Below are 71388 nucleotides of genomic sequence, written 5' to 3' on the forward strand. Positions count from 1 at the left end.
TTCTTGTATATTCTTTTAACAACTATTCACTAGTGTATGTCATAGTTGAATAATCACAATTCGATTTCTTTTCTTAAGTTCCACAGGGACAAAGGGGAGTAGTGTTTCATACTTGGAACGTCAGACACCACCCTTAGAATGCGAAGGCGAAGTCAGCGAACGAAAGAGCTGATTCCGTCACGACCCACACGACGTCACATGTCCGTCGGACGAACGTCGTGGAGTGGAACGAAATCGTCGGCAGGCAGGGAGGCTGGGAGGGAGTGGGGAAGCAAACCCCCTACTGCTCCTCCCTCCTGCTGTTGTTGTTGTCCTATTCGATTGTGCTGGTGATGGTGCTACGGCATTGCTTTGCTCTGCTAACTTAGGAGGGGCAGAGTGAGTGAGTGAATGAGCGAGTGTGTTTCCAATGTCACAGTGTAGTGCGGGGTTTGCGAGTGTCATCTGCGGAGGATTAGGACTCATCTGATGATTCTCATCTTCTCTCTTTCTCTCTCCCTCTTTCATCTCCCTTCCTCTCTGTCCCTTACCCCTGCCTGCTACCTCTGCTTCCTCTGTCTTTGGGATTCATCACCTTCTAATTCTCTTCTTTCTTTAAGGTTGCCTGCGCGTGCTGTGCAGCAATCTCGTCCCCGTGTGCATTGGCATTGGTCGTGTTTGTTTGTTTGTTTGTTTGTTTATTTTTACTTTGGTGATAGCTGTGATGGAGCCACCGATGGGCCAGCCAATGAGCAAGTTGGACGAGGAATTGGAGATTCAGGCGTTGCGTCGCGTTATCAGTGCCTATATCAAGTGAGTATATAGGCCTTGGTCGAATTACTGAGCTTTTTATTTATTTATTTATTTATTTTTTCTACTTGAATTCTAGAGTTTGATTGCCGGTTTTGTCGAAAATGTAGTTAGGATGGCAGTTCAGAATGAATTTTCTGAAGTCTGAATTCTGTGTTGATGGTGAGAACTCTATCATGGTTATGTGGAGATGTTTTGTTCGTCCTGGGGTGTAAATATGAGGATTTGCGATAGATTCTAGCTTTTGATAGCTTGGTTCCGTGACAACCTCAATTTTCTTAAGTCTTCATTGGACTTTTCGAGTTAAAACTTCATACTTTTGTGGACTTAAATTGATACTGTGGATGATCTCCTAGCCCGTCTAAGAATTACGTACGTCTCTATTTGTTACGTTTGCACCTAATGAAGTTTTTGGGAACGCGGAAACTGTTTGAATAATCTTTGATCCGCACTATTTTCCTCTAAATGCAGAATTTCGGCACATGTGCAGTTATCCAGCGGCAGCGGAAGAAGACATAAGACGATGGGAGCGGTCGTACATGAAGTTGAGCCCGGATCACATGGTATGGCGAAGTCAGTTATATCTCTTTTTTCTTATTCGTTTAAGACTATTTTGCTCTACTGTATCTGTATCCAAGCATTAGGCAGGCACAGTTGCTTTCGAGCTTTAATTTATCTTCTCCCCATTCTTGGACAGACATTGCTACCTCACATGCCTGAGAAGTACGAGAATTTAAGGAGGTAGTTATCCTCCTTCCGATTGTTTGTACCTTTCAATATCAAATTAGTTGATGTCCGTTCCTCGAAACATCTAAGAACCGTTACTTCAATTTTGATGAATTTTTATGACAATTTTCCTCTTGAATCTGAAGTATCGCATGCGCTAGAACATGAAGCCCGCAGAATTAATTTAAGCATGATCTGCAGGTGTGTCAAGACCAATACATATTTTATTATGAATATGCTTCAGGTACGTTGGAACTGCTTCAGAGACGTTTTCAATGCAAGGCTTAGGGTTTTGATGACCAGTTCAGCTAGGTTCTTGATTGAATATCTATCTTATCTTTTTATACAGAAAGAGACAAAGGTTTGATTAGGATGGCAACTTTTCTGGTAATGGAACCAGATTCGTCTGTTGGCGGTCCCTGGTTCGCAATGCTGACGATTCAACCTAGGCTAGAATCAACCGAATATACGAATTCAATTTAATCAATGATCATCTGGTAGACTATCAATGCAGAAATTATTAGGTATAGATTTCTTATGTTAATCCTTTTTCGCAGGCATTTGATCCTCCATTTGAGATGGATGCTGGACCAGGCCCTGATTTTGATGAGGCATTATCCGGTTTTCAAAAATCTGATAAAATGATGCATTCACATGAGGGCTTTGGATGTCGCGGAAGGTATATTTATCTTACTTGTGAAGCTGGGTCAACCAGTCTTTTTGAGTTATGACGATTTCTTATTCCTCACGAAATATTGGCTTTTGAGCTAAAGAATTAATGCAGCTGGTTCTGTGTGTATTCTAGAGAGGATGAAAGCACAATTGAAGTTCAGTCATTTTCAAGCCCATCCAGAGATTCCGCCGTTACGTCTGCCAACTCCAACAAGCGGCAAGCTATAGAGTTCAGTGCCAAGGATCCCAAAACGGATTTACTAACTCCTGAACTTAATGCATTTGGCACCCGAGGTCCAGTCCGTTCTTGTGATGACTGGACTTGCACTCGATCCGAAGCGCTATCTAAGGAGCATAATGCAGCGGCAGGAGCGAATGGCAACTTATCATATGATGAAACAGACTATGAGAGTACATTTAAAGAGAACTCTGAGAACGGTCACCCAAGTGGGTCTCCCAAACTTTTTCCACAGGTATCCATTTTCATGTCATTCGCGAATGTGTGGGTTTACTAAATCCCGTAATTGTCGCAGTTTCTCTCTTTCTACGTTCAAACTCGTCATTCTAGTCTGTCAATTGTGGATGAGCTGTCACGATAACCAACGTTACTGCTTTGAATCTGATATTTACAGATACTAAGGAATGCCGGGTTTAAGGTCAATTTACGCGATCTAACCTAATTTATTTGCATTTCATGTGTCTACTATAGGCGAGTTGATTGATTACTGTGGAATAATGTTGAAATATCTCACTTTGTTCTGTGCATTCTAGGGGCGTGTTCCTCTTGATCTGAGTCACCCATTCTTCCAGCTTCATGTCCCTTCTGCCGACGTTGACAAGGTCTGAAATGCTCTTTACTCTTACTTATTTTCCTGTTTCTTTGTTGAAATTTAGAAAGTCAACTTGATATTTGTAACATGATGCATTAATCAAAGGTCTGATTTTCGTTCTCAATCGAATGTACATAATACTTTTGGTATACCTCGTAAATTTTGCGAATCAAGCGGTCCTGGGTGGTTTTGTTTCCAGGTGCGCTGTATTATTCGAAATATTGTTCGTGACTGGGGTGAAGAGGTAGCTTCATTTTCCATTGGCCAAATTTTTCTCACTCACGAACATTGAGTCCACTTAAAGTTTGGTGATGTTCATTCAATCTTTCATACCTGGATCCATTTAGCTATGTTTTGCATAGCCTATCCCTTCACCGCTAATTTTTCTCCTGCGTTTTTGTCAGGGTTCACTTGAACGAGAGCAGTGCTATCAGCCAATATTAGAGGAGCTCCACCGCTTATTTCCTAATCGAAAGGATCTGAGGTAGGTGACCAGTGGCATGTTTAAGTGATTTTTATCATTGTTAACAGTTATCTCTTTTTGAAAGATCTCAGCCTTGTGAATTTGGAAGCTGTGATGTTAAGTACAAGCATCATTCCAGCTATATAAAGCAGTTGAAAGTAAATGGTTTAGAATTTCTGCTTGTCAGACATCGCCCTACCTGCTTGGTTCCTGGAGCAGGACTTGGTCGGTTGGCCTGTGAAATTTCTCGTCTTGGTATGTTATTTCACTATTGCTTCATTTTCATTTTGGTTCAGATAAGTAGCTGGGGGGCTCATAGCAAGATTGAATTATTTGCATTAATGCTTTCTTTCCTCAATTTTACTTTCCTCTAAAATTTTCATTATCTATATGTATCTGCTTCTTTAATACAGGTTTTATCGCTCAAGGAAACGAGTTCTCATATTACATGCTTATATGCTCCAGCTTTATTCTAAACCAGTAAGTCTGTTCACTTTTTTTTCTTAATTTCCTTTGCAGTTTGGATATGCACATCTCTGTTCATATAAATATGTTTTTAGAATGCATCTGCTTTTAATAGGTTGCTGATATAGAGGCTTAGTTGTGAAATTTTGCTAATCCCGCACTACCTGTGTTAAGAGAGTTCATATGAACAGCTTTTGACTAGGGTGGTTGGTGGACCAGAACTGACCAGCCATTAGAATGGGCTCTACACCCATGGATGCACAGCAACTGCAACAGTTTGTCAGACAACGACCAATTGCGGGCTGTATACATCCCAGATCTTCATCCGGGAAGGTTAGTGTTACTTGTTTGACTTTGGGGTTCGTTATTTTAATTAGATATTGAATGTAGTAGACATTTGTCTAGTTTCAAGACTGTTGAAGTGACTGTTATGCTTCCAGGTTATGGGTCCAGGACATCATCTTAAATGTTGCTTCTAGTGCCCTTCACGCGAAGATTATTTACTAAGGATACTGTTGTAGGCCTTCCTGCGAGCAATTATCTCATGTTGTTATCGTGGATCAGTGCAGGGATAACGGAGGGATTCTCAATGTGTGCTGGGGATTTTGTTGAGGTCTACAGTCATCCAAGTCAGGCAGGTGTGTAATTATCAAATTGCAGTGAACTGGTGTTATGCCCGGAAATCAGATGGACGCTAATTTGAGCCCACCATTTTAAAAGTTTCTTTTTATGAATTTATGTGTCATATTGTTTGATATATATATGGTTCTTGGAACGATACTGCAGGTGCATGGGATGCTGTTGCAACTTGTTTCTTCATTGACACTGCTCACAATATTGTGGAGTACCTGGAAGTGATAGCTCTTTGTCTCAAGCCTGGCGGGGTATGTTTCAGGAGTCAATCCTCTGTTCACATTGAGTTGATATGACCAGGATGTGATATGGTTGGCGTGTATTTGCTTCTACATTGGCAATCTAACATGAAATGGTGCAGATCTGGATAAATTTGGGCCCCTTGCTTTATCATTTCGCTGAGTCGTACTCTCCAGAAGAGGTCAGTTCTTCGGCCTCGATATATTTGGCTGGTGGCAAGTTCATTAGCGATAAATCTATACTGTAGTAGGAATGCAAGTTCTTTTGAACGTGATCAATTGCATAAGTGTAAAATACGTAGCATGTATTTTTTGATTATTAAGTCGAAGCCTGAATGGCTAAATTTCCAGTTCAAAAATTTCTCTTGTTCCACATCGCTGTGCGGAATCGTAACATGGCCTTCAACTAGGCATTCCCCGTAAAAATTTCAGCGCTTGAATATAGCTTTATAAATTCAGAAGGTTTTACTTCTCATTGTTAGTTAACACAAACTTTATTTAGAGGTGCAGGAAATGTCTATAGAGCTCAGCTTGGAAGATGTGAAAAAGGTAGCTGCAAGGTTCGGCTTAGTTCTTAAGGTATGCAGCTTCGGGCACACTGTCTTTATTGCTGTATACAAGTCTTGCTGGAAATTTCATTAATCTACTTCGTCCGTGCCACCAGGAAGACATGGTCACTGATTGCATTAGGCCGAGAGATATCTTATTCGATGTTTTTTGCTTGCAATATGTTAATCTTTAGTTTATGAGGTTTAAGTTGGAGGATTGAGGATTTTAGGATTGGATGTTTTGAGTATATCCGGGTTTTTGTTTTTGTAAGATTCACATTTCCCGTTCGAATCATGCTTTTAGAGGGTCACCTATGGTCTTAGATATTTCAGAAGTTCGTCGTTAGAGATATTGACTGGTAGATTGTAAACTTTGGCCACTGGATGTGCAGAGTGAGAGATTCATAGAAACAACATACACCGCCAATCGTCGGTCCATGATGCAGGTACATTTAGAGATGGACATTCGTAGAAAGCTGTTCCTCCGTTTTTTCACTTGCTAAGAAAGTGGGGCATGAGTTATTTAGAAGACTTCAGAACATTTCATTGAGCATCTCCGAGTCAATGTATGTTTTCTGTTTGCAGAACCGATATACGGCAGTATTTTGGACAATGGTGAAAGAGGAGCTTCCACCAAATCAAAAGGTCTCACAAGCAAATATGCCTGATGCTCAGCAATAATAGATGGTTTTTACAAGTGTGAGTTTAGGAATAAATTTTCATAGTTTCTTCCGTAGTTGAAGTAGTTACAAGCCTCTCAATGTCTCAACTACATGCAATCAGGCCATTCAAGACAATGGGTGTTCTCCCACGTCGGAATTTAGTGAGCTGGAACCCGATCATGTTAAGATTTCGTCAGCAGAATTAGATCTTAGAATTTACGGGTGCTATTCCTTTTAGTATCTACAATCTCCTTAGTGGTAAAGCATCCTTCTAGTTCCTTGCAGCTGGAGATTTCAAAACATCACCTTCCTAATGTAACACTCTTGACAATCTAGTGAAAGAACCTGTTTACGTACATCACAAGATTTCATTAGCTGAGTTGTGCTGTGCCAGCTGCTAATGCAGTTTTCTCGTAATCCAGGACCTCTTACATTCTTTCATCCTGCCTACTTTTCCTTGATGTCAAACCACGTCTTGTTCATTTTCCATTCAAACATGCCGTATCAGATAAGTTTTCTTGCGGTGGCTTTGGCTGTCCACAATGAGCGGTGACTATTTCGTCCCTCAATACCATAGCGGCGACCAGGAGCACACAGGATGCAGCTAGTTCGGTGGCAGGTCGACAGAAGGGAGGTAATGCCAAATTGGGATGAGCACGGAATGTGGATGAAGATTGGCCTTGGGTGCAAGCCCTTCCACAGTCTCTGAAGAATGTTTCAACCTTGGGCATTGTTAAGAAGTAAAAGAGAGCGCCCAGACATCTAAGAAGCGAGTTGTAGGGACATAGACGGAGAGCGAGGTTGATATCGTGGTGCGGCCGAGAGTTAGTTGGAATTGAGGATTGAGAACCATGAGTCAGGCTGTGAAGCAGGCGTACAGGGAGGTGCTGAAGCTTGTGAAGCGGTTGCCTCCTCCCAGTCGCGGCTACTACGCCCAGTATGCGCGTGAGAATTTCGTAACGTATAGTGAAGTTGAGGATCCTGAGTCCATTCGGTCGCTGCTGGCGCGCGTTCATCACCATACGTGTTGGGTTCTTAAGAAGGTACGCTGACCCTCCTCCAAGCTTTGTACGATGTTTGCGTCGGTGTTCTCGCTTAAGTGGCGTTTGTTTTACTTGCATTCACGACGGACACTGAAATTGCAGAGATGGTCGGTTTTCTTGCCATTTTGCGTTTTGTGGTGTCTAGACGTGAAGGAATTAGATGCGGAAAGTTTATGTGGAGTTTTTTTGTTGCATGCATTTCCCTGGGTTGTGTTGCGAGCTAGAGATCTTTCTTTACGTTTCCTGGACTGGTGCTACTGTGTACTGGTGTTTAGAGTTTTTTTCTTTTTTCTCTTTAATAAGTCAGCAACGTCTGTAAGGAGTGGTGACCACCCATAAAAACCTTGGCAGCCACTCATCCATCGAATGAGGCTGTGAGAAAGCGGTTGGAGTCAGCACAGTTGAGAGTGAGATAATTACCCGACAATCATCGATCTCGCAATTCTGCATTTCTGTGTATACACAACCTGTTCACGTTTTGCAGTACGGAGTGGAGGAAGAGGCTGCCGATAAGTTGAAGAACATCTGCTTGACCAATCATCGTGAAACCCCAGCCTAAAGTAATACACTCAGAGCTTACAACCCTATGTCTACTGAAGAGACTGCGTAGCATTTCCAAAGTATCACTTTAACTCTAAGTTTTGTTCCTGAAGCTGGTCAAGGATCCGAACCTCAAAACAAAAAAAAAAAAGAAAAAAAAAAAACGTTGGCTGCTGCTATCAAAACATAATACATCATTCTGTTCTCACGTTTCTGTCTCAGGCATGCGATTCTGGGCACTGGTTTGGTTGAGTTGTAGACTACAGACGACAGTCCTAGTTTAGGGCTTAGGGACCTCATTGGCAACACCGTGGTATTGTAGTGAAATCTCGAACCGAAATGGGCTGTCCATTCGGTAATCCCAAGAACAGGCTTGCTTAGGTAATCTGGTCAGTCTATTGATTGGAGAAAATCATTCAAATTTTCTTGCCGTTATGTGGTAGATGCATCTGTCAATTTGGCCGAGTGGTTAAGGCGACAGACTTGAAATCTGTTGGGGTCACCCCGCGCAGGTTCGAACCCTGCAGTTGACGAATGTATTTTGATTTTACGTCGTTGTTACCATCACATTAATGGGATATTATCACCTCGCATTTAATACATCAAACAATACAGCAAGAACCCGGGCGTCTAAGATTTATCTCAGGATGAGCAACGACCCAACACTCAGTCTATCTACCTCACAACTCCAGGAATTCCTACGCAAACCTGATTTTAAAACGCATGGACTGCATTACCGAAAACACACAATGGATGCGCCACGATTCCCATAGATGGGTGGGAATCTGATTCGCAGCAGATGGAGCAGCAGCAGCAGGGCATTACAAGACCCCGAGGGAGATGATAGAGTGCATTTTATATGTTGCGCCGCTCCGTAGGACTGATCTCTGATAAGAAGTTGCGAGTTTCCAATCACTGGCTGGGCTTGATGCATGAATGGCGTGTTGCTGCTCCTGCAGGTAGTGGGCGTTGTTGTTGGTGCTTATGATCAGGCAGCCATGTGGCGTGTGAAATTGAAGTTGTCGATGCAAATCTGCAAGGCGGATTCATGTCATGTGGGGTTGCCAGTTGAAAGCTGTCATGCAGACGTGGCGCTTGTAATCGAAGCGTGAGTGGAGTTTGAGTGGAGTTTGAGAGGGGTTTGAGTGGAGTGTGAAGTTGCTCTCAAAGGTTGATGTCAGTTCGATTGCTGTATGTTTGCATGTGTAGGAGTTAAGGCCGGTGCCGTGTTGCAAAAGTTTTGTACAGCGTGGGCCTGTGTGTGTGTGTGTGCATGTTTTGTGTTGTTGGTTGTGATTTAGCTTCCGAAGATTGGAGCATGTATGTGTATTATTTTGTTTGGCGGGTTTGGAGGATGTCTGGTTTTTCCATGCTTCTACATCTGATAAGCACGCAACAGCAAAACTGCAGTTAATGGCGTGTGTTGTTTTAGTCCAGCTTTCAGATGCTCGAAACATCTTTAGGTTAAGGTCGTACGCATGAGCAGGTGCCTTCATTGTGTAGATACCTACATCCTTCCATGGACATGGAAATTAATCTATCTTTCAACGTGTGACAGATGTGATGGAAGTGAACAATAACGGCAATCTTCACAGCGTAGGCGTGTCAGCTCTGTCGTTAGGGCTTCATGCGCAATACTACCGAGATTGCTGAGCGTAAACATGGATGGCAACCCATGGTACGCTCCTTTTGTTGCCCCTTTGAGATTCAGGATGGTCTACTTGAAGCGAATTGGAGCTAGGACTTGAGTCGATAAATACTCAATTTGGATCTGGCATTAAGAATTGGGGCCAGGTTACCGTTGTGAATGTGTATTTTTTTCTTAATTTGGAGTAGTAAGACAATTTCGATCACCGAATTCTTTTACTTGTGAAGTGTATTTCCTTGAAGTTAGATTTGTACGGTTTTAGATTATTCCAGTTGGATTACTGCACGACCAATCACTTTTGTATCAAAGCGTGTATTTGTGACTCCAAAAGTGATCGCATAATTGCAAGATCCAATAAAGTGAAGATTGTGATATGGTTGTTGAAACAGTGCTCCTCTTTAGCGTTTACACCAAAGCTGCAGAACTAGAACTCATACTCAAACCATCTTCATGTCCTCATTCTTTTGCAGCTTCTTGATTTGATGTTCAAAGAGAGGCCAGCTAATGGCATATTTTGAAGCTCGCAGCAAAATTGTGATATGCACGGGCTATGAAGTGGTCATTAATCACTAGGACTTGGATCGCTGTATTTGCAATGTGCAGTGCAGAAATGGCTTACAATTACAGACCTGAGCTTAGACGGCTTACCTATCCGTGGAAGACTTTGACTTCTTCAATTTCACTTCACTGAATCGACACCAAACTCTTTACCTTACAAAGACAAGAGATCGTGCGAAAGACCTTTGATTTCATGCAATGTTGACATGGCAGAATCAACAGAATAAGATCTCTTGACGGCACTGTGGATCAACGTGGTGGTAACAGTGGCGTCCTTGATTTTTTATGTAGTACTAAAGAAGTTGCCCTTGAATTTTCGGGTCTATTACCCACGACGATACTTTGAAGGTCAGGTGGAGCATGTGGATGATCTAGTGACTTCAAGCGATCAAAATCAACATGAATCCAGTTGGAGAAGCTATTCGTATATTTTAGATTGGGTATCATCTGCCTGGCGTATTAGAGAAGGAGAGATCATTGAGCGCTCTACTTTTATGAGAATGTTTCATCAAATTCATAGACATCTTCTTTTTGCCATATCCAGGTGTTGGTAAGGCATGTGCCCAAAGACGAAAGTAAACCTACGGGAAAGAAAATTCAGGAGTTTTTCCAAGAAATTTATCCTGACCATTATTGTACTCACTAGGTACTCTTATTTGAATGCAATGCGCCTTCGGCTACTAAATTCATAAATCGTTGACACTCTCATGCCTTGCGGGGTTATGACTGGATCATTGCGTGATATTAAATTTTTGTTCAATTTTGTTGTCAAAATCATCATATGCAGCTTTTTCAGAGATCACGTGCCCTCCAATTCTACTTATTTGCAGTGAGGAAATTATTTGTGGATAAGGGTCGATATCTTAGGTTCTCTCCCTCCATCTCTCTCTGGTTAGTGGAAGGTTGCTTGCGAGATATGTCCTGTTTGTCATGTGCTTCGAATATTCAACTTTTGAAATGTAGCTTTAGTGTCAGCTTGTCAATCATTCCGCTTCTCTCCAATCATCTTGTCTTGGTCTTAAGTTTCAGTACCTTCTCAAGACAATTCGTGAAGAGCATTATATATGCTGCAGGTTTATATGATGCTAGGAAACTGACAAAGCTCGTAAAGAAATTGGAGAAATATCAAGGTGACTTAGATCTAATCAACAAACACTTAGTTGCTTTTCCTCATGCTCCTCGGCCTATAGTTAAGGTAAATTTCAAGTAGGCTATTGTCGTGAATGCAGGCTTCAATTACCAACTGCCCCAATTTCTTTCAACACTTTTTGGATGTGAATGAAGTGACGATTTATATTGGACCATTGACTCTTGATTACTTTGTACACGATCATGTATCTCATGGTTGATATTTCACATTGCAAAAGCACTGGTACCATTTATGCGTGGCGAAATCAGATGCTGTTGCATTTTATACAGGCCAGATTGTTCGGCTACAAAAAGAGGCGAGTATATATAATAATCATTATTGACAAATACTTAAGGACATTCTGTAAACTGATAATTCTTTTACTCTAAAATAGTTGAACGTCATTGTGGACGCTCAGCAATGTCATAAGCTTGCAGTTAGTTCCTAGAAGATGAGGGTGATGCAGATTGATTATTAAGTGAACCCTCACCAGTTTTGAGCTACTCCATTTATTGTCCTCTTTTGTGCCTTGAATTTTACATAGCATCACTTTGAGAACCTGAAAAATATCTTGCCGTTGTCTTCTGTTACAGATTTAGGGTGAGCTTACCAACGTATTATGTCGCGAAGAGCATGTTATGAAAGCTGGTTTTGTCTCCTTTAACACATGCTGGGGAGCCTCAGTCTGTGCGCAAACCCAACAAAGTAGAGATCGTATGGAGTGAGTGACAGAGTGGGCTCCCGAGCCTCGTGATGTTTATTGGAGAAGTCAGACTCTTACTTGCATGCAATTGAACGCGTACCGCCTCGTAGTGAATATAGTCGTGGTCTCCCTCATACTATTTTTCTTTATTCCGGTTGCATTCGTGCAATCATTGGCAAATCTTGACACTCTCATCAAGTATTTCCCATTCCTCAAGCCCATGTTCCACTGATAAATTTACCTCACCTAGTTGTTGTTGTCGATTAATGAATGCCACTTCTCAGCATCAGTGACCCTACTCCGTCAAGTTTTTGTTGGTTCTAACAAAAATTCTTTCCTCCTTTTCGTTCCTGTTCAAAGAATGTTGGCTTCTGATGTATGTTTTGAACCCTACAGGAACATCGTTAGGTCCTTCTTTCAAGGCTATCTTCCGAGGCTCCTTCTGAGAATTGTTACTGTAAAGTGTCTACCTCCGCTACTAAGAATACTTACGAAGTTTGAAGGCCACATTTCATATTCAAAATAGATAAGTATGCGGCTTTGAAGAACTATGTATTTGTGTTGGTACACGTGTTTTTTGGTAATGCTATTATCGGGTCTCTGATTGAGCAGCTGAAGCAGTACATTGCAGCACCAACAACGTGAGCCACGCCACCCTTCTAAGCTTTTTATGTTATGCTAATTCGACTGACACATGCATATTAGCTCATCATAAAACTCAGAATTTACAGCTTTGATAAAAAAATCCATCGTTGTTTGAACTTTTGGGATTTCAATAGCTCTCTGCAGCACAGGGTGCTTCTTGTGATTGTTTTTATCTCTATTTATTCGTTTGTGCTTATGTTGATATGAATACCCAAGGCTTTTGGAATTTCAATTCCGATTAAAGCTACTTTTTTTATGACATATATACTGGTGGATGGATGGGCAAACACTGGTGCTGAGATTCTTCGGCTCTGTCCATTGTTGAGGTATCATGTTGCCCATGTCATCTTCGTACAATCTGAGAAGGATCAAATGAAAATTCTTCCTGCTTCGCCGCCTGATCACACAGTTATTCTGGATCTATTGAGTCTTTTTTTTTTTTTTTTTTTTTTTACTCGGTCTGGTTTATGCAATCATCTCGCCTCTAATACTACCATTCCTGTGCATATTTTTCGCTTTCGGCTACCTTGTGTATCGAAATCAGGTAAGGATTAAACTTTGAATCCCTCTTTGAAGTTGTGCGATGCTAATTTATATGGCTATTTTTATTTGTGTTTCTCGTTTAACTCTAAAGATGTGTTGATCGAGTGGTGTCATCTCTCTGGTATGGACGATGTTACACATCAGAAGGTATCAGAACTGACTCATCATTTGATGTTTCAAATATATATTTGATGTACAGAAGATAAATTTATATCTGAAGGACGTACTTCGAACAGATAATCCTACGCTGTAGGTATGCAGTCGTCGCGCTGAAAATTGGTCTTGATTTTCGACCAGGTCATGAACGTTTATGAACCCAGATATGAGCGTGCAGCGTCATTTTGGCCATTTATCCATCGCAACATCATTATCATTCTAATCATCAAACACAACCCTAATGGGTTTGTTCTCCGTTAAGAAAGCAGCCGCTTCAACTCCTTTTTTGCTTCCGATTCCGATCCTTGTTATCTTCTTCCATCTGTACTGCGGTCAGAAGTTTTTACCAGCCTTCACGAACTACCCTCTACAGGTAACCCATCTACCTGAATGCTACCAATCTGTTCCTTGTGTAATATAAAGAATGGATATGTTCCCGCATTTGTAACCCTATAGGACATTATGTTTAAAGTAGCCATGTCTAAATTAAAATATAATCTTCTATTTGTTTATTTATTAAATATATAACAAATCAAGAACGTCTTGTAAGTCTATCTTAGTGAAAATCTTAAGTTTATTCAAGTAATTCAAAAGCTTTAATAATAAAAATAAGGGATAAGAATACTTAATATTGAATTTATTGAGTCCATAATAATCTACATAGATTTGCAAGGATCCATCTTTTTTCTTCACAAAGAAGATGGGCATATCTATAGAAAATTTTGGATATTAAATAAAGTAAATTTTAAAAGATTTTTATCAATATATTTGTAATTTCTCAAAGCAATAATTTTATTTTGCAACAAGTTGTAAATAGGTGCAAAAGGTGGTTGAGTTCTTTCTTAAAGATATATTGCATAATCATATGATTAGTATTTTGATAACACATTAATAATTATTTTTTTCAATACATCTTAATATTCTCTATAATGTTTCAAGATTCTACTACAACCTCTATTTGAATGAATACTTGGTGTTATATAAATTTTTTAAAAATATATTTTTTGTTTATAACTTATATAAATATCTTATTTCTTACAAGCACAAATTTTATTTTTTTAAATATATGATATATTTTTATTTTTTACTTATATACATATATATAAGATAAGAAGAAATTTGAAACAATAAGATATCTTATCTATCTAAAGATTATATTTTTTTAACAACAATAATTCTAAAATAAGAAAATTAGTTAAAAATTTTATAATATTAAATACTACTAGATTTGTATGATCTTTTACAAATATTTCTACTAACTTGGTTTTTAAAGGTAAAAGTTACCTTTCTATAAATTCTAAATATTCATGTTTGATTTTTTGTATTAATAATATCTTACAACATTTAGAAATTTTTCTGTCATAAAAACAAGCAAGGATATTTGAAGCTTATAAGGCAAAGATAGCTATATTAAGATTATTATATTATAAATAGACTTAAACTAAAAAGTAAGTAAAAGATTTAAAAGATAAAACAAGGTCTCTATAAGGTGATAGAATATAAGAATCTACTTGTATGATATCCGTCATTATTAAGCAAACTTATTTTTTTATATATTATCTTTATTTTAAATGACACTCTTTGTTTTGTGATTTTTTGCTACTTATTATTAAAATATTATTTAATAGTATATTTTGGTTCTTTATATTATAGGCACAATCCTTCTTGTTAGTTTCAAGTTCTCTCTCATATTATAAGGTATTTAAAACATATAACATCAATTTGAATATATTCTATATTTCATTATATATATTTATTAATAGAAGTATTTGTAATAGAAGTATAGAAGCCTTTTAGTGCATACATACAACTTTTTGATTAAAAGTTTAGAATTCTATTTTTATATTTGATAGAAAAATCAATAGCTTAAGTCAAAATTTAAAATTTAAGAAAAACTAAATAACAACTTTTTTGCATCATATTATGACTCATAAAGAAATTGACTAGTAAACATATCATTATTTTACTTGATATCAATTGCTAATTGATAAAATTATAGTGTATATATTAACACAAATAAAGTAAGTTACAATAAAATTTAGATTTTATTGAATGTTGTAGAAGTTACATCTTGTTTTTCATACATAGATCAAAATTTTATCAAAAACTTATCTAAGTTATCTAATATAGAAACTTATTATTCTAATAATAATAATAATCAAAAAAGATATAATTTACTAAATAAAATTTAATAAATTTAATGTAAGATACTTTGATTGCATAATTAAGAGGTTGGAGTTAAATAAAAAGTTATATTTGGTTAATGAATCTTTGAATCTTAGATTCATTGCCATTAAACTTCTCTAAAAGATCAATTCTTAGTTTCTAAGTTAGTGCACTTATATGAATTATTAAAGATAGTGTAATTTTTGAAAAAACTCCTATTATTTTTATATCTTTATAATTAATCATTCCTAATGAAGGTTGAAGTGATAGACAAATTTGATAAATAACAAGCATTAAATTTCTCATTTTTTCCTACATCTATACTATAACATGTTTCATCTCTTTGAAATTTTCTATACTTATAAGGACATTAAAATTTCTACATAACAAAAAAAAGAAAAAGAAAAAAAAATGATATTAAAAATATAATAATAATTTAGAAGAAGATATCTCACAACTTCTAGAATACTTTGATGCCTTTAAGAAAAATTAGTAATCTATTTTTTTATTAAGAAAGATTAAGCTTTAATATTATGAATATTAGTTGTGTCAAATTATTAAGGAAGTAAATTTAGAAAAAATTTAATAGATAATTCATTCATATCTTCTTGAAAAATAAAAAATATATATAAAATAAAAAAGAATTGTAATGGCTATTGCCAAAAAAAAAGAAGTTACAAAGGCTCGAGCTAAGAATAGGTTATAAAAAAGACATTGATGCAATAAAGATGGTCTCACTTTTCACTATATATATACTAACTATAAAGAAAGCTTTGTAGAAGCTTTTTAATAACCTCAAGACTTGTGGCCTAAACATCAAGTAATAGCTTACTTCTAACATGATGTTTTAAAAGTAAAAAAACTTGTGACAGAAGTTTAATGTCTACATGACAAATCTATTAGAAGTTAAAGATCTAATTTGTACTTAGAAATTTTCTTTAAGATTTTATCAAGAGAGCATCAAAGCAAAAGAAAGCATCAAAGCAAAAAAAGATGTGGTAGCAAAGTTTAGAAGTGGTCTTATAAAATGGCAAAAATAACACTTATTAAACACATTAATTCAAGCTTCAATAGAACAACAATTATTTAATAATTATTTGAAACCTCTATTATTTTAAATATTTATTATATTAGTTAATATTGAAATAAATATTATATAGATAAACAAATTTATTTATTGATCTATACACCACATATATATTGAGTAATGTTCTTATGCAATTAAACTAAAAAATGCATGTAATATATATATATATATATATATATATATATATATAAACCTATCCATAAAAAAAGAGATTTTTTATACATTAAAAAATTAACTAAGAAATATTTATAATATAAAGGGTATAAATGTATATCAATTACATTAAATTTATTGATATGTTGAATAGAAAAAATAAAAATATTACTACTAATATAAAATATTTTAAAATCCAATTAAAATTTTAAAAATTATTTATGTATTTTAGAAGAAAAAAATAGGTTATTTTTCTTTTTAAAATAAGTATATACAAGTATATTTTGTTAAACAAGTATATGAAGTTTTTTTTATTTTTAAATTAAATATTTTTAGATGAGCTATGATCATCAAATAATTATATGACTTCTTGATTAAGAATATGAATTTATTAATGACTTAAAAAGCATATCTACTAGCTCTATCCACAATATAAACTAAAATTTGTTATAAATATCATTTGATATCTTTTAAACTTTATCAACTTGTGAAGCAATTTGTTGTTCTTGTTGCATTCAAGCTTCATTATACCAAAGCTATTGAATTAATAGAGGTGGGTTTGAACACGGGGAAAGACTGCTATATGAATTGGGTCTATTAGTGTTACAATTGACTGTACTCTAGCTATCTGAAATCAATTATCAAACTACAAAACACCAATGCTTACTACTTCCATCTTGATTCAACACATAATCCATTCTACGACTATCAATTCAACAATACTTCTCTCAATCACAATTCTTTATAAGCAAATAATAAAAGCAAAGAAAACAAAGAGATAGCACTAAGCTTACCTCGGCTTACGACTCGCAATACTGTTCGTGAAAGGTAATGGGAAGTAATCTTTCTTGGTGGTCGCATTAAGTTTTCAGAAATCCTGACAAATGCGGATTTTTTCATTCTTTTTCGGCACCATCACGATTGGAGAAACCCACTCGCTATTTGGTACTGGGTAAATAAAATCAACCGCAAGAAGCTTGTCTAATTCCTCCTTCACCATGAGGAAATATTTAAGATTAAGGCGATGTTGCCTTTGCCGTACTAGTGTAGCATTCTCCTCCAATATAATTCGATGCTCACAAACTTCAGGTGGAATTCCTTTCAAATCTGCATACAACCATGAGAAAGCAATTTTATGCATTAAAAAGTAATCCATCCAAATTTCTTTCTCCTTGCCTTTTATATCGTCGTAAATTTGAATGATTTGGGGAGCCTCCCCTGTACCTAAATTAATTGGTTGACATTGTAGAATTTCAAGAGTCTCTAGAATAATGTTTTGCCTAATTCCAAAATCTTTCATAAAATTCGACACATTAGAACTTTCCAACCCCTATTCCATAGTATTAACATAATTAACATCCTGTCTATTCATCCAATATGCAATCATATGATCAAAATCGTCAATAACATCTGGAGGAACTAAGTACTCTCTTGGTCCCCTGCAGTGGTATTTCATTCTAGTGTTCTCCACAACTTGCCTTGTATCAGCACAAATTGAGTCAAGTGCACCAATTACTTCTTTTGTAGACTCATCTTTATAATCCAACATGAATTCTAAACTGACAACTTGAGTTTCTTCGTGATATTAGACATGGGATATTTGAAGCACAATTTTATCATTACCTTTTTCAATTATCAATGTACCACGGCCCCAGTCATTTCAAGCTTTAGCTTGATACAACCATAGTTGCTCCAATAAAATTGGATATGATAATATAGAGCTTCGTAATTAAAAAATAATATAATCAATTTTGTAGGTAATCCCAACAATTACTGTATCAATACTCCATAAAATACCCATAGATTTAACTCGACTGGAGTCAGCCATTCTCAAAACTACTATAGTAAGCAATAAGTGATTCAAACCCAGCTCCTCCATTGTAGCAGCATTCATAAGATTTACACTAGATCCTCTGTCTACTTGCACTTTCGATAATATCACTCCATCAATTGAGACATCAATTGTTGGTGCACCCAGATTGGGATTCAAACTTACTAATCGGATTTCTTTATTTCAAAATCTGTAACAAATTAATGAGAAATTCAAGATAGTTCAGCACTCAGGTGCTACCGCCAATAGTTGCTTCATAGAGATCGTGGACTATATGGTACCCAAATCTTTTAGAATATCATATGATTCTATATTAGTGGTAATTCCCAATGTCCGTTTCTTCTTCTCAGTCCTAAACATCTATGCAGGTAAATTGGTTTTCTCTATATTATAAATTGGTAAAGCTACTGGAACTAAGTTTGATGGAGCCTGTAAAATTGGTTCTTTCAACGAATAAGATTGTTCTCTCAATTGGGCTGATATTCGTTCCTTGGAATTCACTCCTTTGAGAAGATTTTTCAACGGAAAGGACGTTTTTTGAAACTATATAGAGAACAAAACAGCTCGACAAGAAACCAAAGCCTTCGTAATCAGGACCTCATTGGGATGCACAATCGATTCAGGTATTATACTGAGTAAGTGATCCATATCAAGACCTGGATTGGATGTCCCCATAATCGGGTCCAATTGGTTCTTCGCTTCAAGACCACCCAAATGTTGAATTAGTCCTTTCCCCTTTTGCTAACTTCTTGTAAGGACAGCTTGGACTACTTCTACCCGATGAACTGGTGAATCTTGAGGACCTTGATTTATCTCCTCCATTTTTCTTTGGCTTTGGATCTACTGATCTTGATTATTGAAATTGAACGGAGCATTACATTGCTGATAAGTATGTCCAAACTGCTTGCAATTTGTACACATTGGCGCATAATCATCATTGGCTCTGGGATTGAGACATTCATTAGCATAATGACTAATCTGTCTACAATGGAAACAACGAAGTGGTCTTCTTGCACTTCCATCCAACATATTGGGTGTCTCCACCGGTATATACCTACTAGGCTTGTTCTATGTAGAGTTAGAAAATGATCTTGGTTGTCTCGTTTGTACGGAGGATACTTGGTTCGATGATGTTGGTGGAGCATATTGTTGATACCTCTGCTGCTCCTTCCTGTAGTTTTGGGGGTTTGATACAGACCTCTGATTAAAATTGGAACTTTGAAAATTATTGAATGTTCAATTTTGTCGATTAGATCGATTTCTATTCCATCCATACGTATTTCTCATTTGAACTTGATTGACTTTCCACTGAGTCGGTGGGATCATGGTTTGATTACTAAATTATTGTTGCCTTTGTAAATGCTAGCAGTTTTGGATAAGGTACTTTCCTCCACAAAATGTACATTGAACACCCGTTTGTCTAGGTGATGGATATTCCATATCAAAATAACCTTGTCCCTTACAATTATTACACCATACATTAGGTCTCGTATTAGAAGGCTTATGTCGTTTCTCCTTATCTTTAGCCAAATTCACGGCCAATTCTTCCATCTTCTTTGTTAGATTTAATAATAAGGCTTCATTTGGATCTTTAACAGTCGCATTTGTGAACAACTCCAATTGTTGATAGGTTGACAATGTAAAATAAGGTGTCATTGTTATTGGTGCTATTGCTTGGAGTGGTGTAGCATTAATTGGTTTTCGCAACATAACATTCTTCACATTGGAGGCAGTCATTTGTGGATAATTATCCATCGACACATTTTCTGGTTGTATTTATTGGCTTCCTGAACTTTGAATCATTGTGGCCTCCACTGTTAACAATTGCTCATAATGACATTCTTTCCACACCTTTGCTCGTGCCAACAATGCCTCTACCGTAGCTGGTCGAGTCTCTTTTACAAACATTTTCAATTCTGGTGGATGCAAAGCGTTAATTAATATCGACAATATAAACGCATTTGGCATTTGATTATTTGACCATTTACGAAGTATATCTGTGATCCGGCCATAATAAGACTCTATTGATTCCCCCGCAAACATCCTGCTATTTATAAAACTTTCTCAAAGCCAATCTTCAAATCTAATTGGTCTAAAATGGGTTAGGAAGGCAAAATGTTGTTCTCGTTACATTCAAGCTTTACTATATCAAAGCTATTGAATTAATAGAGGTGGGTTCGAACACGGGGAAAGACTGGTTATATGAATTGGGTCTGTTAGTGTCACAATTGATTGTACTCTAGCTATCTGAAATCAATTATCAAACTACAAAATACCAAGGCTTACTACTTCTATTTTAATTCAACATATAATCCATTCTATGACTATCAATTCAACAATACTTCTCTTAATCACAATTCTTCATAAGCAAATAATAAAAGCAAAGAAAACAAAGAGGTAGCACCAAGCTTACCCCGGCTTATGACTCTCACAGTCTGGCTCTTGACTTAAGACTCTCAATCTATTTATCCTACCAAAAAGATGATCCATCAGCCAGCGGATTCCAAAGGTTATGACCCTTTGAATCCTTAACCATTTATTCCACTAACAACCTATTGTTACCAACTAAACTACCTAACTATTAGTCTAATTCTCAAGGTTATCAATAACCAACCAGTAACTTACCACAAAGTTTATTTACCTATTCTACATAATTTAAAAAATCACCACACTTAATATATTATATTCCTAAAACTAAGCAGACATTGATACATACTTATAATTACTTAAATAAGTAAAAGTAAATTATATTTTTTGAAAAAAATAAAAATCATAATTTTTTATTTTTTAAATATCATAAAATCTTTTTAAATTCTAGTTAAATCTTCGAATACCCTTAGATGCACTAATTGGCCATAGGATCTTCTATTAGAAGTTGTTTGGATCAAAAAAACTATTATGAAATCATTCTCCACCTTTAAATACTTGTTTTACCAATCTTTTGTTATCTTGTCTCGATGAAGAAATTTATCAAATAAAATTTTGAAATAAAATAAAATAAACAATTTTTTTTTATTTCTATAATAAATAACTATAATAAATTTCTAATGTAGTTTATAGATGCTTCGTTTTATATCTTTTTGTAGTTTTTTTAAATTTTTTTAACCTGAAATGTTTCAAAGCTTAACATAGTAGACTAAAATATTATAAACTATAATAAAACTCACAACCAAAATATGCAAACGTTTTTGGAAATGCCACTAAAGAAGATGTAAACAAGCTTTGGAATACTTAAATGTTTTAAAAGAAGAATTCTCAATTATATGTCTAAGTCAAAAATTAAATATGAAGATTTTGTAGTCTTTATTTTACAAAATATAAATTTATGACTTGTAGATTACAATAATTAAAGACCAATGTGATAAGTTAAATGACTCTAGATTTTTTTTCTAAAAATTTTTAAACATCACAAAGGTATCATACCATATAGAAAATTTAGATTCAGGTTTTTTTATTTATTTATTAACCATGAAAAAATAATCGGTGAGAAACACGTTTTGCTTCCAAAATTGAATTAATTTTTAAAAAATAGCTATTTTGGAAGTCAAATGATACTATCATAACTTCATGGTTTAAATATAGTAAGTAACTTTTGGAGCTGTTGATATGGAGAAGTATCTGTGGATATATGGTAAAAAGAAAGATTATTTTTTGCATTAAAATAATATACAATATTGAGTGTTTTGTCTGCTAGGAAGTATTTAAAATTATATGGGAAAAGATGCGACTCTGACCGAATTCAATATTCGGAGCTATTTATATTGATGGATATTTATATCTATATGGTATAAGATATATTTATATCTATATGGTATAAGATATATTTATATCTATATGGTATAAGATATATTTATATCTATATGGTATAAGATATATTTATATCTATATGGTATATTTCCACTCATAACTATCTATTACTATATGGTATGATGATTTAAAGTTTTGGTATTCAGAATAAACCTGAGATGGATCCTTATCAAAAATAGAGAAGCTTCTGGATGTGCCTTTGTGGGTGTTGGCAGTGTGAACTGCGTGTGTGTTTAATTGAATAAGACCCCCCTCTTTTTGGTTTGGCGATGTGGTCCCATGGTAGCACTCTCACAAACACAACCCCGTGCTCATACTCGTGAATGTCATCCAACTCTGTGAACATTTTAATTTATTATTATCATGGCACATTTTTTGGGTCTTCAGCAGATAGAGAAAGTGTCAGAGACAATAATGGCAGCGTTGTAATAAGAGAGCCAATATCACAACTTTATATGAATTCTGAGTTGAAAATTTGGCACTTGTGGAAACTCATCACTCTCCGAGCTGTTGCATACAATGTGCGCTTTTACCAACAGTTAAAATCAATACATATATAACATTCTCATCACCCATGGCCAGTCACTGGTGTCGGAATTCATTCATCAACGTACATTCATCCTCCAAGGCGAAAACGCAGAGAATGGCTTTCTACATGGGTGTGTGGAAGAAAGAAGTATAAAATTATAATAGTAAAGCCAAACCCAGCTGTCTGTTTTTTGACTCTCAATTGACGTAGAAACAAACAATTGATACTGTGGACTGATTCCTTTTGAGACACACACGTCCGTGAACCTCTGCTGTTGTTCCATGGTGCTTTCTCCTCGTCAATTTTGTGTGTTATTTATTTATTTATTCACTTAACGTATAAAAATGTGCGTTGAAATGGTGGTTGGCGGCACACAAGGGCGTAGCCAGGAAACGAGGTTTCTCTAGCACATGTGGAGCTCTGAATCTGCTGCATTCGCTGAGATTCACCTTGTGCTTCAAGGAAGAAATATGTTTCACCTGATTCATATATATTTTGTTGTTTTTTTCCTCCGTTACACGCTTTAAGAGATTTCCCGGTGCGTGGCTGAAACTGGGAAGTGTCGATCCGGAACGAAGACTTTTCAAACTGCTACAGCGAAGTAAAGTGCGTAAAGTTTACCTGCTGATGCAATCACGGAGCGAGGTGGCACTAACTCATGGGGGCAATTCACTCGGGAGGATCAGTCCTCTCGCTTGCTACCAGAACAATCCCGGTTACAGAGAGAATAGTGTCTCGAAGAGAAAGTAAGGAAAGGGAGTGGGTAGCGTGAGCACACCCTAGAGCTTCACCGGAATTGACAATGGCGCCAACTTCCTCGGAGGAGGATGAAGAAGCAAGCTCCGGGGGAGCTATCCTTGCCACTTCACCATCTCGGTGTCGCAATAAAGCTGAGAGAATGTGGTTGGTTTACACCGAGCGTCGTCGGGATGCGATGAGTTTGCTGATCTTGTTGAGGTTGGTAGAAGGGGATCGATGGATAGTTGCTTCGTTTCTTGAGCAATTGCCCCCACGCGGTGAAGTCTCCCTACCAATCTGGTTAGTTGTGACGAGAGTGGAGTGTTCTGTGGGACCACCTAGAGTCCGATATTTGAGACGCATCATCAATGAGGTGCCGGTGTGCGTTTGCCTGCTTTGACTCGGAGTTGCTTTCGGAGACTCTGGTGTAGACTTTTCTTTCGGGGCGCCCCTCAATCACCTCAAATTTGGAAGGATTAAAGGCAGGTTGATTCTGACGATCCTAAGTGTTTTAGGCGTTTTGAGAATTTGGCAGTGGGACTTCATAGATTAGTCACAGGTCAATAGACACGGGAGGTAGTTCCGGAGAAACATGGCAGGAAAAATTAGAGTGAGTCAGCTGCTCATCGCGTTCATGATAATTGTATTTGTCGGCCTGCCATATTTCCTTGAATTTGAGAATTTATCAGTCCAGAACCTTCAATCCATGATTTCAAATTCCAGTACCTCGTCTCTACGATGCAACGACTCAATCAAGCTGGCGAATTTTCTCGTAATTTACTGATCCCTTTTGATAATCTCATTTCAAAGTTTACAGTGTGGCATTACCGTTTTCACGTCTGTTGTCTTGTATAATGTGTCTCATCTTCGTCCCAACTCTTCAAGATTCCTGTAAAATGTTGCTGATGCGCTATCTCACCTTAGCTTTTGCGTTACTCGGGGAATTATCATAAATTTGTTTAGGTAACTTTTGATAAAAGCGGAGATTATAAACACCAGAATCCATGACTTCCGATGTTGAAGAGTCTTTTGGATCCGATCTGGGTATGTCTTTTTAGTATCTTGATTTGAAAAAGGGTGGTCTGTTTCAAAATGAACTCCACTGTAGGTTAACAGTTTGCCTTTGCAGGACCTTAACTTCTTGAATGTTGTATACTTTGACAAACAGACGGAAGGGGAGTTGAAGGAGTTACGAAGCATTTTCGCTCGAGCCTCCATGCCGAACAAAACAGTCATTATAACGACTCTGAATGAGGCATGGGCAGCAGAGGGTACCATGATAGACCTCTTCCTTCTTAGCTTCCGCCGCGGGGAGAATATCACCCATTTGCTTAACCACGTGGTGATCGTCACACTGGACCAGAAGGCTCATGAACGATGTGTGCATCTGCATCCTCACTGCTTCAGATTACGGACAGATGGAGTTGATTATTCTGCGGAGAAGAAATTTATGACCGAGGATTACCTGAAGATGATGTGGAGGAGGATCGAGTTCCTTGCGGGTGTGCTTGAGATGGGATACAGCTTTGTTTTCTCAGTCAGAAACTTTTTCCTGCCCACCTCGCACAATGCGCTGCTTTTAAATCCACATCTCTAGCACGAATTACGTCAAGGTCATGAAAGTGCAAAGTATTAGCAACCCCCCTATCCCCCCTCCCCTAATTGAATTTCAGACATACTTCATGGTGGCCTGACATAAGTGTGTGTTTCCACAGGACGCAGACATTCTCTGGTTTCGTGACCCCTTCGCTATTTTTTCCGATGACAAAGATTTTCAAATTGCATGTGACAAGTACTCCGGCGGTTCTTCTGATGTGATGACGAATGCACCAAATGGAGGGTTTGTTTACGTTCGCTCTAGCAAACAGACCATTGCAATGTATAGGTATTGGTATGCAGCCAGATTGAGAGTCCCTGGAAAACATGACCAGGACGTCCTAGGCATTGTCCTTCGGGAGCAATGTTTTGAGCGATTGGGAGTCAAGATTCGATTTCTGGAGACACTTTACTTTTCAGGCTTCTGTCAGGTATGTCAGTGAGCATCTTCATGGTGTACTCTATATGCTTCACCAAGTGCTTGGATTGACCAAGCTAGCTGTCAAATCGTCAACACAAGACAGAAGGCCAACGAATCCTGAAATGTTTCTGTGGATACAACATGAATCTGAGAATAAGTGATTAGTGTTGTCATGAATCTTATCCATTGCTGTCAACAATTGCTGAGTTTCAAGACAATCCTTGTCCTCGCGTTCGTGCAGGTAAGCAAGGACATCAAACAGGTGGTTACCATGCACGCGAACTGTTGCAAAGGCGGCCTAATCAATAAACTCACGGATCTCCAACTTGCGCTTGATGATTGGCGCGTTCATAATGGTTTAAAGCCCTTTACGCGTGATGAAAGACCCAGGATTGTTGAGAATTGGAGGGTTCCTTTTTCATGTCGTCGTCCAAAGCGATCATGGTGGAGATTATTCTCACGTAATTTGTAGAATATGTGTAGAATTTCGTTGATTTAGCTCTATCTGAAATGCAAGATTAATCCGGAAATCCATCAAAATAATGTGGTTTTTTTTTAAAACATATACACACATATGATTCATGCTCCTCAGGGGTTTTGTTACACTTCCGCATCCCCGATTTACAAGAGGTTCAGTGTTTGTGTTTGTCCCTGACCTTATTCGTTGCCGTTACAGCTCTTGAATCTTTCTTCATAATCATCAACTATTCTGTCCACCTCAGGCGTTAGTCTTTAAATTGAAATATATTCTACTTTGTCTCAGTTAAAGTCAGTGTCGATCCTTCGTTGTGTTGTCCATAGTTTGATTCATTCTGCAAGTTCGAGCTAGAAACATACATTCTTTCAAGTTCTATTACAAATTCAATCGCTTCAGCCCGTAGTGCTGGATTACGGGCAGGATTTTCGAACATATGTAGAGAGTTTGGTTTTAAAAGCCCAAATTATGATGTCAGATTAGGTCATGGAATCAACGACGCCTTCAACGATCATTTAAAACTTCCGAAGGATTGAGGGGTATAACGTCCACACTCCAGAGAATTCAGACTCCACTTGGATGTAGAACAAATGTTTTCAGTCTCTCCTGATATTCTTAGAATCGCATTTGAAACCCTGAAATATGACGCGGTCGCAAGTTGTGCTCTCCTTTTTTTCCTTTTTCTCGGAGGCAATTTGCACGTGCTTGTTCACTAAGATAGATACCGCCTTCTCATCATTGGTTCATTCCACGATGAGTTGGTGATGCTTTTCTAACACCTACATCTTCCACTGCTTTCATGCATTTTGGTTACTGCATTGTGATCCAGAAGGATTGGGCTGAGGATGGCCTTGTGTAGAGTTCCCACATTGGGTTTCAAACAGACTACTTCAGTCGCCGCCGGGAGAAGGCAATCACTTAACACGGTGGACGGTTTAAGGATTGCGAGGATTCGCCAGGTCGGTAGATTTCTGAGTTTAGGAGGTGATACAACGTGGAGCAATGGATTTCAAATGCAGCCGCGACAAGGTCAGCAAGGTGTTGTGGCATCTGCAGTGGAGGGAAAATTTGTTGCTGTCCCTGAGGCACAGCCGAAGCCGTTACGCATTCTGGTATGATAGTCGTCGATTCTAGTCTACTTCTTGGCATATGTTTGTGAATTCTGTTCCGAGTGTGTTTGTAGAGCATGAGATCTCGAACGATGTTTTATGGGCACTAGAATGCAAGAAGAAAATTCGTCCTCGTCACTAGTACATGGGAGATTAGGATTTAGGTATTCAAGCCTTTCGACCAGCACATGTGATGAGGTTGACCCGGAGCTCTGCTCTCTGTAGAGAGCGTGGCGTTTTAGGAATTTAAAGTCTAGCAAGGGAATGCCATGAATTTCCGAATCAAGAGCGACTGCCTCCATGTGAACTTGCCAAAAAAGTGTAAGGCAACGGGAGGTTGATCTGGTTTTGTCGAACAAATAGCCCCCAAGTTCAAATTCTTTGAACGTCATTGATTTGTCATCGAATTATTTACATTACAATTAAGCTCACTATCCTGGTCGTCAGTTGTGCAGGTTAGCACAGGCGACGTGATGGGTGATATTCATGGCGCTGCTCTCGTCCGTGCTCTCATTGACGCAGCTGGAGCGGAGAAAGTTGAAGTCGAGGTTTACGCAATGGGAGGCAAGCGGATGAAGGATGCAGGAGCTGTTATGATTGGTGGGTGGTGCTTGAGTCCACTTCCTACATTTATGTGCACATGAAATAAGGAATATCTAATCTGCTTGCTTTCTGGAACACGAGTGATTCTCTAGTGATTTCTAGCTTGATGTGAACCCAAACCCTAAACCCTAAACCTTGTTGATTCCTTCTTTGATAGAGGTTTTGCAAACTCGTACCAAAGTATTTCTCGATCGGAATAGTTTGGAAGTGACATAGTAGGGAAACTACTCAAGTAAAAGGTCTTAGTTTGTATTCTGCATGCGATTTGTAATATGTTAGCTCTTATCATGCTAAGTAAGATACTTAGCAGAGCTAATTTAAGAGAACTTGAACTCGTTGCAGGGGATAATACTGGAATAAGTTCCATCGGACTGCTAGAAGCACTTCCGCTTATAATACCTGCCTTGCGAATTCAGGCGAATGTACGCAAGTTTTTAAAAAGCAATCCTCCCGACATAGTGGTATGCCTATCTGACTCTTCGTGTTTTCTCATGTGACCTTCAATTCAATCTAAGGACAAAGACTGTCCTCCGTCGAAGGTTCTTTCTATTATTTGAATAGCGTTACTGAGATTGCATTTTTCCCATTTCTCGCATTATTTACTTGGGATGTCTATTTAGTTGATCCCTCGTCTGTGTGTTGTTTACTCCAAGTTGTGCTCTTTGGCAATGAGAAAGTTAAATAGAAACTTGCAGATGTTATGTTAATGCTACGTACCTGAATGTATTCGAGCTTTCGGCTGCAGGTGTTGATGGATTATCCAGGGATCAATATACCTTTCGGAAAGTATGTCAAGAAAGAATTCGGTAAGAGAATTACACCAAGTTCATTGGTATAGTAATGTTAGCATTATCCTTAAATTCCCAGTTTTTCATTGCCACTGCTCGATCTTTCAGTCGCACATTATGTCCATGTGCCACGTCATAGTGTAGTTAGGTTTAAAGGCTCGCCATCGAAGGTTTATATGTTGAAGAATGATTACTGCAGGATGTAAGGTTGTTTATTATATTCCGCCTAATGAATGGCTATGGAACACGTCACGAACTGGAGCTATTACTGACGCTTGCGATACGATTCTCTCGGTCTACCCTGCCGAGGTGGGTTATGTGTATCAATAGGTATTTTAACATGTCAAAAATTGGACTTGCCAAGACAGGAATGGGGACTTTCTTTTTCTTGTGTTTTATTTTTACATGGGAAAATCACAGTTATTTCGGTGAGAAGTTAAGATGATCAAATATAAGAAAACCGAAGGAACTTTAAGCAAGTTGCTGGTTTTCTTTGGTATGGGCAGGCGGATTACTTTCGCAAGGCTGGTGGACATGTTGTAGAAGTGGGTCATCCTTTACTTGACTACTACTCTCCAACTCGAACTCGAACCGAGGTGTTACTTCAACCAATCTGTTAGTGTACTGAATGCCACATGTTATGTGTTAAGTATTAATGTACACTGAATCTTTATTCCTGCAATTTGGCTGGGTCCAGTTAACTTTAGGAACTATTCCAATTATTCATTCAATGTCTTGGGATTGTGTAGGCGAGGGAGGCTCTTGGGTATGGTGAAAAAGACCTAGTGATTCTACTGATGCCAGCATCACGAGCTCAGGAATTGAGACACGTTTGGCCCATTATTGCATCAGCAGCGAGACTTTTGTTGCACCGCATTCTTGCTTTGAAAGGGTAGGGAATTATGAACTTCCCATCATCTCATACTCAACCTGGATATTTTCGAATTTCTTGTAGTCATGTATACAATCCCTTTATCAACTTCAGTTAAGTTCGCATCTGCTCAGCTTAAAACAGAAACCATATGCATATGTTGGGCCCTTAAGTACTGTTACTGCTTGTGATGAACAGACAACATCGCTTGCATTTCATCGTTCCATCCGTTTTACCAAATGGAGAGCATATTCTTGAGCAAAGCTTTGAAGAGTTTGGTCTCACTGGCTATGCGTCTCTTTGGCACGTTAGTGATCGTCATCTTTACTACCATCACTGCATTGGTGCTGCATTCTAATCAATTTAGGAGGCTAGTTTTTTTCAATCTTTTCTAATTTAAACCTCAATAGTCAAGGTGTCAAAGCTGGGTTTGTTGAGTATTGAATAGGCATGCTCGTACATTATTCCAAGTGTTTTGGTAACTTTCTTGTAATGAAAATTTTACAGTGTCAGGTTATAGGTGAAACCTCCGCATTTGCATGAATATTGAAAACGAATATTGAAAGACCTTGCTGTGAATTGTTGTGCAGGGAGATACCAAGATATTAATGTCTGCTGCAGATCTGGCAATTACAAAGTCAGGCAGTGTGAACCTGGAGCTAACTCTCCACAGTGTAAGTTTTGTACTTGTTTTTGTCTCTGTTTTTCTCCTAGTGGTAACAGACACTGTTCACACGCTCTATGCAGCAGTAGAGAGCTCGTACTTGACCTTATGGATTTGCTTTCAAGTTTTTACTGATCTAATAGCGATCACCAGGGGTAGTGGGTGTGAGGCAGCTCAAAATCTCCAACCTCGTGTGCGATTCATACAGCTCACCACTATGTGTCTACAAAATTGGATGTTCAAAATCTCATTACAATGTGCCGGACTGAGACAAACAGGTACCCCAAGTGGTGGTTTATAAATTGGACAAAGCGACAGCATGGATTGCACGGAACATTTTTAAGTTATCTGTGAAATACATATCCCTGATTAATCTGATCCTTGACGAGCAGGTAGATGTCACTCAAAGATGAAACATGTTGAACGCGTGCTGGGCATGCCTTGTGTATTCAATCATTGTCATGTGTTGTAGACTAACTTCATCTGTCGTTCAGCATTGTTAGGCCTCGTAGTATCTACATCATTTTGTAACGTTTGGGACATGATGCCAGGTGGTACCAGAGTTCATACAAGATGCTGCGGATCCAGTGAAAGTGGCGAATTCTGCCTTTGATCTTTTGTCGTTGACAGATTCAAAATATAGGAACATGGTTTTGGATGGTTACACCAAGCTAATGCCCTTACTTGGAAAACCCGGCGTTTCTAAGAGGACAGCTCAATATATATTGGATTCTTTGAATTCTGACAGATGATGCAGAAGAAAAATTATTTACGTTGACTGTAGAGTGTCAAGCAAGAGGGTGGCTCTGTTTCTTGAGTGATTGGTCAGTTTTCATCAAAAATCAATCAAACCATACGCAATTGTACAGGAACGTGAGTATTGGAATTAAACAGGTTCACATATCTTCCGTTTCTCAGTCTTTCTAGGGATAAGTGTGGATGTCCATGTACTGTATGGATAATTGTATGAAGCGTGTGGTATCAAATTGAACGTTTATATATAGACCTGCTTGATGGGAATGCAGTCCACTTTGTTAGTTCTCTTTCTTGTTATTTGATGCAACAGGATACTGTTGTATTCAACTTCCGTTAATACGGGTACAAGAGGGCTGTACATGGAATCACATTCTCATATTGTATAAGCATGTGATTTCAATCTTTTAAAATGTTGTGATTCATTTTAACAGTGAAATTAACTTCATTTGATACATTTTCCAAGCAGTATGTTGGTAATGTCTTAGCATGAAAAGAAACAAAAATATATTTGAATTTGAAACACATAAAATACTTAATGCTCAAACTTAGAACCTTCAATATCCAATACTTCGAATTGTGCATGCTTCTTCATACGTAATGAATATAAATAATATGCAATGTATTACTTATATTTAAGAATCTGTGAAAAAGCACTCTATTACACAAATCTTATTATTCTTTTAAGTTATTATCTTTAACCACTCATCATCTATACTGATTCTACAATTTCAAGCATTGATTCTAAAAATAGTCTTGCATGATATTTTTTGATAATTTGATTAAAAATTAAAAAGCTATATAGAAAGGGTGTTATTAATGTCACCAGGTTTTTTTTCTATTACCACCAAAACCTGTTACCCACTTATTAATTTTTTTTAGTTTTTTGATGTGGTTTTTGACATCATAAAATTTGTTTACAAGACTAACATTATCTACACGTATGAGGTTCAAAGAATAGTTTCTCAATAATAAATTAAAAAATAAAACTTAAATATTTAATTGTAATATTTAATTGTAATATTTAACATAGTAATATAATGCACCTAAAAAAATTCTTGGATATCATTTTATAGAATAAAATGAAATGTTCAATCTTCTATTTATTTTTAAAATTTTGATAATTAAATGCAACATATTATTATGTTGTAATTTTTTTCAGGAATCACAAGTATAATATTTTATATTTACATGGTTTTAATATGCTGGATTGAAACATAATAATTGATTGAAGTCCATAAAATTGTGTTTTGCAGGCAGATCATTGAGCCATCCAACCTTGTTATAATTGACTTTGTAACATTAACCATAGTTGATTACCATCACCAATTTGTCCTTGCATATACAAAAACTTTATCCTTTTCTTTTCCTTGCAAGAATAAATTACAATGATACTAACAATTTTATCTTAAACATGTTCCATTTTCATTGATTTATAGTTTTTGACAAATCAAATTTTAAACATCTAATTTGTATTTGTAATTATTAATTTAATTTAATCTAGTAGTTTTATGAGAAAGTTTTAATCTAGTAGTTAGTTGGGCAAAAATTAGAATATAATTAGATCTTAATTGCATTAATTTTCAAGTCTTGAAACTAATTATATATCTAATTCAGTTATATTTGGTTATTGTAAATAAATAAGTTGATTTTGTGCCATACTTAATAGATCTTTGGTTGTTGTAACTTATATATAGATGAGAGTTTGTTTTTGTTACAAGATCCTGATGAAACCAACCAATGTTATAAAAGCAAGTATAGATAAATTTAGTTTTAATTTTTAATTTTTAAATTTGGTTTGATCAAAAAATAATTCACACTATCACTTAATATTTAATATTTTTATTCCATAAAATATTATGATTTCAAGCTCAAAGTTTACTTTGTCAAGTTATTAAACCTCTTTCTAAAGTAAATTTATTTGCTTCTACTTATTCCCTAACTCCTAAGTCTAATTTATGATTATTATGAATATAATTAGGTTATATGATTTTGTATTATTTTTTCTCTATAAAAATATATATAATGTTTTTAATTCGATGGATGTTGGATATATCTTAAAATGTAATTTTTTGCTTTGAAATGAGTTTTTTAAAATTTTGTTGTAAAATCATTAATCCAACTAATATTAAAAAAAATTCAGAATTTCAAAAAGTTTCATGACATTCACAACAGTTAACATTCAAACACATGGTAAAAATACTTAAAGAATGATAAGAAGTCTTAATAAAGTGGTCCTTTAGAATCATTTTTTAATGATAATTTGACGTTTGGTTTTTTTTCCTTCTAATATAGCTCTTAGATGTGAGGATTCATTTTTTATTGCTTCAATTGGTGTCTTACTTTGTCGACTATTGTCTTTTTTATTTCTACTACTTGAATCAAAGTCTTTGATTAGTGTGTGCTCTTCCTTATTCCCATAGTAAGTTGTTAGGTGATATTTTTTTCTGTCAAGATTTTAAAACAAATATTAGATTATTACTTATTTAATAATTAATGATAATAATGAATAAATATATTAAAATAATATTTATAAACACAAGAAAAAATTTACAAAAAAATCACCAATTTTGTCAAAGCTTGAATCATTTCTTATCTTACTGTAAATTCTTTTCAAACATTGCAAAACAATTTATATGATTTTTCTATCACATTGGACATTTTCTTGAGAAAGACTATGGTTCTTACCATTCTTTTTTATTAAAAACTCATTCACAAAAAAAAAAAAAAAAAAACAGAAAAAAAAACAGAAAAAAAACAGGAAAAAAAACAGAAAAAAAAACTCAAAAAACAAAAAACAAAACAAAAAAAATTAAAATTAAAATTAAAAACATTAAAAAAAAATTTTAAAAAAAAAAAAAAAAAAAAAAAAAAAGACAAAATCATAACAGCAAAACCTAATTTTGATGCCATTTTAGTATTTTTAAATTTTTTAAAAAGTACATGAAAAAGATGGAAAAAAAAAAAGAATAAAAAGAATAAAAAGAATAAGGATTTATATACCTTTGAATATAGTTGAGCCAAATCCCAACAATGGAAAAATGAAATTTGGTAAACTATACCAAGGTTATGTTAGATGATATTTCTTACTCTTAACTCCAAAGAATTAGTCAGGACACACTTCTTCTTGCCCATTCCAAGCAAACCCAGTTAGCAAGTTAAATGATTGTATAACCATTGCAATAACCTTAAATCATTGATAATGGTATACAATAGAGGTGTGTTTGTGATGAGAACGTGTTATAAAAAATTTACCAAAAAGTATTGCAATCTTTGAAAGTTGTACAATATTGTTTTTGGTTGAGAATGAAGTTTTTATGGTAATGTAAACCTTCTCAACAATTTAAATTGATGAATGAACACACATATAAATCAAGTATATTAAATCAATTTACATTAATTTATCCAAATTCATACACATTATAAATGAAAGATCTGTTAAATAAAACGATGCGGACGAGGGGGTCAAGACAGGGACGGGGGCTGGGAACGGGGACTAGGAAATGGGTGAGCGCCCCTCCCTATGTAATTGATTTTATGCCTCAGCCAATCAGTGATTTTTGTGGACAGACAGATAGACAGAAACCATTTTTTTGTGTAAGTAGATATAAACACATATATTCACATATCCATTTATTTATTCACACTAGTGACGTTTCACTTCAATCCTCCACACTTCAGAAGAACACATATGTGTGGAGATAGCCAGTTGAAATATACGTGATTCTAAACCATAGTTATGATGTGGCGAACCATAATTTTATTTTACTATATCAGACATCTACGTGTCTGACGTGATGCACATTCTTGTGCATGTTGTGGTGAGAGTAGGGCGAACAGTTTTGAAGAGGGGTAGATTGGTTACCCAAAAATGATTCATACTCAGAAAACTCTGCAATTATCTCTGTGTCAGTAATTCTGACAATTCTGATCGAGTATGACAAGTCTCAGCACAAAAAGTTTGCCAAATTATAAAATCGTTTTCAGAGGGTGCATAAGAAAATTACAACCTTTATCAGAGCAGTGGCTAAAGCAATAGCATGCTTCTGAGACACATAAAACTGCACAAGTAGAGACATTGTACATGTAAAATGGTACCTTCACCAGGAGGAATCCTCGCCATAATTCTCTTAAGCACATAGATCTCCCTTCAAAACGCGGCTCGAAAGGTTCTACAACATGCCATTGGTGCTGAATCACGTGGCAAGCTAACACCAAAATGGACGAGCTTTTTGCTGATGGCGCTCGTCAGGCAGGAAAGGTCGCACAACCATCCTAAGCAAAAGGAATATCATAAGATACGCAATAACTCCCTAATACCTGCTGCTTAGTCACCCATGCTTTTGTTGAACAGGTTGAGTTCGAAGTTGTGAAAATTGAATTACTTAACGACACTATGCTGTCTCCTACCCTGTCACCTCTAGATTATCAGCATCGGCTTCAAAAGCGTCCTCCTCTTGAATGAACCCATCGTCGTCCAAATCCCCACTAGCACGTGGTTGGCCTAAAATCTTCTCCTTGATTGCTACCACCAAAGCATCAGTCAGATCTGTGTGTTCTTGCAGGTACTTCTTCGCACCTTCTCTTCCATTTGCGAAGTTCTTACCCTCGTACGAATACCATGAACCTGATTGCCCTAGCAAGCCATGCTTCACACCTAGATCGAGGACTTCACCATCACGAGATATACCTTTCCCATATTCAATATCGAATTCCGCAGTCCTAAATGGTGGTGATACTTTGTTCTTCACCACTTTTACAATAACCGAACTTCCAAAGGGCTGCAACAAGAAGGCATTTATTCGTATGTTAATATCGATTAGGGTTCGTGGTCAGAAGGAGCACTATTCGGAGGTGTATCACTCAGATCTTAAAGCAAAAGTTCCTTGCACAAAAATAAATGCACAGGAACAATACCACATCTCCACGTCTTAGTTGTTCTTTTTTCCTGACTTGTAAGCGCACGGATGCATAGAACTTAAGAGCATTTCCTCCAGCTGTCACCTCAGCTGTTGGTCCACCACCTCCATACGTATTGAGCTTTGCTCGTGTCTGCAACAGAACGCAACATCTTTACAGATTGACCTCTAACATTGTCCTCCCACTTCTCCATAGTGATCCATATTCAATTCAATGGCTGATTAGACCTATTTCCTAGTTACAGAATCAAAGCGTATTGAGTTAGAACCTTCTATTACAGATGTCATTGAAAAAAGCGCCAAATTTTTGTACGTTGTGTCAGTACCTGATTGATGAAGATAAGCAGACAATTGGAGGAGTTAAGAGAGTGAGTAAGTCTGCGGAGCGCTTTGCTCATCAGGCGAGCCTGCAAAGCCATCTGAGAATCACCCATGTCTCCTTCAAGTTCAGCTTTCGGTACAAGTGCAGCAACCTGCCACAAACCCCCAATCTCGAATATTAAGGTCACCATATTATTCTGTGCATTCCTACCCCCTGGAACAGAAACCCCACGTAGAACCAAAATATGAGTTAATGTAAACATCACATATGATATGATTGAGAAAAGGAAAAAGTTGGAAAGTTTGTACGTTACGCTGTCAACAACAATAACATCGACACCAGTAGAGCGAACGAAGTGATCGACAGTATCCAGGGCCTGCTCAGCATAATCTGGCTGAACAAACAAAAGATCTTTCGTGTTCACACCGATGCCTTCAGCAAATTGCATATCTAATGCATGCTCTGCATCCACAAATAGGCAATGTCCTGCACTAGGCACGATCCATATGTTGTCAAATTTCATGGAAAGTATAGAACATGCCAAGTCGAAAGGGATCAAGTGATGCTGGAGCAATCAGAAGCAAATCTAGTCTTTCATTCTCATCTATTGCGAAGCACCCGACAACCCCTGGCCGAAACAATTATCTCATGCAAGATGGGAATCACCTTTTCCCATTTTTTGGGCCTGTGCAATCACGTGAAGAGCAATCGTCGTCTTCCCAGAGGCTTCTTGACCAAAGATCTCCACTACCCGGCCCTGGCGCATGAACGCAGGTGAGTTACATCAATTACTTTAGAAATGAGCACATGACTAGACGCGGGAAAATGCACGAGCTCAAATATCAACTTTAAAAAGACATCGAAGAACTCACCTTTGGCAGACCGCCAACACCTAGAGCAATGTCGAGGTTTAGAGAGCCAGTAGGAACGACATCAATAAAGTCACGACTCTCCCGCCCAAGCCACATAACTGTCTCCTTCCCATGCTTCTTAGCAATCTGGTCGATTGCGGCTTGTATTAGACTCTGTTTCGAGTATTCATGGTCCAAATTGGGGTTGTCAGGGTCGATTACCCTCGCTGCCTTCTTCACCCGCCTGCCTACTTCCGACATGCGAACCAAACGTTGAAAAGGGATTCACCTGGAAAAGAATCCTTAAACCCTAAACCTCTCCGTGTGCTCTGGACTCCGCTACTGTAAAGCGCAGTAGTTCTAGCTACACACTTGTAAATAAAGGATTTTACACAGATCACACATGATTCACACGGTTGATGCTAAAAAAATGTGCCAATTCATACCTCTCTTTGGCTCTGTAGCAGAGCCAGAGTTGTTGCGGAAGTAACCTGGCGTGGGAATGGTAACAGTCTCCTGAAAACGAGGACAACCCAAGAGAAACCAACTATTGAGAAATGGCAACCTTACATGCAGGAACCTCAAAAGCACACCTCCCAAAAAACTGCATTCTCCCTGGTGATAGACCAAATTTGTTCTAATTCCTCGTCCCAACTTAAAACCATCATATAACAGCTACAAACGCAAATAAGGAAGAAACACTTAGCTGGAGGTCCAACTCAGGCAACCCACAACGGGCGCTAAAATTCAAGCACTAACCATGAGCCCAATTCACGAAACCACAACACAGCCACACAAAACCCAAAATTCACACCCACTATGCTTTCACTACCAAGCTCATCGAACTCACCTGTAACAAGCAAAATTCCGATCACCCAAAGAAAATAAAAATCTTAGCAACGAGTGGAAAAGGAAATCGCACAAGGGAGTAGTGCCCACCAGAGCATAGGAGGTGGAAGGATCCGCACAAGCAGCACATACGCGCTGAAAGAGGTGGCGAGATCTAAGTACTCGCAGAGCTCCCGCCATGTCTGTCCCCCTCCTCTTGCAAGTTTGAAGATTGGTTCGGGAGCGATTAGTGCAGAAGCGCGGGGCTTCCGAGTGAGAAATCAGAACGATCGATCGGGGGGCGAGACGACGACGACGACGATGGCTTCCGCGACAACACAACCCCCCTCCCCAAGGCAGTGCAGCCGGGCTTCGAAATTGGGCTCCCTGCTGGAGCAGCGTTGGCCTGTGCTCCCGCGCCTCCCCCTCTCCTCCCAATTCCGTGAACTCCTCACCCCTCCCCCCATTTCCGCGTCTGTAGAGTTCCCGTATCCCGCGCTGCAGCCTAAATCCGCGTACGGTGTTCACGGTTTTAGTATATTTGATTTAATGTTGTTCAAGCTCATGTTCTATTCTTTCAACCTTTGAAGAGTATTGTAGATACCTACAGGTCTACCATTTCATGAGATTTGGGTTGATTGTGTTTAATTGCTACAAGTAGGAAAACCCATTCATGAGCTACAATGCCAATGTATAATAATCTTTTAGAAATTGTTATGTATTCTTGATATCCAAAACACTAGAGCATAGAATTGTTTCTTCATTACTCAAAATATTTAAGTAAAACTTTGTATTCTATAAATAAATTTTAATTTCCAATTCTTTTGTGCATTATACTTATCATAAATATTCTATGTAGGGCAATTTATATAAGTGACAAGTTATTCTTCTTTATTTTCTACTTTATTATTTTGAAAGTTTTATCACAGAATATTGTAGAAAAATTATAGTAATAATTGGAAAAGTATTGTAACTATAAAAATATACTTTATTTTAAATAGCATTAGTAGTATTGAAGATGATAAGATGATAGGATGATAAGATGAAGATGATATATATATATATATATATATATATATATATATAATAGAATTTAACACGGATTTTATATATAAAAATAGTAAAAATAATAAAAATAAGTAAAATAAAATAGTAAAAAAATCTGACATTAGAAATCTAATAATAATATAATATAATCTTATATTGTTACAAAAAGATATGTGATAATACATTAATACAATTACTTAGAATATTATCAATTCTATCCATTTAAGTACATTTAATTTAAAAAATAAAAAAAATATTCCAAGGATATTTATTTAAATAAAAATAAAATAAAATAAAATTATTGATATGTCAAAAAAATATAAAATATATTTTCAAATATATCAAAAAATCAAAAATTAAAATTGATATATTAACTTCAATCTTATTTTTTGTTCTAAGAAGTGAAGTTGACAAAATCCACATATTTTTCTGTCAAATAAGTAATGTAAATAAAACTATTGCATGCTAATAAGATAAATAGCACCAATCATAGCTACATGAATAGGTAATGATGCAAATGTTGGTGTTTTGTTTTATACATTTTGAATAAATATTATTAACTTATATTTTATAATTTTAGGTTTTTACAATAGGTCGGAATTGATAACATTAACTATGCTTAAAATTAAAATAAACTTAATATAAGATTATATTTAATCAAGTTTATTCCAATCTTTTTTCTTTACAAAAAATTTATAGTTAAAAATTCGTTTTTAAGTTATATTTTGGGTATGTTTTTTATTTTTTAATTTTAAAACATTGAATAATATATATATATATATATATATATATATATAGAAAGATATATATGTAAAATCATGCTTATTAATTATTATATTTATATTTTGTTAGATTATATGTGTATATTAGTAATAGCTTCTTATTATACTTTTTTTTATATAACAAATAACTTTAAGTTTAGGGAGTTGTTAAAGCCAAATTTTTATTTTATTAATACTACACCTCCCTTGCTACCTCATGATTAATTCAATTTATGCCATAACTTAGTATCCGTCCTCTCATTCCCAGCAAAGAGTTGCAGTGCTATTATTTTGCAAAAGACAATTGCTTTAATTCTCTCAAGGTCACCATGGAGAATTCTTCAAAATAAAGCATTGTCATAACACTTTGTCATATTCAGTATATGATTTTGTTAATTGCCTACTAATCTCTTCATAGAAACTCCAACCTAATCAACCTCCCACCACCACTATTTTTTGGTTTGCAATTTGAGCATCCAAGAATGGGTATACACCTGGGTTTATAGTACTAGCAGCAAAATTAATCAAGGAAGAGAAGAGCTCCTTGTTGTCTTCCTTAATATATTTGTTGAAATCTGTGATAAGCAATGGGCCTAAGTTTTTAGCAAACATCAAAGCAGGAGACAAGGACTTTGAACTACTCTTAAAAAAGCTCTAGATAAAGAGCTCCTCAGTTGTCTTTTGGGCAAAGCTTTCAAATTGCTCTATCTGCACGACTTGATTTATTAAAGAGCTTGGCGGTGATTACAAAGAAGGGGATGGAGGATGAGGAATAGAAGACAATGTTGGAAACAAAAGATTGGGGACAAGGATTAGGACAAGGGATTTACTAAATTAATTATAAGTTGGCAAGAGGGTGTAGCTTTAACAACTTCCTAAATTTATAGTATTTATTTACATCATATAAAATAAATAATTTATTACTAAAAATCATAATTATAATATATTTTATTTAAATATAGAATCAATATTTTATTTTTATTTTAAATAATAACTTATATGTCTTTCATTGAAAAAATAAGATATTTTTAAGAAAAAATATATCATTTATGTATTTTTTACATTAAACTCTAATTAATGATTTAATTATAAAATTTTAATTTAATCTTATTTGATCTTATAATTAGTTTTTTTAGATACATTTATTTTAAAGTGTTATAGATTTTTTTAATAAGCATAATATATATATATATATATATATATATATATATATATATATATATTTAAACTATCAGTAATAATATATTATATTAATATACTAATCTTAAAACTCTTTATTTTATTTTATTTTTGAAAAAAAATTATCTTATATAAAAAAATAAAATCAATTTGATCATTAGGTTTTGGATTTTTTTTATATTTTACCTTTTTATAATAAGTTTTTATTAATAAATTATTTTTTAAATTAAAATTTTAAAAATAAATATGTAGTTATTTTAAAAGATTTATTTTAAATTTAATTTCATATTATTTATTTATTTGTTTATTTATTTTTAATAATTCTAAATCCCACTAAGTATAAGATTAGAATTTTTCTTGAAACTAGAAATCATTATTGACAAATAAAGAAGTACGTTTCAAATATGACAATTCACAAAATTGATACAAATAATGGTTTGTAATCTTTACTAGACGATGCCAACACATACCAAAGTTAAAACTTCTAATTTAAATATTAAATTTATCTAATAAATAATTTATATTATTTTTTAAAATAAAAACAAGATTATATCAAATTAAATTACAAATCGAGTTTTAAAAAATTACATATTTATTTTTAATTTTTTTTGTAAAATAAATAAAAAGACAAAGAAAAAGAAACTTAGTGCCACAATTACCTATTTATTGCTTTAATTTATTTTTTAGTCATTTAATGAATATATAATTTTTTAATTTTTTTTTAAATCTAAAAGAATCTAAAAATAAAGATTATCTTATATTTATTTTTTATAATTAATATTATAAGTTTTTATAAAAAATTATGTTATCATACTATTATTTTTATATAAATAAAATAACTTTATTCTTGCATAGTTGAAAATTGATAGTTTTATTTGTATGATTATGAAACTGTTTAAGATTTTTAACTACTACTAAAAAGTACATAAAATGTTGTAAAACTATGTTTGAGAATATTAGGAAAATTTAAAAATTAGAAATAGTAGACCAAATTTTGAAATTTAATTTTTAATTATATGAAATTGAGTTTTTGAGTTAGCTTTAGTTTAGTGGTTGTATACTTTTATTTATTAATGTTTCTTCTTACATACTTGTAAGGATATAAAAGACTATATACAATACATGGCCAACTTGTTGGCTAAGTTTTTCACTTATTGATTACTTGTAGATACATTATTGTATTGTAACATGGTCATTAGGTTCAAAATAAAATGAATTAACGATTATATTATAGAAGAGCTTAAAAAAATATTTTAGAAAAATATTTTAAAATATAGGTAATAGATAAGAATGTAATAAAACTAAATAAGTAATAATATTACTTTTCTATAATAAAATACTTCTATTAACTTTATAAGACCATAAATGATTTAAATCAAAGTAGATAAAAAGAATAATTTATATATGCATCTCTAGAAAAAAATTTAAGTGTATGTTTTAATAAAAATAATCTTAAAAAATCAAGAATCGATATATGGAGAGGATGAATTTTAAATCAGGATCAAAATTAGACTCTAAAGTACAAAATTGGGCACCTAGTACAATTTAGGAGTTTTTTTTTGATAAATCAAAAAGAAGGATTTGAGAAAAAACTAAAAAAAGCTTTTTTTGGTATTAATTTTGAGTAATTTGAGTTTATAATGAGTTTATAAAGACTTTATAAAGTCTAGATTATTTTGGAAGTTACTTTGGATTTTAGAAAATATGACATACTTATACTTTAGAAAATATTGTAAGATTAGCAAATGATTTACAAATAAAATTTTTTAATCGTATAATTGGTGCTATGCTAAATTAATTTCTTAAATTTGATCTTAATCTAAAAAAAATTTCAAAGGTTATTTACATTCAAAAGTATTAAGATTTTGAGAATTAGAGTTTAAATGATTAGTTAGGATTTCTATGATATACAACAATTTTCTAATTCAATTGAATTTAAATTATTTTCAAAAGTAATAAACTTGATTTCTAATAATTTTAAAATTTTAAAAATTTATTAAATGGTAAAATTAAGAAATAATGGGGTTAGAAGATTGACATCAAGGTTGGAAAAAGAGATCAATCAACATCCATATGGATTTTAGGATTTATTTTTTATTTTGTAAGTTTTATCTTCTTCAAATTTTTTGTGTTCATTGTCAACTCAGTAGTTAAGATATGTAAAAAAAATTAATTTAGTTATTGAGATTTAAAATTTAAAATTTAAGATTTAATTATAATTTAATTTAAGATTTGATTAAGATTTGGTTTAGGATTTAGAATTTGATTGAAATTTGATTATGATCTTTTTAGGATTTATTTAGGGTTTACGTAAGATTTCTAGTTTGATATTTCTTTAGAATTTTTTTATTATTTTTGTTGATCTTTATAAAAATAATTGTGATTTTTTATATATTTTTTTATTTCTCTAAGATTTTAATTAGATTTGATTAAGGTTTTATCAGGCTTATTAACCTTTAATTATAATTTATTTGAAATTCTATTAAGATTGTTAGGACTTTTTTGTTGCAATTTCTATTTTATCTTCTATAGCCAAATGTCTAGTGCATTCTCAAGCAAGACTTCACGTAATAGAATAATATATAATAGCTAAGTCACATCTATGAAGCTTCTTTACAAGATATTATCAAATTTATTTATTTTTAGCTACTTCTATTTATTTATATTATTTAGATAATTATTGGAAAAAATATGTATATTCATGATATTACCTCCCTATTGCATGGCTTCAATGCTTACCATGGTATAATCAAGCTAGCTCTTCTCTCCTAATTTTTAGTTTTTATTCAATCACTATATTTAATTTGGTATTTATTAATAGGAATAAACTTAAAATATAAGTAATAAGTATGTTAGTTATAAAATCTTCCTTGAAAATAGTCTAAGTTTATACTAAAGATAAAAGATAATTATTGCAATGACTAGAGGTCATCAATCTTTAATATCAAAATGTAGATATAACACTTTGTAAAAAGAGACCTTTCAAAGTAGTTTGACTTTTTGCACAATGTCTTGAACATGAGATCCAATTTCAAAATGGAAATTCATGCAAACAAAGCGAATGCTCTTAAAGTGACATGAATTGTATTAAAAAAAAATCCACCACAAATTAAAAAATAAAAGAGACAACAACACAATTTTGTGACTATGGTGGAAGAAAGTGCTAAGCATGGACTATATGAAAAGGCTAGAAGATGGATCAACTTTTTATTTCTTAGAATATTGATTTGATGTTCTATATTATTGAAGAAACCATAATGCAAAGATTGAAGTGTCAAAGTGAATAGTGGATAATTATTTAGGGATTAAGTAGAAAAAAATTTAATAAATCCCATAGTGAATCACATATTGAATAAACGATTGTGAAAGGGTGAATGCCTCTATTCTAAGTAGAAAAAAAAAGATGCACTTAATGCAAAAGAATTGTTGCTATAGTCAAAACTAAGGTTAAGCCATTAAGGCTAAATAGAAGAAGAGAAGAAATTGTATAATAAAAAAAAACCACCAAGCACAAATTTAATCAAATTGCCAATCCTAGTAATTAACAATAATAGACATAGGCAATGGAAAAACAATTGTGGTTAGTCAAGAAGAGTGGTAAAGGAATTGTATAGTTGGTGATTTGTTATGGCATCTTCTATTTAATTCTTTCAAGGTTGACAACAAGGTGCTATAGGTAGTATTGGAAATTATAGCATTAATTATCTTTATACTACCTTGGCCATTTAGACAATCGTATTATTGGAATATTGAGAAGTATATAGGTAACATCTTGAGGAAGAGTCTAGGAGCAATAATCTATTTAAGAATTTGATTTTCTCATACATCTTTAATTAAGTATCAATAGTATGAAAAAAAAATACAAAAATTTCAATTCAAGGAGAAATTAGCATAAAAGAGACTTTGAGGGAGATTTATATGTACTCTAGGCTTTTAATGTATATTTTGATAAAACAAAAAATAAATAACAAACTGACTTAGATATACAGATGCATGAGTGTGAAATTTTAGAATTATAAAAAAATAAATTAATAAGTAAAATATTATTTTTTAAAATATAAATGAAGAAAGACATAAAGTGACTCAAAAACTATTTTAATATTGACATATTTTAGAATGAATGGTGTATCATAGATGAATTGTAGTGAATAATGACATGTGGTTTATATAGAAAATAAAATATTCTTCTACAGCCATTAAATGAGCCCATGTTGAAAAGAATCCATTAGATTATTGTAGAGCTATGACCAATCTAATTTGGAATTGTATAAAAATAATTTTTTGAGTGGTGTCTAATTTTTAGATTCTATTAATTACTCAATATTACAACATTTTATCATCATCAAATTTACTATGATAATATTATTACTATTCTAATGATATCATTAATACTTAATAGCAGCTATAAAAGCACTATTCTCAATCATAATTTTTTGCATGGATACATTCCAAATTACTACATTCTAAGACCTACTAAAAGCTTCAACTAATTTTTAGAATCTTTTAGATACTTATAGAATCTTCCACAATCTTTTTGAAAGTTCCATAGGCTTCTAGAAGCCTCTTAAGATTTTTAGAAGTTTCTTTAGACTTTTAGAAAATTCCATAGAAAGTACTATAGACTTCTATAATCTTCATTATAATATAAATAAGAGTCTTTGGAACCACTTTTTCTATCAACCTCATTCTTTGTCTTTAATCTTGATATATTTCTTTGTCAAATTCTTACATCCTTCATAATTCCTTGAACAACTATAAGATCCATTTTCCACTCTCTCCGAGGCAACATCACCTTTGCTCTTTTTCATTCTCAAAAATCTTATGGGTAAATTGCTTCTGAATTTGATTGTAATAAAGCAATTATCTCTAAGCTAAAAAAAAATATCACTTTTAATAGGAAGAATCTTAAATTAGGTAGACCAAAGAAACTCATTATAGTAGATGAAAGGACGATCATTTACCAAATCAACAATGAGAAGGCCAAAAATACTATTGAGGTTGCTAAAAATCTTAATAATATTATCAATAATCTTATGTTAATCCAAACTATTCAAAATATTCTCAAGAAATGGAATATGAAAGCCATGGTGAAGAAAAAAAAGCCACTATTATCTACCTACTATTGAAAATAATACTTGGATTTTACTTTGAAGTACAAAGAATAGATTATATATGATTGGAAGAGGTTTATTTGGTCAGATGAGATAAAAATCAATAGATTTGGGTGAGATGGCAGAAAGTAGGTATGGAAATAAAAGGGTCAATCCTCACTTAACAAGAAGATTCAAAAAATAGTTAAGCATGGGAGTGGAAATATAATGGTATGGAGTTGTATAATATGGAATGGAATTGGAAAGATGGTAGAGATTGAGGAGAGGATGGATGTGAAGTAATTTGTGGAAATTCTTGAAAAAAAAACCTGCCTCCTAGCATTAAAGAATCTAGCATTTTTGAAGAAGAAGTGATTTTTCAATAAAATAACAACTCCAAGTATAATTCAAAACTAGCATGGAAGTGGTTTGATTATCGTGGGATTAAAATAATGGATTAGCCTGCTTAGACTCCTAATCTTAATTCCATTGAACATCTTTAGGAGCACCTCAAATACTACTTCAATACTTGGAAGTTAAAACCAAAAAGAGTTTGGCAATTATGGGAAAAAAATAGCTGTGTAATAGAATAATATTGAAGTAATTTTGTGCCAAAAGTTAATAGAAAGTATGTCTAGCAGATTGGAAACAATTATCAAGGCTAAAAGTTGTCCTATAAAGTATTGATATGTAATTGGATACCATAGTCAAAAAAATATTTCAATACTATTCAAAATTAGATTATTCATAGCTTCACAATTATCTAATGGATTCTTTTTAATCTAGGTTCATTTAGTAGCTGTAAAAGAATATTTTATTTGCTATACAAATCACATGTCATTACTCACTACAATTCATCTGTAATACACCATTCTTTTCAAAATATGCCAACATTGAAAAGGTTTTTTAAATCATTATAACCAATCAAACATGAGGATAAATTCACAAGGAATTGATTCATGGATTTCTTATTGATAGTTGATGATTTTGTGTACTTTTGTGTAAAAAGCTTGTATGTATTTAAAATTGCCAATAGATGCATCTCTTACTAAATTTTGGGCATTGAATGAGTGAATTGTAAAGATGAAGCGGATGTAATATTTAATATAATTCACAAATCCATATCAAGATAGAAAGACCACCATGATATTTAATCATTATTGATGCCTTTATAACAACCTTCAAGCAAAAAATTTATATTACTATCAAGAATTGTTTCTACCTTCAATATCACAACCTTTGAAGAGACTTTGAATACCAAATATTTGAAGTCTCTTCAAAGGTTGTGATATTAAACTTTTAATATTTTAAAATTTATTCAAGAAAAAACCTATTATTCTTGAAAATCTTTATCTCTATTATGTTATCTTGAAGGTTGTAATAATTACAATGTCTTATCCAATAATTCAACAAATAATAGTTCTTGAGTTCAATATGTTGGTTGTTGATTTTCCATCTCCTTAATACTACAAATACAAAGAAACCACAATTAATAATTAAAGATGGAATTCAACCTTTATTCAACATCTTTGCCTTTATAGCAAAGAATTGCTTAAATATTCATCTTAGTTTTGATGGATGTTGTTGATGAAAAACATTGATTTTTTTCTATTGAATTTATAAGATTCTTGGTTGATTTTCATATACATTTATTAATTTTATACATATATCAATGAATAAGATATTTTAACATAAGTTGTTGCCACCTTGAATCTAAGACTTTTTCAACCTTAAATTCTTCATTATTATTCACTTTTATAAGAAATAGTGGCAATTTTTTATTTTCTTGATATATCTATTGTCTTATATAATAAATAAGAGATATGTAGAATACACAATGAATCTTTATAAAATTTGGTAGATGTAATCAATATGCAATTAGATTGAATTATTTACAAACATAAAATATTTTAAGTCTATGGTAATCAAATTTTTCAAAAAGATGGCTAATCCTAATATTACAATAAAATAATCATATCTTCTTATTAATATGGAATCAAGTTTATTTTTTATAATAGGCATCTATGTTATTTTTTTGTTATTCTTGAACTTTCTCTAGTTGTATCTTTATTGTTGCATGAAGCTCTAATAAACAATTTATCAAATCTTTTGCCACATGATTATTAATTTTAAAAAAATAAAAAATATCAAGTTATAGATGATAATTAAAATTAAAAAAAAATATATTTTTTGAATAAAAAAATATATTGTGTTATTATAAGAATTTTTTTTTTATAACAAAGGAATTGTTCTTAATGGTAGTTGATGGTATATTATAAGTATTACTTTAAAACTTGATTCCTCTATTTTATTTATTTATTAATTTTAGAATAAAAAATCAACTATAATTTTATATCTACCTATGAGCTAAATTCCTCCACCCTTAATTGCGTTTAGTAGTCAAGTGGATTAACTTCACTCACACGCAATTTTTATAAATCCTAAGTTCATTCATAAACCCTAAGTTCATCCATAAATCCTAAGTTCATCCAAAAACCCTAAGTTCATCTAGAAACCCTAAGTTCATCCAGAAACCCTAAGTTCATCTAGAAACCCTAAGTTCATCCAGAAACCCTAAGTTCATTCATCCTAAATTCCCCTTCATCAATCATCCATCCCTTAAATCTCATTCATCCTATAACATTCATTCATTCAAAGTTTGTTCATCCAATTTTCATCTAAAGATTCATTCATCCAACCATAAGTCAACTTATCATCCAATTGACAATTCGTGCAATTGACCTAATTCATCCAAGCTTCATCCTAAAAACTAAAGAAAATTGGAAGTCGCCACCTTCCAAGTCATGGTAGCGACCCCCTTGCACGAATTCCACTACAATGGTTGCATCACTAACTTGTTTATAACAAGCTTTGCTATTTTAGAAAGTAGACTTACAAGCGCTTGTCCTCCAACAAAATTCAATGCAAAACAACAATTAAGCTAAGAGAAATCTTGCCTCAAAGTTGCCTGACTTTCTCGGCCTAGTCAGAGCACCCCTGGCCACAAAAACCCTTGCCCTTGCTCCATTCCAGTTGTGCAATGCATATGCTTTAGCATTCCAGAAACTAGAATTGAAGCCGCATCACCTCCAACAATTTTTTCTTGAAAATCTTGAGTGAATTCCAAGATATGACCTTCCAAAGTAGCTTGAGTTGGCGGAGTGCTACATCTTCACCACGGCCGACTCCTCTTCACTCCAACCACCATAACTTCCTTGGCCTTTACTCAATCTAAGCGTGCAAATAATCCTTGCAAAGCTGACAACAAGAACCATCTCCCACAAAAGTTTCAGCTCCAAATTCAATACTGTCCGCCAACACTCGCCTTCCAAAGTCGGACCTCCAGATCTGGCCGGCAGCTGACCTCCTTGTCACTAAAACCACCACAACTTTCTTGTTTTCTCTCCAAACAAAGCGTGCCTACTGTCCCGAGGAAGCTAACGACAAGATCTAACTATTGGTAAAGTTTGACGTTCTATTTCCAGATAACTAATACACTACAGCTGCGCAATTGCAGCTCTATAGAAACAAGGGTACGTGGGGATGCAATTTGGCATGGCTTCGCCCCCCCAAAAAAAAAAAAAAAAAAAAAAAAAGAGAGCGAGTGTGGCCACCCCCACCCTCTTATCCAAGTAGGAAGAGACCAAAGGGTGGCGGCCACATCTCCACCATCCAAATCCACCAACCCTAATCAAGATCAAGGGCCCACATTAATCCTATGTCCTAAATCCGATTTTAGTGCTGGACATGCCCAAAATCTCCAATTCGAAGCGTTTTTTGACAAAACTAACTCCACCAATGTGTTTAAAACATATTTAAACATCAAGTTTGACTATTCATACACCCAAATCTAAGTTCTAGATCACTAAGAACCAACAATTTGACAAACACATCACAATAAATTTACTTCTAATTATTTTCTTCTCCTTTTTCTTCTTCTTCTCCTTGTCCCTCTTCATCTTCTTCCTTCTTTCTCCTTGGCCTTTTTGTTTTTTTTTTGTTTGTTTTTTTGTTTTTTTTTTTTTTTTTCTTTTGGCTCTTTTTCTTATCTTTCTTTCCACTCTCTTCTCCCTTGATTTTTCTTTCCACTACTAATCATCAATAAGCCACTAACATTAATGTCTATAACTAACTTATTATAACAAAACATAATTAAAATCCTCATTTTTTTCGATTTTTTTAGTTTAACCAACAATGTAAACCAACTTTTGGGCTCACATAATTGGCGACCATCAGGGGACGAATCCAGCTTGTACTTGCCAATTTTTGTCCTTTAAAGTATTTTCACCATGCCAGTTCATACTATCGCCTTGTCATAAGATAGAAAGGTGGAGCTCTTGCCCAAAATTGCGCTCCCTCATGTCTTATATTCTTTACACCTGCTACCTGATGTTCGTGTGGGAAACAATTGACCATTCAAGGTCTCCAATTGCACGAAGTTGTTTAAAAACACGTCCTTGACAAGATAAGGACCCAACCATACAGCATCAAACTTGCTTGGAAAGTCGATCTTTCGAGCATCTTGTAACAATACTAGCATACCATGTTGCAAGACCCGAGTCTTGTTCCATTTATCAAACACGACCTTGCGCCGCCTCTGGATGGCCTCAATGTGTTGAGCCCCTCATCTTCTGCTCTCATCCAACGCCTCGAGCTCGTACAACCTTGTCTTTAAAGATTGTCTGTCAGTCAATCTGGAATCTACTGCAATCCGAAGGGATGGAACCTCAAACTCAATTGGTAAAACTGCTTCCAGTCCATAGACTAGAGAGAATGGCGTAGCCTGCGTGGTGACCTTGAATGTTGTTCTATATGCCCATAAGGCGACTGACAGTTTCACATCCCAATCACGCTTGGAGTCTCTAACAATTTTCTTCAATATAGTACCAAGTGTTTGGTTGACTCGCTCTGTCTGACCATTGGTTTGAGGGTGATAGGGTGTAGTCTTCTGGTGATCAATCTAGAATCGCTCAGTCATGGATCCAATCACCTCGTTGAGGAAATGAGTACCTTGATCACTCACAAGGATCTTCGGGACTCCAAATCTAGTAATCACATTCTCAAAGAGAAAAATTGCAGCATTCTTGGCATCATTTGTCCTCACAGCCTTGGCTTCAGCCCACTTAGTGAGATATTCAGTGGCCACTACAATATATGCCATTCCTCGAGATGAATGAGGATGAATCTCTCCCACGTAATTGATGCCCCACTTCTCGAATGGCACCAATGGTAGGGAAATGTGAAGCGGCAACTGCATGTGAAGGTCATTCCTAGCAAATCTCTGACATGCATCACAACGCCTCACATAGGTATGAGCGTCCTTGAAGAGTGTTGGCTAGTAATAACCAGCCCTAAGATTTTTTTGACCAGTCAATTGGCTAGAAAAATATCCGCCACACGCACTGTCATGATAAGTCGACAAAATGGAAGGAACCTCATCTTCCATCACACAACGTCTTAACACTCCATCCAATCCATGTCGATACAACCGGTTTCCTAATACCACAAAATGACGACTATTGACCCGAATCTTTTGCCTCTCATCCTTGGATAAATCCACTCACAATTGTTGAGTAGTCAAGAACTCAATAATCCTAGAATACCATGCTGGTCTAGCTGTCACCAAGAAAAGACTCTCGTCTATCAATCTATCATCAATCGGGTGGGTCTCCATTCCTCCAGGCAATCTCGACATGTGATCTGCTTGTTTGTGTACGGATCCAGGTTTGTAGTCCACAGTGTAATCAAACTCTTGTAGCAACAAGACCCACCTAGCTAGCCGACCGCTCAACTCAGGTTTGTTAACCAAATACTTGATGGCCATGTGATCCACATAAAAAACCACTTTGTTGCTCAACAGATAATGTCTAAACTTCTTAGTTGAGAACACCATGGCTAGACATTCCCTCTCAGTGGTGGAATAATTTTTCTCTGCAAGATTTAATTGCCTACTAGCGTAGGCAATTGGATGATCCTTGCTCATGCTCGGGCCTTCTACAAGTTGGCACAGAATGCTGCCAACCGCCACCGCACTTGCATCACAATAGATGTACAAAGGCAAGTCCCACCTCGGGGGCCTTAATATTGGATAAGAAGACAATTCCTTCTTTAGAACCTCGAAAGCATCATTACAAGCCTAAGTCCATATAAATTTGGTGCCTTTCTTCTGAAGGCTAGTGATGGGAAGGGTAATAGTGGCGTAATCTTCAATCAACTCCCTATACCAACCGGTGTGTCCTAATACACGTTGCACTTCCTTCACACTGGTAAGAGGTGATAAATTCTGAATTACCTTCACCTTTTCTGGCTCGGGCTCACGACCCCTCTTACTAACCATATATCCCAACAAAATGCCTCTAGTCAAGGCAAGATAGGTTTTTTTCTGGATTCAGGGCCATTCGAGCTTTCTTGCACCTCTCTAAGCTTTCTTTCACCAAATGAATGTGAGAATCTGCATCAAATTGGGTGCTAAAATCATCAATGAATACGGTCATTGATTTGTATAACAAGTCTGAGAAGATAGACATCACCAGACGTTGGAAAGTAGCAGGGGCGTTACATAATCCAAATGGCATCACATGCCACACAAACGTCCCCCAAGGTGTTGTAAATGCAGTCTTGTGTCGATCTTCAGGTGCAATAGACACTTGGTTGTATCCAAAATATCCATCCATAAATGTGTATAAATCGTGACCTGCCACTTCTTCCAAGATGCTAGTGATAAATGGCAAGGGAAAGTGGTCTTTTTGGGTGCAAAAATTCAACTTCCTATAATCCACACACACCCTAAGTTTACCATTCTTCTTCTTTACAAGCACCATGGAAGAGACCCAATCTCTGATCTCAACAGGTTTAATAAAACCTGCTTGGAGTAATTTTTCCAGTTCCTCTTTCACAATCAATTGAAGCTGAGGATTCATTCTCCTCTCCTTTTGCCTGATCGGCACTGCACCGGTCATCAAGGAAATTTGATGTTCTACAATCTCAAGAGGAATCCCCTTTAACTCCTTGTAAGACCATGCAAAGACCTCCCGATACTCTCTTACCAACTCACAGTAGGCCTTGATCTATTCATCCTCTAGTTGCCTTCCCATCTTCATTTGTCTTGGTTCTTCTCCTTCAAACTCCACTGTCACAAACTTCCAGTCTTCCTTAGCAACGTTGTCGTATTACGTGCTTTCCTGCTCAAGAATGTGTCGGGCGTCTGGCTGTAGAAGGTAGTATGGAGATTCACCGATAGTTAAGCAGTCTATCAGTTTTGACTACTGGAATATAAACGACTGCAACAATGTACCGTAAATCTATACGGATGCTCTTCGACTGCTTGTCGAAGTCCTTTTTGCCCCAGCCGGTAGGTCTCTAGACGTTACAGAGAACCCCGAACAAGCCAAACTGTTAATCTTCAATACCGCTTTGTATTTACGATCTTGTATCCACTGACTGTCTTGTTAGATTAACCCAATAAATTTCATTCACTCTGCATACTCAATCCTATAGACACCCTTTTAATCCTTCAATCACAGACGTGACTCGATTTCACAAAACAGTCAAGAGTATTCAAATCCACTTCATTAAAAATTCCGATTCACCATTACAATACTGACTTCAGCAACGATTGCCTCAGTCTTCCCAAAACTCTACGAAGAAGAAAAACCCAAATTTTATGTCTTTCCTTCACCGACCCGAAGCATGAAGCTCCCCTATCTAATCTCCTTGATCTTCAAAAACCTCCAATGAAAAACCAAACTAGTAACCTTGCAAAAGCTTGAAAACTAGCTCCCCTCGATTTTCAAAAGAAAAACCCCCCCCCCCCAAAAAAAACTCTTTCTCATAACCTTATCCTCTGAATTTCTTCAATCTTCCGTCTTGGATCCGGAATTGGCTCTTGCCATCAAGGCTTAGATCCAAAATTGGCTCTCACCGTCAGAGCTTTTTCTCCCCCCGTTTTTACCTTTAAGAGATCGTTTAACCGAAAACAACGTTCCCTGAAACGGCACAGAGAACGGGACAGCCTGAAACAGAATCGAAACTCGTAATCGGGACCACATTGAGTCGCCCGACCAATTCAGGTCCCATATTGGGTAAGATGCCCGTAATAACCTAGATGTTCCCGTAATTGGGTCTGCATTGGGTTGCCCGGCCAATTCAGGTCTCATATTGGGTAAGAGGACCCGGATTAGATTCTCGAAATTGGATCCAATTGGCTCTTCGAACCCATCGTGTGAATTGGTCCTTCTCTTCCTGCTGACTCCCGTTATTGGAATTGAATGGAGCATTTCAGTATGCCCCGAATGACTGTAACGAGGTGACTGAACCTGGCCACTCAATATTTATACAGGAGTTGGTCGATGCTCCCAATATTCGAGGTAATTGAATATTAATAAAATTCCCCTTTCTTTTTATTTTCATTGTATACTCGTGTTACAACACGACATCCACCCCTCTCTAAACCTGTGCATCCTCCTGTATGCACCAATTTACCCAATTGCTGTTTGATTCAGAATATATCCTCTACGTCTTTGTCCAGTTCATCTTCGTCACCTTCATTATCCAAATCACTTTCATCTTCTTGCTGCGGAATCTCTATACCTTCATTAAGGTCTTCCATATTCATCTCTGCATGTCTTCGTTTAAATATGTTTACTCACTTCCCTGCAATTGGTATTTTTAATTTTGTACCATCTAACTCCCGTAATGAGTAAGTCGCATTATCATGAACATTTGTTACCACATATGGTCCAAACCAACGTTTTGAGAATTTCCGCAAAGTACTATATTGATTATCCAGACTATTGTCATAAACAAGTACCCAGTCACCTTCCTCGATTGCTTTTGGTCTCAACCGATGTTGCTTATCGAATCGCGCCTTGTTTTGTAACCTTGCTCTTTTTAACCTTCCCAATGCTATCTGGACATCTTCCGTTCTTTGCTCCAATTGTCGAATCCTAATAGCCAGAAGTTCTTCTCTTGTCAATCAATCTTCCGATGGTAGCATACTCCAAGTAAGTACCTTTTCTTCAATCGGCATAATTGATTTTTGACCTGTCATAAGTTCTACTGGCATATATCCTGTCACCGAGCTATGTGTTGTTCGATCACTCCATAATACAAATGACAAAAGCCGTGGCCACTCTTTAACTTTCCCATTACAAGCTTTAACCAATGCTTTCACAATCGGTGGATGACCACGTTCGCTTTTTGTATTCCCTTCTGGATAATAAGTAGTAGTCAGTGATAGTTTAACTCCACATCTTTCAAAGAACTTACGAGCTTCTTGTGCATTTAATTCTCCACGATCTGCAGTGATTTTTCCTACGCACCCATAACGGCAAATGACATCTTCAAGCAAAAACCTACAAATCCCCTCTGTAGATTTTGTCCTCAATGCTCTTCCTTCTACTTGATTTGATAAATCTTCATGAGCTAAAACTAAATATCTCATCTGTCATAACCCAACCGACATAATAACCAAATCAACAACCCATTTAAAATGAATAGTCAGAGGATACGTAGGATGAAGACCATCTCGATGTCGGATATTAGAATACGATTGACAGATTTCACATGACTCTACAAATGAGAGCACATCTCGATACATATTTTTCCACCAATATCGTTCCTTGAGTTTAGCAAAAGTAGCCCAGATTCCTCTATGCCCTGCCCATAAACTATCATGAAACTCCTTTAATAATTTTAGTTTTTCTTCCCTTTTGCCTATCACTCGTTGTGGCATGTCAATTCCTTTCTTTGGTCTCTTCCATAAGAATCCATCTCGAAGTAAAAATCCATATGCTTTTTTTCTTATTTGTTTGAATTTTTCTGTAGACCAATTCCCTTGCTTAGTCAAGGTATTCAAATAATGACCAATATCCAATAATTCTCCTTCATAAGTTTCTTCAAGAAATAGCTTTTTTTCTTTGTTGAGATTTGATATTGAATAGAATTTCAATCCGACATCATCAATGTCTTCAACCATTTCGTCCTCCCTCTCGTATCTTGCTCGAGATAGCATGTCTGCTATTAAATTGTCCTTCCCAGTGATATGCTTAAATTCTGGATTTAGTGACTTAATATGAGCAATCCATCTCAACATTGCAATATCTGGCGTTGAACAGTTAATAATCATTCCAAGCAATGGCAAGCAATCTGTTTCAATTACTACTACTGCCCCAATCAAATAGTCCTTTTCAGCTTTCATAGCCGAAACGACTCCCCAAAGTTCTCTTTTGACTTGCAAATATGCACGCTGACGAATACTTAAAACTTTAGCCCCAAATCGAACTGCAAATCTACTCCCATTTGAATCATCTTGATCCACAGCCCATCCAATGGCAATTGGACTAGTGTCCACAGTAAGAATCACTGGTCTATTGCACTTATAATCAACCTTCCTCAATATTAGAGGTGACATCAATAAATTCTTCAATCTTTGCATTGCCTGAATATGCCTTTCTTCCCATTTAAATCGGTAACCCTTGCGTAACAGTTCATATAATGGATCCGCTATGTGAGCAAAATGAGGGATCCAGATTCGATAAAATACACATGCACCCAAAAACCTGTGAACCTCTGTTAAAGAATCACAATCCTCTTTCATCCTTCCAATTGCATCAACTTTAGTCGGATCTGGTTTTCTTCCATAAGATCCACATAAATGTCCAACAATTACAACCTCTCGTACTCCAAATACGGACTTCATACCCGATAATATAAGATGAACTTCTCCAAGCGGAGTTAAAATCTTTTCACAATCTTGTATATGATCAACAACATATGTGCGACACCCCCTCGTATCTAAAGTTTCATCCTTGTCTCCTTCTTTGCACCCTTTTATAGGAACATCATCCAGAAAAGGCATAGTCTTTTCCGGAATAAAATCTCTCAATACCTTATTCATCCCATTCATCATATGCGCAACTGAGTTGGTCGCGCCTTGAGGAAGAGTGTACATTCTAATCAATCCAAGCGGTGTCCTCATCGTTGTCATATCTCTACTTCCTTCGGCAAGTTGAAATTGATCATAACCTGAATACAAATCATCCATTGAATAGATCGCCCTTCCAGTAAACGCCTCAGCAAATTCATCCACAATAGGTCCAATTCCTGCATTCCTAACAGTTACAGCATTCACCGGTTGCATATCTTGAATAAACCGTAGTAACCCATTCTTCTTAGGTACCGTAAACCATCGACTAGAATACGGCGCAAATGAAGGTTCCAATATTTTCATCTTTATCTTTTCTTTTAATAGTTCCACCAATTTAGGTAAATGTGCCCTCGGTACTGGAATCGATCTTAGATTCCAAGGTACATGCGGTACAGTGAAGATAACCATAGGTGTTATAATATTTGGATCCACACACCCAATTTCATGAGATTCGAAGGCAAACGATCTACCTTGTTTAGCCAACATCTTTTTGAAGCAAGTAATTTCCTCCGGCAATAAAGAACCATCAGAACCAATCTTCAATTCTTCAAAAGTCTCTTCAGTAAACTGATGTCCAATACTCATTGGATCTCTTAAACTTGCTTCTTTTGATACTTCTCCCATTTGTTCTTTAGAATCCTCTGGTAATGGTCCGGCAACAGGCTTTACCTTCTTATCTGCAGTTTTATATCTCGTCTCTACTGTGACTTCTGGTGCTTGAAAAGATTCAAGCATGGTATAAACCTCTCTCGAATGAATCTCAACAATCTTATCATTATCCCCTAATCCAATAGATGTAATCAATTCCAATGAATCTTCCAGTCCATTTTCTTCATAAACATCCAAAATCCTCTCATCATCTTGCAATGTACCTATCTTGCGTAATTGTCCTTCAATATCATATAATCTTTTTCTTTCTTTTCTTTTAAAATCATCAACTTTCTTATACATAATATTTCCATTCTCCAATATACCAATAAAACTCGAATCAAAGGCACCTTCATCTCGCGAGAGTACCTCCTCTTTTGTACCTCCATAATCTCGCTTTACAGTGGTACCTCCCCAAAATCCTTAAATCCTTCAACAATCTTTGGCAATGGTTTCTCCCTCAACCTATCTCGATTCCATTCATGGTTAGGAGGTACTGTTAGAAATTGTACAGCTTTCCTCCCATCTTCGCTCCGTACATTTGCATAAGCAGAACCATCGTCAAGTACCTTTGTTTCCATCCGTGTTGACGTGATATAAGGTTGTCCTAAAATCAACGGATAAGACGTTGTATCTTGAACGAAGAAATGTTGCTCCGTCGCAACATCCCCAATCCAAATTTTGACATCTGGACAAGCTCCATATAATTCGCCCCGTGTGTTATTAGCTGCTCATATTGCCCATCCATGTTCCATATCAATTGGCCATTTTTGCTTCTTATAAAGATCTTTAGACATGAGATTTATTTCAGAACCATGGTCGACCAAAGCAACTATTGGTTCTTTTATATCTCCTACCTTCACCAATACCTCAGTAGTTGCCCTTGCCCAATGCTTTCGAATATAATGGCTCAAAGTTTCCATTTCCTTATCACTAGAATCTTCGAAACGTACTCGCTGATTATACCCATTCTTTTCATTTGTTGGTTGCTTGTAACCAATATCAACCTCTTCTTCATCTCTACATATTCTTGCATCAATAGCATGACTCATTCCAGTTTCGCTCATTAATTGCCTCTTTCGCTTAATGTTGTCAATGATAACATCATGAAACTCCTTCTTTGCAATTCCCAAGACTTCTTTCAATGTGAATTCGACCTTAGCATTTAATATACGTTCTTCCAACACCCCTTTCAAATTTGTTGTCGCTTCAATGTCAGAAAGTAGCTTATAAGCAATTGATTTGCCCTTATCTTTTGTCTCTGTTGTTTTTTCTCCCAATGATGCTGAGGTATCCTTTACAGGCAATTCTTGTGAAGCTGCCTCCCGAGCCTTGTCTCCTCGAGTTTGCCTCTTAAAAGAATTTCCTTCTCTAGTATCATCAAAATTTCCTCGTCTTTTTTCTTCCATCAAAGCTTCATGTTGGCTCTTAGCAATATATGCATGAACTGAAAGAGACTCAACAGGATCCTCCCAACCTGTTCTTCCTCATATTGTAGCTGCAGTTCTCAATAACGCTTCTCGAGGTAATTTCCCTTCTTGCATTGTAGAAACGGCAGAAGCCCAAAACTCACTAGTTTCCGTACTTCCACGAATTTCATCATCTACTCTAGCACCATAACTTGCACTTTCTCGTGCTACTGTTTCATGCTCTTTTAAGTAATCTTGAACCAATGCTCTCATTCCTCCCTTGCCAAAATTAGTTTGAAGAAGATCCTCTCTATTTTTCAATGCTATCTTCCCATCTTTCCAGCAAATAATTCCCTACTGTATCATATTATTAAATTCATTGCAATCTTTTCTAGTGTGTGAAGCATCATCACACCAAATGCATCTTTGTACATATCCTTGTTTTGAAACATTCTTCGAATTGTTTATAGAAGTATTCTCTTCAAGTCTTGCCAATTTGATTTGAAGATCTCGCATTCCTCGTATAATTTCTTCCATACCCATATCTGCTTTCTTTGACAAGGATGTCGAAGGTTGAACTGTAGGCATTGTTGGTGGTGTTGTACGTATTGGAGCTTTGGGTGCTTGTACTATTTTCGAAATATTGCTCCTATCCTTCCTCCTTTCTTTTTTTGTAAGCAACTCCACCGCATCTTCAACGTTCTTCCACTTCGTTGTCAATCCTTCATCTTCTTCTTTGTCTTCAAGAAGGGGTTCTAATTTCTCTTGCAATTCTCCATCAGCAGCTTGAAGAAATAGATCAACTTTGTTCGACTCCAATGTCAATTTTTCTACCTTCGATAATTGAGAGTACTGCCTCTCAAATTCCCTTAGTAGCTCTGTTGCTTGCAAATTCTTATTGGGCCGTTCAATCCATCCCAAAAACAGCTTCTTAGTAACGCAATCAGCATCTTCCAAGAAATATTCGTCTTTCAATGCATGTGAAAAATCCTCCCATGAATTCCCATAACGATCCGTAATTGATGTAATGTGGTCTCTTATCTCTGATATCATGGCAAGTCCAAATAGTGCAACCATTTTCTTCTCAGAAACCCGATTTAATTCCATTTCACGAACATAATATCTTAAATACCTTGAAATATTCCTCCCATCAAATTGATCAATTTTATTGACCACTACTTGCAATGCTTTGATTGCCAAAGCTTCCTTTCGATCATTGCTTTGCTGTTGCTGCATTGACAATGAGAAGGCTTGAAACAAACTAGCGATAGACAGATCCATATGCATACCTTGTCTTTTAGAAGACTCCCCACCAGAGACTCCTCCCAAAAATCCTTCAAAATTTTTATTTTCGTTTTCCATAAAAATAAAGATAAAATCAACCGAAATCCAATACCTTCCACCTCAAGCTTTCACGTCGGATTCACCACTTTTTGTTGTATTACGTGTTTTCTTGCTCAAGAACGCGCCGGGCGTCTGGCTGTAGAAGGTAGTATGGAGATTCACCGATAGTTAAGCAGTCTATCAGTTTTGACTACTGGAATATAAACGACTGCAACAATGTACCGTAAATCTATACGGATGCTCTTCGACTGCTTGTCGAAGTCCTTTTTGCCCCAGCCGGTAGGTCTCTAGACGTTACAGAGAACCCCGAACAAGCCAAACTGTTAATCTTCAATACCGCTTTGTATTTACGATCTTGTATCCACTGACTGTCTTGTTAGATTAACCCAATAAATTTCATTCACTCTGCATACTCAATCCTATAGACACCCTTTTAATCCTTCAATCACAGACGTGACTCGATTTCACAAAACAGTCAAGAGTATTCAAATCCACTTCATTAAAAATTCCGATTCACCATTACAATACTGACTTCAGCAACGATTGCCTCAGTCTTCCCAAAACTCTACGAAGAAGAAAAACCCAAATTTTATGTCTTTCTTTCACCGACCCGAAGCATGAAGCTCCCCTATCTAATCTCCTTGATCTTCAAAAACCTCCAATGAAAAACCAAACTAGTAACCTTGCAAAAGCTTGAAAACTAGCTCCCCTTGATTTTCAAAAGAAAACCCCCCCCCCCAAAAAAAACTCTTTCTCATAACCTTATCCTCTGAATTTCTTCAATCTTCCGTCTTGGATCCGGAATTGGTTCTTGCCATCAAGGCTTAGATCCAAAATTGGCTCTCGCCGTCAGAGCTTTTTCTCCCCCCGTTTTTACCTTTAAGAGATCCTTTTACCGAAAACAACGTTCCCTGAAACGGCACAGAGAACAGGACAGCCCGAAACAGAATCGAAACCCGTAATCGGGACCACATTGAGTCGCCCGACCAATTCAGGTTCCATATTGGGTAAGATGCCCGTAATAACCTGGATGTTCCCATAATTTGGTCTGCATTGGGTTGCCCGGCCAATTCAGGTCTCATATTGGGTAAGAGGACCCGGATTGGATTCTCGAAATTGGATCCAATTGGCTCTTCGAACTCGTCGTGTGAATTGGTCCTTCTCTTCCTGCTGACTCCCGTTATTGGAATTGAATGGAGCATTTCAATATGCCCCGAATGACTGTAACGGGGTGACTGAACCTGGCCACTCAGTATTTGTACAAGAGTTGGTCGATGCTCCCAATATTCGAGGTAATTGAATATTAATAAAATTTCCCTTTCTTTTTATTTTCACTGTATACTCGTATTACAACACGACAATATGAGATTGCTCATTGTTATCTTGATACCAATCCGAAGGCACATTGGGATAACTGAAAACGTCTTCTCCAACCGTAATTTCCGAAGAACCAGTCTTAAATTTCAATGATCCTCCCAAATGCTCACTTTCCTGTAAAACCTCTACTCCTTCAACATCCTCTATTCCAATCAAATGGACATCTACCTCAATTAAAGGTGTCAAACCATCGTCCAACTCCATTCCAATGAAATTCAATCCTGCCGTCAATTCTGATGAAGAATCAAGGTTGTCCTGGAGCCACTTGGCATACTCTCCATTGTCTGACCAATGGTGGAGATTTGGACCAAGACACTTCAAGGTTTGAACCTCAGCTTCAAACGTCATCCCATCCACGGATTTTAATGGTGTGCCTTCTCCAATAGATATGGTGTCAACCACCTCGAGTCCTATCAAAGGCTTGATTCTAACTTTAGTGGGGTTTTCATATGGACCGTAAACTATGGAGGGCTTATCACCACCCCACATGATGGCGACATTGGCCATCCTCAACCACGGACGATCTAACAGAAGTGGAAAAGATTCTTTGGAAGTGTGCATCCTGATAACATGGAAGGTCACTAAATAATCCTCCTCCCCTGTAGAGATTTTACAGTTCGTGATCTGGCCTAAAGGCCTAGCAGGACTCTGATCTGCCATGTTTAATACAAATGGTGAAGGTCCGGTTAAATTCAACCCCAACTTCTCCATGGTATGAAGTGGCATGATGTTAAGCCCACTACCTCCATCAATAAGCACATTCGGAACCATCTTGTCCACGATAGTGACCTCGATCTCCACTGCCTTCACATCCATTGGCCTAATAGATGCTTGTACCCTAGCCACTGTCCTCTTCTGAGTCTTCTTCTTCCTCTTCGCCCTAGGCAATCCTTCTTTGAAACTCTTCCTCATCAAAGGAGATATCTCCAATAGTTGAGCAATTGAGATGTCAGCCTTTATCCTCCGCAAGTCCCTCCAGAGATCATACTTCTAGTAAGAGGTTGGCGTCGTATCACTCAACCCTCCAAACTCCTCCTCTGGAATATCTGGACCCTCCCATTCACCCGGTTCTAACCCTTTACCTGGATCAGAGCCTTCAGATGACCTTTCATCACCTACTGCGCCGCCTACCTCCCTTGTAATTTTTACCACCTCCTTTGCAACCGCCTCAAGAGCTACTAAATCCAACAACTCTTCAGACTCACTACTATTTGAGTCTTCTTCATCGATTGGTGATTGCCTATGAGCTTGCCCTCGGGTAATCACAGCCAAAGTAGCATTCTCATGGCCACCGCCTCCGTTTTTCTTCAATTCATGGGTCACTAAATTAGAAGGTGCTTCATGTTCTTCAATCACCACTGTGGTCTTTGCTAGAGATGGCACAGGACCCTTCAATAAGACCTCTTCTGCTACTCTAACATCTTGGTTAGAAGATGGACCTTGTTTTTCGTTTGCATAGTTTCGATAGCCGCCTTGTTGATTTTGGGCAACTGGGATATAACCTTGGGAGGTTTGTAACCCTTCCGAAGGTTGATGGTTTTGTCTGAAATCCTCATAGTTGTAGTAGAGATTAGGAGGTTTTAGTCCTCTGATCATCACCATGAGGTCGTCTCTGATCTCTCATGTTATTCCGCGCGTTCTCATAAGGATTTATTATTGGTGGTGGTAGTTGAATTACCTTGTCAGGTTGTCTACATTCATGGGTAGGATGATTGCTACCACAATTGCCACACGGCCGTAGTTGGCCATCATCCCAGCACTGACCCGGCTCATGCCATCTCCTGCAAAGCTCATGGTACTCCTTCCGAGGCTTGCCACTTCTACCATATCCTTGAAGACCACCTTGATAACCTCCTTGCCGCTGCTGAGGTCCTCTATCTCTTCCATAGCCCTGTGTTGGCTGGTATGGTTGACGATTTGGATTACCTTGAGGCCTTACTCGGCACTGAAGAGATGAATGTCCATTTTGGCCACAAGTAGTGCACCAAACCCCCGAGTTATGGTTACCAGACTCTATCCGAGGAGGTGGGTGTTTGAATTTTGATTCTTTACCATGAATGCCATCTGCTCAGTCAAGGCTTGGATCTGCTTCATCATGGAGTCTTGAAAACCTTCTTGTCCGGCCTGTATTTTCTCCTCTAAGTCCTCCACTCTCTTCTCCAATTGTGGCTCTGGTAATGCCAATAAGGGTACCAGAGCTCTGGTGGCCATGGGCATGACATTGTAATATTAGGCACCATTGTCGACTATCGGAGGTGTACTTGACATGCTTGGTCCTACCGCTTGGCTTACAGGATTAATTGGAATAAACCCCGGGATAGACTCATCTTCCTTCCTCTAATACCTTTCATAACTTCTCTCGATTAAATCTACAACACGCGCCGCTGTTTTGGCTTCCTCTAAAGTGGCTGGGTTTCTCTCTAATACTCCCTTGATTGTAGATCGATTAGCAAATCCTTCAATGAAGAATTGCTTTATCCTATCGCCATTCAACAATCCTCCTACATAACGCATGCAGACCAAGTCAAACCTCCTGATGTAGTTAGCCATTTCCTCGTCTCTTTGTTGTCGTACCGCTCCTAGTGCTCTCAAGGCTGTACTTTGTCCAACCTCCCGCCTAAAGTGGTTTAAGAAGGCTACTTGCAATTGGGACCACGTAGTAAAATGTCCCTCATCATGGTCCCGGTACCAATTGTAAGCCTCACCGTGTAAGGTTCCGGGGAACCAAACCAGATAATATCCCTCGTTCCCAATGACGGATGTTGTCAAAATCTCTATGTACCTCTCCATGTGTAGGGTTGGATCCTCGTCCTTGGTGCCATAGAACTTGGGAAGATTCCCTAGAACTATGGCCGCTAATAGCCCTGCTGGCATAGCCATGGGCAAACCTCGTGGCCTAACTAAGGGATCCAAAGCTGGAAGCCGCTCCGTCGCCATCTCGTGAACAAATCCTTCGACTGCAGGCACAAAGTCCAAGGTCCTATCTTGTTCTCCTATTTTTCTAAGGTTCACGTCTCCAAACACTCCGTCTTCAGGGTCTACGTGTTCTATCACTGCCGAGGCATTACCCACTAACAAGGCAATGACAACGACGAATTACAATCCTAAGTTAACATAGATCATTCAATGTATGATGGCTTACCTCATGCAATTCCAGCTTCCTGCACAATTAGTATACCACCGGCCTCTCGATCACATGCTAAGGTTTCTAGCACAAACTACCATAGATATCCCCAAGATCCACATACCTTCTGCTGTGCTCCTTCCAATCACGACCCCATCATCTTGCTCCTATTATCTCCTTCCTCCATGTAATCAATCATCGCAACTCAAAAAAAAAAAAAAAAAAAAACAAAAAAAAAAAAATTGTTAGACAACGTCTCTAAGATCGACTCCGGACAAACGCACCATTTATGTGAGCTAAATTCCTCCACCCTTAATTGCGTTTAGTAGTCAAGTGGATTAACTTCACTCACACGCAATTTTTATAAATCCTAAGTTCATTCATAAACCCTAAATTCATCCATAAATCCTAAGTTCATCCAAAAACCCTAAGTTCATCCAGAAACCCTAAGTTCATCCAGAAACCCTAAGTTCATCTAAAAACCCTAAGTTCATCCAAAAACCCTAAGTTCATTCATCCTAAATTCCCCTTCATCAATCATCCATCCCTTAAATCTCATTCATCCTATAACATTCATTCATTCAAAGTTTATTCATCTAATTTTCATCTAAAGATTCATTCATCCAACCATAAGTCAACTTATCATCTAACTGACAATTCGTGCAATTGACCTAATTCATCCAAGTTTCATCCTAAAAACTAAAGAAAATTGGAAGTCGCCACCTTCCAAGTCATGGTAGCGACCCCCTTGCACGAATTCCACTACAATGGTTGCATCACTAACTTGTTTATAACAAGCTTTGCTATTTTAGAAAGTAGACTTACAAGCGCTTGTCCTCCAACAAAATTCAATGCAAAACAACAATTAAGCTAAGAGAAATCTTGCCTCAAAGTTGCCTGACTTTCTCGGCCTAGTCAGAGCACCCCTGGCCACAAAAATCCTTGCCCTTGCTCCATTCCAGTTGTGCAATGCATATGCTTTAGCATTCCAGAAACTAGAATTGAAGCCGCATCACCTCCAACAATTTTTTCTTGAAAATCTTGAGTGAATTCCAAGATATGACCTTCCAAAGTAGCTTGAGTTGGCGGAGTGCTACATCTTCACCACGGCCGACTCCTCTTCACTCCAACCACCATAACTTCCTTGGCCTTTACTCAATCTAAGCGTGCAAATAATCCTTGCAAAGCTGACAACAAGAACCATCTCCCACAAAAGTTTCAGCTCCAAATTCAATACTGTCCGCCAACACTCGCCTTCCAAAGTCGGACCTCCAGATCTGGCCGGCAGCTGACCTCCTTGTCACTAAAACCACCACAACTTTCTTGTTTTCTCTCCAAACAAAGCGTGCCTACTGTCCCGAGGAAGCTAACGACAAGATCTAACTATTGGTAAAGTTTGACGTTCTATTTCCAGATAACTAATACACTACAGCTGCGCAATTGCAGCTCTATAGAAACAAGGGTACGTGGGGATGCAATTTGGCATGGCTTCGCCCCCCCAAAAAAAAAAAAAAAAAAAAAAAAAAAAAGAGAGCGAGTGTGGCCACCCCCACCCTCTTATCCAAGTAGGAAGAGACCAAAGGGTGGCGGCCACATCTCCACCATCCAAATCCACCAACCCTAATCAAGATCAAGGGCCCACATTAATCCTATGTCCTAAATCCGATTTTAGTGCTGGACATGCCCAAAATCTCCAATTCGAAGCGTTTTTTGACAAAACTAACTCCACCAATGTGTTTAAAACATATTTAAACATCAAGTTTGACTATTCATACACCCAAATCTAAGTTCTAGATCACTAAGAACCAACAATTTGACAAACCCATCACAATAAATTTACTTCTAATTATTTTCTTCTCCTTTTTCTTCTTCTTCTCCTTGTCCCTCTTCATCTTCTTCCTTCTTTCTTCTTGGCCTTTTTGTTTTTTTTTTTCTTTTTTCTTTTTTTTTTCTTTTGGCTCTTTTTCTTATCTTTCTTTCCACTCCCTTCTCCTTTGATTTTTCTTTCCACTACTAATCATCAATAAGCCACTAATATTAATGTCTATAACTAACTTATTATAACAAAACATAATCAAAATCCTCATTTTTTTTAGATTTTTTTAGTTTAACCAACAATGTAAATCAACTTTTGGGCTCACACTACCTTTGATATTTTGAAAAGGATATTCTAAAAATTTAATACGAATTGAATTATTTTATTGAATATAATATCTTTTGATAATTTATGATAGCAATAGATATAATCAAGGAAAAATTTAGTTATTTCTTCAATCATAATAAATTTTGTATATGGTCATACATGGTAGTTGATGGTACATTATAAGTATTACATTTAGGTGAATTTTGTACATGTATCTACTATCACAAATATAAAGTCATATAAAATTAAATTTAAATGACTTGTGATAAAATCCATTGAAATAGAAGACTATGGTTGTTCTAGTATAAATAGTGGTTGTAGAAGTTTTTAAGATTAATGATAAGAAATATTTGATCTTAAATAAATGATATATGATTCTATAAAGCCTTTGATTGCCTTCCATATTTTTGGCTATCAAAAATCTCTTAAGATTAATTCTAATATTTTTTTGTATCCAAAATATCATGTAGTTGGAAAGTTGTGACAAACTTGAAGATCTTATAATTATGCCTCATCTTCTAGAATATGTAAGTAATCTATAAAATAAAATAGATTGTTCTTCAATTCAAATTTAGAAATATTATGAGATTTAAAAAAAATCCTAATATCATAAATAAGAGGTTCAAAGGACATTTTTTATTGAACTTGCTTAAAAAAAATTTAATTAATAATTAATATTGATTTCATTATTTAAAGATTTAATTACTTTGGCTTTAAGAGTTTTTTTTTTTATTAAAAGCTGCAACTCTTTTATTTGGTACAAGATAAAAATATCTAAAAATGGCATCTAATAAACCTTATTATTTTTATAGTCAATACATGATCTTAAATTCAAATCTTGATAAAAAATATATTTCAACAAACTTGGCAACAATTTAAAATACAAGCTTCTATTAAATATTTAAGATTCTTATAATTTCTATAAAAAAAACATTGAATTTGAATCATCTTTTAAATAATGGCACTATTTTTGAAAAGAATTCAAATTTGCAAGAATTATTTTATTATAAATCTTATAGCTGATCTCTACTATTGAAAAATTTCTTGAATAAAAAGCAACAATATGGGATTTGTCATCTCTTTTTATGTGTAAAAATATAATATTTAAAGTAAAATTTGATGCATTAATATTCATAAAAATTTTCTTTAAAAAATTAACTTAATACAAGATTGATGTAAAAGTAAAGATTATTTTTAAAGCTTCAAATGCTCATTGAGCTTTTTTATTTCACTTAATTTTATTTTTATGTATAAAAAGAATTAAAACTCAAAAAAAGTTGATAAAAATTTGATAGTAGTTGATAAATTTCAAAAAAATATTGCGCATTTTTTATTGTTCTTTAAACCTTTCAATCTATGATAGTCTAGACTTTCTTAGGATCCACCATAAGGTCATCATTTGGAATTATATATTCTAAGAATTCAAGTTAAATAGTATTAAATATACACTTTTTTATCTTGACATAGAGCCATGGATTTTAAAAAATTTCTAACATATGAAAAATATGAAGTTTATATTCTTTTATATTCTTAAAATAGATTAAAATATTATCTAAATAATAAATAAAGAAAATTATCTAAAAATTCTTAAAAGATATCATTTATTAGTTGTTAAAAAGTAATTTATACATTTGTGAATCCAAAACGCATAACATTGTATTTAAAATGTCCATACCTAGTTCAAAACACAGTCTTTAATTCATCTCCTTCTTTGATGCATATCAAATTATATGCTCTTTGTAGATTTATTTTTGTATAAATTTTGGCTTGATTCAATTGATAAAAAAGTCCATATATCATAGATAAAATATATCTATTTTTAATCTTATTAAATTTTTAATAATTCATATGCATTTATAATAATCAATTTTTTTTCTTCATAAATAAAATGGGAGATCTTATTTTGAATGGTGTATGAAACTTTTGGCTAAGTTCAATCAACTAATTTTATAATAAACTATAGATTGGTCAAAATAATGGTTAAATTCTTTCTTAAAGAACAATTGTGCAATCATACATATAATGCCTTTGAAAAATATTCCTATTTTTCTTTCAAAAATATCTTGATAATCTGAGTATTGGCTAAGAATGTCACTTGAAATCCTTCCATCATTAGAAATGGATGTGGTATAAAAAATACAAGGTGATTTTTATTTACAACATGTATTAAAGCTCTTGTACTTATAAATAAGAATTTAATTGAATTAAACTTATGACTTTTTTCTTGATTAATAAAAATTTTAGTTATTCTTTGAAAAAAGTCAAGACTACAAAAAATCCAATCTATTTGAAGATTATATTTTTTAACCTCAATAAATCTAAAATAATTGAATTAAAAAAATTAATTATATTAAATATTATAAATATATTATAAATATTTATATTATATTTATAAAAAAATTATGGATAATATCTCAAATAGATAAAAAAAAATAACCATCTATGACTTCAATATATATATATATATATATATATATATATTAGTTTAATTTTCTTCATTAAGCATATACAAAGAATTTTAATAAAAAAATTATCTAAAAAAAATTAAAGCTTTTAAATTTAATAAGATAGTTGTTCTATGATATTTAAGTCCTAAATTAACATCTATTGTAAAATTTTAAAAAATGATTATAATGAAAAAAATAAGATCTTCACAAGATATTGTATAAGATTTCAATTGAATAATTCTTATTGTAGTTGAATAAATTTGTTTTTCAATATATTATATTCTTTGACAACCATATTCTTCATTTTATAATTATGATGCTTCTTTGGATAATATTGAGTAATAAATTTAGATTCTCCATAATAAAAATAGAATTCTTTTTAACAAGAAAAAATCTTTTTTTTGCTTAATAAGAAAATTTGAAATGTATTGCATTAATTTACATATCTTTTATTTTTGAATATACATATGAATAAGACATTTGTATTGCCATTGAATTGTAAAAATGTTAAAGCATACTTATACAACTTTCAAATTGAAATTAAAAATGTCAATTGTTATATTTTATAACAAAATCAATTACTTGACTCAATGTTTAAGAATTAGATAAATCTAATATCAATTTATTTACATCATAATATAATGCAACAGAAAATTAGTTAACAAGTGCAACATCATTTTACTTTATTTCAATTCCCAATTGTTAAAACTGTGAAGCATATAACATTATTAATTGATTATCTTATTTCAAAATATAAATCTTGTTAGTTACAACAAAAATTACATTCTTTTTTTGATACACGGATCAAAACTTTGTCAAAAAAACCTTCAAATTATCTTATATTAGATCATATTGTTCAAAAAAAGATAAAAATCATAATAATAAAGAATTTAAAATTAGTATTTTAATAAACTTGATTTTTTATCTTAGAATTATATAGCTTTGATATTAAAGTTCAATTCCTAATTGTACTTCATTGATGAATCTTCAAATCTTTGATCTTATACCTTCAAACTTTTTAAATAATGTAATTTTTGATTTTTAAAATTTTAAATAATATTTTATTTTAAAAAAATTAACATGATATAGTATAGATATTGAAGCAGCTCTAATCATTTCTATATCTTTAATTCTTATCAATCTTATTTTTTTTATAATAATAATTTAAATTAATCCACAACTTCTAATATGCTTGTGTTTGTGAAGAAAAAGTGATAATCCATTTTTAATCAAGAAAAGATAAATCTCTCATATTATAAGTATATTCTTGTAAATATATGAAGAAAAAGAATTCAAAGGAGATATATAAATAAGTGAGATATATAAATATATTTTTTATTTTTATTTTTATTTTTATTATTTTTTATATTAAAAGATGTATATCAAAGAAAGATATAAAAAATAATAATAATAAAAATAATAATATATTTTCTAAGAATAAATTATAATGGCTATTGTAAAATGACAAGAAAACTAAAAATCCTTGAAATTAAACTAAAAAAAAGAAAAAGATTGACAAAAATAAAAAAGACTTTATTCTTACCTTTATCTATATATATATATATATATATATATATATAAAAATTAGGAGCTATATAGCAACATACTATAAGATCTCCAATACATGTTCAATTTGTAAGACAAGTATGTAACTTACAAGACAAGCTTCCTATATATGTGCCACATGTCCAACTTATATCATAAATAGCTAATATGAGTGATACATGGCTAACTTATTAGACAAGTTTTCAACCTATCAATCATGTATAGACATGTATAAAAGCAAAGTCGTATCTATAAAGCTTCTAAAAAACTTCTTCATAAGATGTTATCATAGTTATCTACTTTTGTCTACTCCTATCTATTCATGTTATCTAGATAATCATATGAATAAAAATAAATGTTTATATCACATATCCTAACTACTTGGTTTTTTTTCTAAATCAAATAAGATCCTACTTTGCCAATAGGTACTATTGAATTTAGGACTCTTTCTATAATATTTAAAAATATTTTAGAAAAATAAAGAAGAAAAAAATCACTTTTTTTGTAATAATATTAAATTTCAATATTTATTAAACATAAAATTTAATAAATAAAAACTAAGGCTTTTTAAGGAATTAAAATTATTTGTAAATTCTAAAAGTATGAAAAGTTAAGAGTTAATTTTTTTATGAACAATCATCATCAAGCTTAAAAAAATATTCATTACTTAAAAAAAATAAAAATTATTTTAATTATTTATTAAAAATTCTAAATTTACATGATTCAAAAGTCTTAATTATTTTTAATAAATAAAATTATGATTTATTTGACCTCATTTAATTCTCAATAAATCTAGAAGTATAAATTAATTTTGATAATTTTTCTTATATAAAATTATATTTTT

General features: G+C 35.1%; 5 protein-coding genes, 1 long non-coding RNA gene and 1 other non-coding gene across 20 annotated transcripts; 6 read left to right on the plus strand and 1 right to left on the minus strand.

Annotated features, from left to right (window-relative positions):
* Window positions 1-301: 301 nt before the first annotated feature.
* LOC112294818 (uncharacterized) lies at window positions 302-6383 on the plus strand. Of its 2 annotated transcripts, none has more exons than XM_024545694.3 (18): window positions 302-792; window positions 1280-1352; window positions 1487-1530; window positions 1717-1759; window positions 2073-2194; window positions 2321-2660; window positions 2959-3027; window positions 3217-3261; window positions 3422-3501; window positions 3668-3735; window positions 3894-3960; window positions 4165-4278; window positions 4510-4583; window positions 4732-4829; window positions 4940-4999; window positions 5328-5396; window positions 5758-5811; window positions 5951-6383. In XM_024545694.3, exons 1-18 carry the CDS (start codon window positions 704-706, stop codon window positions 6044-6046), a joined length of 1605 nt encoding a protein of 534 aa, XP_024401462.1. In that variant the 5' UTR covers window positions 302-703; the 3' UTR covers window positions 6047-6383. The 2 variants fall into 2 exon arrangements, with proteins under 2 accessions (XP_024401462.1, XP_024401463.1); XM_024545695.3 differs by having other exon boundaries at window positions 318-792; window positions 1261-1352.
* A 199-nt stretch (window positions 6384-6582) lies between these two features.
* On the plus strand, window positions 6583-10510 carry LOC112294819 (LYR motif-containing protein PHYPADRAFT_186863). 7 transcript variants are annotated; one of them, XM_090243738.1, is made up of 4 exons: window positions 6739-7070; window positions 8570-8718; window positions 9169-9288; window positions 9729-10510. In XM_090243738.1, exons 1-3 carry the CDS (start codon window positions 6879-6881, stop codon window positions 9188-9190), a joined length of 363 nt encoding a protein of 120 aa, XP_090099864.1. In that variant the 5' UTR covers window positions 6739-6878; the 3' UTR covers window positions 9191-9288; window positions 9729-10510. The 7 variants fall into 7 exon arrangements, with proteins under 7 accessions (XP_024401469.1, XP_090099864.1, XP_090099865.1 ...); XM_090243739.1 differs by having other exon boundaries at window positions 9862-10001; XM_090243740.1 differs by having other exon boundaries at window positions 9867-9988.
* On the plus strand, window positions 8062-8143 carry TRNAS-UGA (transfer RNA serine (anticodon UGA)). The gene has a single exon. It is a non-coding gene; the product is annotated as a tRNA-Ser (tRNA).
* A 450-nt stretch (window positions 10511-10960) lies between the features above and the next one.
* Window positions 10961-16349, plus strand: LOC149987549 (uncharacterized). Its single transcript, XR_016497935.1, has 3 exons — window positions 10961-11846; window positions 12045-12983; window positions 13134-16349. It is a non-coding gene; the product is annotated as an uncharacterized LOC149987549 (long non-coding RNA).
* A 7500-nt stretch (window positions 16350-23849) lies between these two features.
* On the plus strand, window positions 23850-25923 carry LOC112294621 (uncharacterized protein At4g15970). Its single transcript, XM_024545290.3, has 4 exons — window positions 23850-24075; window positions 24472-24840; window positions 25019-25330; window positions 25562-25923. Exons 1-4 carry the CDS (start codon window positions 23896-23898, stop codon window positions 25790-25792), a joined length of 1092 nt encoding a protein of 363 aa, XP_024401058.1. The 5' UTR covers window positions 23850-23895; the 3' UTR covers window positions 25793-25923.
* A 43-nt stretch (window positions 25924-25966) lies between these two features.
* LOC112294620 (uncharacterized) lies at window positions 25967-30747 on the plus strand. 5 transcript variants are annotated; one of them, XM_024545288.3, is made up of 11 exons: window positions 25967-26907; window positions 27360-27504; window positions 27850-27968; window positions 28253-28313; window positions 28495-28604; window positions 28802-28891; window positions 29045-29187; window positions 29365-29473; window positions 29757-29840; window positions 30109-30222; window positions 30382-30747. In XM_024545288.3, the coding sequence occupies exons 1-11, from the start codon at window positions 26641-26643 to the stop codon at window positions 30580-30582; spliced, it is 1443 nt and encodes a 480-aa protein (XP_024401056.1). In that variant the 5' UTR covers window positions 25967-26640; the 3' UTR covers window positions 30583-30747. The 5 variants fall into 5 exon arrangements, 4 of the variants coding, with proteins under 4 accessions (XP_024401056.1, XP_024401057.1, XP_090099870.1 ...); XM_024545289.3 differs by having other exon boundaries at window positions 25968-26907; window positions 27352-27504; XR_016497936.1 differs by having other exon boundaries at window positions 26113-26907; window positions 29984-30222.
* Window positions 30748-34543: 3796 nt separating this feature from the next.
* LOC112294111 (uncharacterized) lies at window positions 34544-37873 on the minus strand. 3 transcript variants are annotated; one of them, XM_024544283.3, is made up of 8 exons: window positions 37615-37873; window positions 37122-37191; window positions 36697-36923; window positions 36491-36581; window positions 36138-36310; window positions 35829-35975; window positions 35501-35635; window positions 34544-35364 (listed from the first exon to the last, which is right to left on the minus strand). In XM_024544283.3, exons 1-8 carry the CDS (start codon window positions 37702-37704, stop codon window positions 34990-34992), a joined length of 1308 nt encoding a protein of 435 aa, XP_024400051.1. In that variant the 5' UTR covers window positions 37705-37873; the 3' UTR covers window positions 34544-34989. The 3 variants fall into 3 exon arrangements, with proteins under 3 accessions (XP_024400051.1, XP_024400049.1, XP_024400052.1); XM_024544281.3 differs by having other exon boundaries at window positions 36697-36926; window positions 37615-37854; XM_024544284.3 differs by having other exon boundaries at window positions 36697-36964; window positions 37615-37675.
* Window positions 37874-71388: the final 33515 nt, after the last annotated feature.

The sequence above is a fragment of the Physcomitrium patens genome, chromosome 17 (genome assembly GCF_059467195.1).
Source record: "Physcomitrium patens ecotype Gransden chromosome 17, ASM5946719v1, whole genome shotgun sequence".
Lineage (NCBI taxonomy): Eukaryota > Viridiplantae > Streptophyta > Bryopsida > Funariales > Funariaceae > Physcomitrium > Physcomitrium patens.

Coding starts and splice junctions, on each gene's coding strand:
- LOC112294818 (XM_024545694.3), top strand. CDS start 704: ATGGAGCCACCGATGGGCCAGCCAATGAGCAAGTTGGACGAGGAATTG. Junction 793..1,279: donor GTTATCAGTGCCTATATCAA/GTGAGTATATAG, acceptor GCACATGTGCAG/TTATCCAGCGGCAGCGGAAG. Junction 1,353..1,486: donor AGTTGAGCCCGGATCACATG/GTATGGCGAAGT, acceptor ATTCTTGGACAG/ACATTGCTACCTCACATGCC.
- LOC112294819 (XM_090243738.1), top strand. CDS start 6,879: ATGAGTCAGGCTGTGAAGCAGGCGTACAGGGAGGTGCTGAAGCTTGTG. Junction 7,071..8,569: donor CGTGTTGGGTTCTTAAGAAG/GTACGCTGACCC, acceptor CTGCTCCTGCAG/GTAGTGGGCGTTGTTGTTGG. Junction 8,719..9,168: donor GTGGCGCTTGTAATCGAAGC/GTGAGTGGAGTT, acceptor AACGTGTGACAG/ATGTGATGGAAGTGAACAAT.
- LOC112294621 (XM_024545290.3), top strand. CDS start 23,896: ATGGCAGGAAAAATTAGAGTGAGTCAGCTGCTCATCGCGTTCATGATA. Junction 24,076..24,471: donor TCAAGCTGGCGAATTTTCTC/GTAATTTACTGA, acceptor TTTGACAAACAG/ACGGAAGGGGAGTTGAAGGA. Junction 25,331..25,561: donor ACTTTTCAGGCTTCTGTCAG/GTATGTCAGTGA, acceptor GCGTTCGTGCAG/GTAAGCAAGGACATCAAACA.
- LOC112294620 (XM_024545288.3), top strand. CDS start 26,641: ATGGCCTTGTGTAGAGTTCCCACATTGGGTTTCAAACAGACTACTTCA. Junction 27,505..27,849: donor TGCAGGAGCTGTTATGATTG/GTGGGTGGTGCT, acceptor AACTCGTTGCAG/GGGATAATACTGGAATAAGT. Junction 29,841..30,108: donor TGGAGCTAACTCTCCACAGT/GTAAGTTTTGTA, acceptor TGAGACAAACAG/GTACCCCAAGTGGTGGTTTA.
- LOC112294111 (XM_024544281.3), bottom strand. CDS start 37,704: ATGGCGGGAGCTCTGCGAGTACTTAGATCTCGCCACCTCTTTCAGCGC. Junction 36,927..37,121: donor TGCTACAGAGCCAAAGAGAG/GTATGAATTGGC, acceptor GCATGTCGGAAG/TAGGCAGGCGGGTGAAGAAG. Junction 36,311..36,490: donor GGCCCAAAAAATGGGAAAAG/GTGATTCCCATC, acceptor TGCCTAGTGCAG/GACATTGCCTATTTGTGGAT.